This window comes from Arachis hypogaea, chromosome 3 (genome assembly GCF_003086295.3).
Source record: "Arachis hypogaea cultivar Tifrunner chromosome 3, arahy.Tifrunner.gnm2.J5K5, whole genome shotgun sequence".
Classification (NCBI taxonomy): Eukaryota; Viridiplantae; Streptophyta; class Magnoliopsida; order Fabales; family Fabaceae; genus Arachis; species Arachis hypogaea.
Genome location: NC_092038.1, coordinates 135,858,721 through 135,919,668, shown reverse-complemented (window position 1 = coordinate 135,919,668; position 60,948 = coordinate 135,858,721). Strand labels below are relative to the sequence as shown.

The 60,948-nt window shown below is 33.9% G+C and overlaps 6 protein-coding genes across 8 annotated transcripts; 2 read left to right on the top strand and 4 right to left on the bottom strand.

The window, feature by feature from the left end:
- The first annotated feature begins 9,158 nt into the window (after positions 1 to 9,158).
- LOC112734153 (nuclear transport factor 2) lies at positions 9,159 to 12,958 on the top strand. Its single transcript, XM_025783372.3, has 9 exons — positions 9,159 to 9,289; positions 9,911 to 10,086; positions 10,674 to 10,977; positions 11,099 to 11,334; positions 11,424 to 11,580; positions 11,692 to 11,813; positions 11,917 to 11,982; positions 12,254 to 12,308; positions 12,408 to 12,958. The coding sequence occupies exons 2-9, from the start codon at positions 9,913 to 9,915 to the stop codon at positions 12,671 to 12,673; spliced, it is 1,380 nt and encodes a 459-aa protein (XP_025639157.1). The 5' UTR covers positions 9,159 to 9,289; positions 9,911 to 9,912; the 3' UTR covers positions 12,674 to 12,958.
- Positions 12,959 to 13,704: 746 nt separating this feature from the next.
- LOC112734152 (uncharacterized) lies at positions 13,705 to 16,760 on the bottom strand. The gene is made up of 9 exons (XM_025783371.2): positions 16,526 to 16,760; positions 15,726 to 15,849; positions 15,555 to 15,622; positions 15,414 to 15,473; positions 15,153 to 15,311; positions 14,671 to 14,817; positions 14,372 to 14,586; positions 14,147 to 14,255; positions 13,705 to 14,063 (listed from the first exon to the last, which is right to left on the bottom strand). Exons 1-9 carry the CDS (start codon positions 16,643 to 16,645, stop codon positions 13,971 to 13,973), a joined length of 1,095 nt encoding a protein of 364 aa, XP_025639156.1. The 5' UTR covers positions 16,646 to 16,760; the 3' UTR covers positions 13,705 to 13,970.
- A 281-nt stretch (positions 16,761 to 17,041) lies between these two features.
- On the top strand, positions 17,042 to 21,137 carry LOC112734151 (alpha/beta hydrolase domain-containing protein VTE7). 3 transcript variants are annotated; one of them, XM_025783368.3, is made up of 11 exons: positions 17,042 to 17,196; positions 17,335 to 17,522; positions 18,018 to 18,115; positions 18,206 to 18,303; positions 18,397 to 18,449; positions 18,634 to 18,729; positions 18,867 to 18,956; positions 19,286 to 19,378; positions 19,673 to 19,768; positions 20,423 to 20,488; positions 20,649 to 21,137. In XM_025783368.3, the coding sequence occupies exons 2-11, from the start codon at positions 17,346 to 17,348 to the stop codon at positions 20,802 to 20,804; spliced, it is 1,023 nt and encodes a 340-aa protein (XP_025639153.1). In that variant the 5' UTR covers positions 17,042 to 17,196; positions 17,335 to 17,345; the 3' UTR covers positions 20,805 to 21,137. The 3 variants fall into 3 exon arrangements, with proteins under 3 accessions (XP_025639153.1, XP_025639154.1, XP_072089706.1); XM_025783369.3 differs by having other exon boundaries at positions 17,085 to 17,196; positions 18,400 to 18,449; XM_072233605.1 differs by lacking the exon at positions 17,042 to 17,196 and having other exon boundaries at positions 17,283 to 17,522.
- A 793-nt stretch (positions 21,138 to 21,930) lies between these two features.
- Positions 21,931 to 24,282, bottom strand: LOC112734150 (PLASMODESMATA CALLOSE-BINDING PROTEIN 2). The gene is made up of 4 exons (XM_025783367.3): positions 24,021 to 24,282; positions 23,477 to 23,716; positions 23,356 to 23,392; positions 21,931 to 22,483 (listed from the first exon to the last, which is right to left on the bottom strand). Exons 1-4 carry the CDS (start codon positions 24,070 to 24,072, stop codon positions 22,213 to 22,215), a joined length of 600 nt encoding a protein of 199 aa, XP_025639152.1. The 5' UTR covers positions 24,073 to 24,282; the 3' UTR covers positions 21,931 to 22,212.
- A 9,521-nt stretch (positions 24,283 to 33,803) lies between these two features.
- LOC112734149 (14-3-3-like protein GF14 iota) lies at positions 33,804 to 36,557 on the bottom strand. The gene is made up of 7 exons (XM_025783366.3): positions 36,357 to 36,557; positions 35,394 to 35,700; positions 35,208 to 35,295; positions 35,020 to 35,129; positions 34,780 to 34,928; positions 34,615 to 34,671; positions 33,804 to 34,158 (listed from the first exon to the last, which is right to left on the bottom strand). The coding sequence occupies exons 1-6, from the start codon at positions 36,427 to 36,429 to the stop codon at positions 34,616 to 34,618; spliced, it is 783 nt and encodes a 260-aa protein (XP_025639151.1). The 5' UTR covers positions 36,430 to 36,557; the 3' UTR covers positions 33,804 to 34,158; position 34,615.
- Positions 36,558 to 43,656: 7,099 nt separating this feature from the next.
- Positions 43,657 to 49,218, bottom strand: LOC112734148 (probable methyltransferase PMT5). Its single transcript, XM_072233604.1, has 9 exons — positions 48,128 to 49,218; positions 47,832 to 47,967; positions 47,370 to 47,610; positions 46,079 to 46,304; positions 45,733 to 45,889; positions 45,310 to 45,614; positions 44,950 to 45,082; positions 44,479 to 44,684; positions 43,657 to 44,147 (listed from the first exon to the last, which is right to left on the bottom strand). The coding sequence occupies exons 1-8, from the start codon at positions 48,646 to 48,648 to the stop codon at positions 44,535 to 44,537; spliced, it is 1,869 nt and encodes a 622-aa protein (XP_072089705.1). The 5' UTR covers positions 48,649 to 49,218; the 3' UTR covers positions 43,657 to 44,147; positions 44,479 to 44,534.
- Between the last annotated feature and the right edge of the window lie 11,730 nt (positions 49,219 to 60,948).

Below are 60,948 nucleotides of genomic sequence, written 5' to 3'. Positions count from 1 at the left end.
CACCAAAGGGGGTCATAAACTGCATATTCGGAGGATTCGAGGGGGAAGGTGAGACAAATACGGCACAAAAATGAAGTTACCGAGCAATGCTGGCAATCGAAGGAACAGTACCCCAAAGAAACAAGGATACAACAGATCTCAACATAACCTTCAGCCAGGCCGACCTATCTTCACCTGGCCCAAACCTGGATGACCCAGTGGTGATTTCTATCCAAACAGGTGAATTATTGGTAAGAAAAGTCCTCCTGGACCCAGATAGTAGCGCAGATGTCCTCTTTTACTCTACCTTCCAAAAAATGAAATTATCTGAAAAAGCCATGCAACCTTCATCCGGAGAATTGGTAGGGTTCTCGGAGAGAGGGTCCTAATAAAAGGCTACATACACGGACCATTGATGTCCAGTACCTTATAGTCGACTGCCCCAGTCTTTACAATATTATTCTTAGAAGACCTGCTCTGAACACATTCAGAGCAGTGGTATCTATCTTACATTTTTGTGTTAAGTTTCAAGTACAGGACGACAAGATAGCAACAGTCCACTCAGATCGCCAACAAGCTCGGCAATGTTACAATGCAAGCCTAAAAGGGGCCAACACAAGAGGAAAACTTCAACAAGAAGTCAAGGCTATCTACAGCACAGACGAAGTACTGCCCCTAGCAGAACTCGATCCTCGGGAGGATTCCCAGGAAAGACCTCAGCTAGCAGACGAACTCCAAAAGGCCCCCTGACCTCAAAACCAAAACAATTTACTTACATCGGCCGAGCTCTTGAAGGATAGGAGCAACTAAAACTAATAAAGGTACTACAAGACAACGCCGATTTGTTCGCTTGGACCCCAGCAGACATGCTAGGGATAGACCCGAACATCATTTGCCACAAACTCGCCATTAATAGAACGATCTGACCTGTGGCTTAGAAGAAAAGGCACCTTGGGGCGGAAAAATCAAAGGCAGCCCTAGAAGAGACTAAGAAGCTCCTCAGTGCCGACTTCATCAAAGAAATCCGCTTCACCACGTGGCTCTCGAATGTGGTAATGGTAAGAAAAAACTCAGGTAAATGGCGCATGTGCGTCGACTTTATAAATCTTAACAGGGAATGTCCGAAAGATGCTTATCCATTGCCTTTGTATTGACAAACTGGTAGATAATGCTTCATGATTCAAAAGCTTAAGCTTCATGGACGCATACTTCGGTTACAACCAGATCCTTATGCATCCAGAAGACCAAAGCAAAACAACTTTCACAACTGAACATGGGAATTTTTGTTATAGAGTAATGCCATTCGGCCTAAAGAATGCAGGTGCAACATATCAACGACTAATGGACAAGGTATTCTATCAACAAATAGGTCAGAATATAGAGATCTACGTAGATGACATGGTGGCCAAGACTCCATCAGAAAGATCGCACTGCGACGACCTCGGAGAAATATTCAACCAGATTAGAGCATATAGTATGAGACTCAATCTAGAGAAATGTGCTTTTGGGGTACAAGGAGGAAAGTTCCTCAGTTTCATGCTGACTTCACGAGGAATCAAAGCGAACCCCGAAAAATGTGAGGCAATACTCAACATGGCAAACCCGAAAACAATAAAAGAAGTACAACAAATAGCAGGGAGAGTAGCCACTCTGTCACGATTTCTGCCCGTAGTATCAAACCGATCATATCATTTTTTCTAGACAACTTCCAAAAACAAAAATTTGGAATGGACAAAAGAATGTGAGGCAGCATTTGTCGAACTCAAAGCCATCCTATCCTCACCACCAGTACTGCAAAGTCCAGAAATCGGTACTTCCTTGTATTTATACTTATCTGTTCCAAGTATTCTCTAAGTTCGGTCCTTGTTACTAAGGCAGGAAAAGCACAAAACCCAGTATACTTTGTTAGTAAAGTCATGCAACTAACAGAAAGAAGATATCCCAGAATAGAACAACTGGCCTTGGCATTGGTGACAACAGCAAGGAGACTAAGACACTATTTCCAGAGACACACAATAGTCGTAAGGACGAACCAACCACTAAGGCAAATACTGATGAAACCAAAATTGGTAAGACGACTGACCAAGTGGTCCATCGAACTTTCTGAGTTTGATATTCAGTTTCAATCAAGACCGGCTCTGAAATCATAGATCCTGGCAAACTTCGTTTCCGAACTTACATCCGACGAGCACCACCACGAACAGGCTTGGGAGTTGCATGTATATGGAGCATCAAACCGAGAAGGGAGCGGAGCTGGGATAGTACTAAAGGAAGAAGAAACAGTAATGGCCGAACAATCCCTTCAATTCCACTTCTCAGCAAGCAATAACCAAGCCGAGTATGAGGCGCTCATAGAAGGTCTCAAGCTCGCCTTCAGCTTCCAAGTAGAACGCCTGATAGTATACTGTGATTCATTCTTGGTGGTCCAACAAATCAAAGGAGATTTCTAGGTAAAGGATCCTCTGTTAGAGCAGTATTGGCTCATAGCAAAGGATCTTATTTCAAAGTTTGATAAATTTATTATATCACATGTGCATAGAGAGAACACTAGAGCTGATATATTATATAAACTCGCCACTACTAGAGCAAATACACACACGTCAGCACTATCACAACTTACACTAGAAAATCCTAGCATCGAATCATTGTGCATAATGAACATCACCCATACAAACGACTGGAGAATACCTTTTCTTGAGTATATTGATACAGGGACCATCCTCAGAAACGAGACTAATCCTCAAAGCTTTAGGCGAAAAGCAAGTTCTTTTACAACTGTGGCAGGAGAACTATACAGACGAGGTTTCTCACACCCACTACTAAAATGCCTCGGCAAGAACGAAGCCAATGAAGCCATGAACGAGGTCCACGAAGGCGTGTGCGGCAACCACATAGGAGGACGAGCACTGGCGACCAAGATTATCCGAACAGGATATTATTGGCCGACAATGAAAAGGGATTGCATAGCAAAGGTAAAAGCATGTGACAACTGTCAAAAGCATGCCGCCATCTCAGTGAATCCCGCCGAAGTATTACATAGCATGGAGGTAAGCTGGCCTTTCCATAGTTGGGGGCTTGACATTCTCGGCCCATTCCCAATAGAACCAGGACAGGTAAAATTTCTTTTAGTATCAATAGATTATTTCTCAAAATGGATAGAAGCACAACCACTAGCAAGAATAACAACCGAAAAGGTACGATCTTTCATATGGAAAAATATCATATGCCGATTTAGAATACCTAAGGAGATAATATCGGATAACGGTAGGCAATTTACAGATAACAAACTTGCATCATTCTTGAAAAACTTTAACATACAACATCATTTTAGCTCGGTCGAGCACCCACAGACAAATGGGCAGGCCGAAGTTGCTAACCGAGTAATCTTGCAGGCAATGAGAAAAAAGCTCAATGATGCGAAAGGTGAATGGGCAAACCTGATCTCAGAAATACTGTGGAGCTATAACACAACAATACAAATCACTACAGGCGAAACCCCATTCAAATTAGTATACGGAGCAAAAGCAATGATATCGATCGAGGTCGGTATCCCCACCTTAAGGGCCAAGATATACAGTCAAAACCACAATGTTGACGCAAGGAAAGCTGAAACTAGACCTCATGGAGGAAGACAGAGAAATTGCTGTTATCAAACAAATGGCAATGAAGCAACTTATCGAAAGAAAACACAACAAGAAGGTAGTACCCAGAACATTCAACGAGGGAGACCTCGTCCTCAGAAGAACAGAGGAAGCGAGACGACCTCCATCACATGGCAAACTCGTAGCAAACTGGGAAGGACCATTTCGGATCGCAAAAGTACTTGGAATGGGGGCTTATCAATTACAGATGCTGAAAGGCGACTCACTATTAGGTAACTGGAATATCTCTTCCCTAAAGTTGTATAGATCATAAATTATTGTATCTGCAGATGAAGGTACTCTTTTTCTCCCCTTAGAGGTTTTTTCCCAAATACGGGTTTTACCTAAGGAGGGTTTTAACGAGGTCGGACGCCCAATATGTCAAATCATAAATAGAGATTGTACTGACATATGAATAAACGATCTTGTGTCTTTAGTCTACTTTCAATACACAAATGCAAAAGAAGTCAAAACATACATATTTCTAAATCATCAAAATACCAAATTGTCAATCTGACTCAAACACAGTCAGAACAAAGTCAGTCTAATCCAAACTCAAACAGACGAAGTTTTCAAAACCGAAAAAAGGAACAAATAAACCAAACATATACATATCAATAGGGAGGAACATTCTCATCATGATCCTCCACAGTCCCATCTACAACAAGCTTCCCGCTGATAACAATATTGGTCACATCAAGCTGACCACAATCAAACTCGGGGGCCAATACAGCAATCTGACTAACAGCTCGGTCGAATATAGAGGAAAACATCTCCATTCCCTCCTCTTCCAACTCATGGACTCTGGAGGTCAGCTGCCCTTTAGTCTTATCACTTTCTTTTATCTCTGCCTGCAAAGGCCGAATCTGATCCCGAAGACGAATAACCTCCTCTTCAGACTCCTTCATTTTTGCTGTAACATCCACAATGACGTCATCCTTCTCTTTCGACGATCTCTCTAGCTCGACAACCCTCTCCACGGCCACCTGCTGCTCAGCTCCGAGCAGTTTAGTCGTGCGGCCAACACACATCAAACGTGAAGCAACGATCTATGACAAAAGACATACAACATGTAAACATAAAGCAACAAACAGACCAAACAAAGACAAAACAAAAAACATACATACATATATACAGACCGACCCGAATAAACTTTCCCATCCCTTCGATACCAATTCGGTGGGTCATAAGCATATCACCAGGATATTGGGAGACCCTATCAGAAAGCTCAGCAAAAGGAAATTGATCGCTCCACAGTGAGTGAGGACTCGTAGCAGGAATGAAACGATGAAGTCTTTTTTGCCTATCAAAGGCGGACTTACTACTGCCAATAGCTTCCTTGTCACCCTCAAATATAACCTTCAGGGACTTATCGGTGTCATCTCTTTTTCTCTTAAAAGAAGATGCCGGCTGGGCGGTAGACTGAGCAGCATCCCCACCGCCCTCCTCCAGAGTCCTGGAACCAACCACATCTCTCTCCCTTTTCTTTTTAAGAAAAGATTGAAACCGAGAAGGATCAAGATGAGAAACTCCTCCACCTGGAGGCACAAAGCAAAAAGTCAGAAAAATGTAAAACTGGCAAGAAAAATAACAACAAGTATTACCTATGTAAGTTTTCAAACCCTCACTATCACCAGAATCATGCAAACGTAGAAGTTCAGAAATGGACAAACATTCCCCAGCAGCAAGGCTTTCTATCAGAAATTCTAAAAAACAGTCTTCTTTCTTGCTCTGCTCAGTAGCCTTAAGGATTTGAATCGGTTTGGAGCACCAATAAAGGAGAAATTTTTCTATAAGCTCGTCGTCCAGATAAAAGGGGTAATTGGTCTCTACCGACCGCACTTTAACAAACAAAGACTTAAAGTTTTTAAAAGAAGATTTGTATAACAAGAAAAGAGAGTGCCCAAAAAAGCTACTCAGAAAAACCCATAACCCTTTCCGAACCCCTTTGGACTGAAACAATGAGAAAAATATAGACAGAGAACATGGAAAAGAAAGAAAATCCATCAGACATTGAAAAGCACGAAGAAATGCCCAAGAGTTAGGATGCAACTGCGAGGGTGCGCAGTTGAGTTGAGTAAGAACATCATACTCAAAATCAGAAAAGGGAAATCTCACACGCAGTTCAGTGAGAAAAGGGGTGTACATGTAAAAATATTGCCAATCCCCTCCTCTCACAAACCCTATCCTCACTAGAACAGTGGAGAAGCTCAACAGCCACACTAGAGCCATCTTTCACAAGTTTCAAACCCTTGAGTTCACACAACGACTCGGCGTCCACATACGACGAGGAACGAGTCCTCATGTCATCATGTACCTAATGATACAGGTTATCTTTTTTTACTTCAACCACGTTCTATTTTTCTTTCTCTTTCTCTTTCGCCATTGCAAAAACAGAAACAAAGAATCTTTAGGAAAATACACTAACCTTTGGAAGTCATATTGGAGTCAAACTGGGGAGAGGAATTTGAAAGATCAGAATGTCAATTTCAAAACAGCAACAACTATTATTACAAGCCCACTAACTTAGTGGGTAACACAAGCAATAACCGCTCAAGCATAAAAAACCCAAACGGTGAGGAAATGCGTTAATTATAATACATTTCACGAGGTAAAAAAGTCCCCTAACTTTCTTTCGGTCTCTCCCATATTTCTTTTTATTTTTTCATCTTCACCACTTAAAATGCGACCCATGGAAGGCCCAAGATTGCGAGAGGCTCGACACATCACTAAAACTTGGATCATACACTAACATAAGGAGTAAAACATCTTAACCTTCACCTCAAAGAGATTAGGAGCGCACCAAAATGCGTGCCACACCTAAAAACTAATCAAACCCATACGCGCGGGACAATACACACACAAAACACGAACATATGAAAAGCTTGCCTGTTGCTTTTTTCATAAAGCCAAACAAGCTTGGGGGCTATGACGTGTACCCTATGGATACGGAAACGAGATCAAAATAAAAACCGACCACACAATCCGGAGATAATAATGCGGGAGAACTCAAATCACAACTTGGTTACAGTTTCAAATGAGTCAAACATCATCCACAGTCCGTTACCAATAACAACGACACTCACAATACAACTGAAAGATCGGAACAAACAAAGGAAAGCCAACACTTCAGTCATCTATATAAACAAATCAAATAGCCCGGAGGAAGGCAGGTCACACACCATGCTTTGTTTCTTCTTTAAATTATCTCCTTAATATATTCTCCTAATTTGAGCGTCGGAGTGCTTTTTGCAGGTGCTCCCGTCGTTGTGTTGCGTACTGCCGAGGTGTATCACCCCTTTCCCTGCACAACGCATAACTCTCGGTCAAAACCGAACAGTCGCTGGAAGGAGTTCTCATACCTCGGTTATACACGAACGGAACAAGTAGTATTTTTAGAAATTTTTAATTTTAATCAAATCTGATTTTATCTAATAAGATAAATCTGATTTAAATTAATTATCATATCTTTAAGATATTAAATTTAAATCAAATATAATCTAATCAAATAATGTCAAATCTAATTTAAATTATTTATCTTATCTTTAGTAGATTTTAATTAAGTTATCTTATCTTATCTTTTAGCTAGTTTGTTATGGGTCTATTTAAACACTTGTTGTGAGACAATTTACACAACTTTTGATGAATAAAATTTTCATTGCTTTATACACGTTTTTTATTGTGTGATTAAGTGAGGTGAGTGATTTGCTTCAATTTTTGAATAAAAAAGATTGAAAGATTCAACTTAAAGTGATTCTTCAACTTTAGCCTTCTGATTTAGGTTATCAATCACAAGTTCTTTGAAGGTCTAGTAGAAAATTATTTCTAGAGACCTAAAATGCTAAGAATAGGTATCTTAAAAAAACACTTTTTAATTTAGATGTGGTTGGGAGAATGGTGTAGGACGTAGTTATGAAGTGTATAAGTGCTTTATGCAACTGTGGTGTCAGAAACAAAAATCGGACCGTTCGATTTTTGGGAACACAAATAGGACCCCCAAATTTTTTTAATGTTTTAAACACAAATCGGAGGGTCCGATTACCTTTGCCAAAATTTAAATTTTCTCTTCCACACTAATCGGACTGTCCGATTAGTAAGCTTAATTTTTTTTACGAAAAAATCGGATGGTCCAATTTCTTCATCCATTGTTTCAGAAAAAGCGGTCACACATCCATATCTAACACCCATATTCTCCACGATAACGCATAACACACTTATGCTTCTCATATCCAAAAAAATGAGCCTTAAATTTTTTTTTTTATCTATCATTCGTATATTTTTACTGTATCTCTTTCTTTATTTGTTTGTGTCTTTTTATGTCCTTCTTTTGGTATCTCTTTATTCTTTGTTCTAATTTTTTTTATCAAAAATTCTAAAATTGAAAGAGACTATAACACTAGGGAAAAAACCTTGAAAAGAAACCTGAAACTTAACAAAGAAGTAAGTCGAAAGGAGAATTTGAACTTGAATATACTACTAGTTGTGGAAATTTAATCCAAAATCTAATTAACTCTAAGTCGTTAATGAATTTAATTATTTGATTTCCTAATTTATTTGTGGGCAATGCATATATTAATTATAATCACAAATTATGCTATTTCAAATTAAATGACTTATATAATGATGATCTCATTTATTGTTTTAAATGCTAATTGAATAACTCATTATTACTTTTAATTTAGAATTAAATGAGAATAAAATCAGATATTATCTTTTGTTCCTTGAATAATTATCTTTTTGGATTTTAGATATATTATCTTTTGGGCTTTAGATACTATTTTATTTGGGCTTAAGGGTTTAATGGGTGCCATGCTCAAATATAAATAGACCTACAGGATTTCGATCCCCAATATGCCAAAGCCGCCTTTGTTGCTCTTTCTCCGTCGAAAGAGTTACAGTTTAGCCACCTAAGAATACAGAAGGCTTTGATTGAGGAAGATCGAAATAACCACAAGATCCAAACTCTTCTGATTGTAGAATTCATGTTTATGAATTTAGGTACGTTTCCGCATTATGATATGATATATTTTTGATGATTTGATATAGATGATCTGAGTTAATGAAATCAATTTATTCCTAACATATACTACTATTTGTGGAAATTTAATCCAAAATCTAATTAACTCTAAGTCGTTAATGAATTTAATTGAATAAAAGATTAAAAAGTTCAAAAACCAAAAGGTAAAGAAAAAACTTCTCAAGAATCAAATTTACAAAATCAAATAAATTTAGTAGCTTAGCTGACTTGATGTTGATGATGATGTTCCACTGATATACTAATATATCAGGGAATTCATTCAGGTCAAAATCACCTCCATGAATATGCATAAATACATGTGTGTTTTTGAAATTCAAAACTCGTAGGTACACATTGACACCGAATTCTTCGCCATGGCCCCACATCCTCCTCTTAAAACCAAAATCAGAAACAACATTATAAATAAATAAACCCGGTTCATGCAAAGAAAACTAAACAAACCGGGTTGGGCCAAATCGAGCCGAAACCAGAAAAACCGGCTATAAATATATTCGGTAAATTTGGCACTTGTTGGAGCTGTAGAGATCTCACTCTACTCAACCGCCTCCTCTCGCATCACCTCTTCTTCCCTCTCTTTCTCTCTCTGTCTCTCTCCTTCTCTCGCTCCTAGGTTTTCATTCCCCCCTCGGAGGTACCTCTTCGTTCTGTTCTTCACCCTTTTTTTAAAGCATAATAAATTTCACTTCTTACTACCCCGCTCGAAACTGACGAATTTTAATTTTTGTTTCTCTTATAAATGTTTTGAGCGAAGACAGTTGAATGCTACGGTTGTAGTTTTGTGCTCTTTTTGACGATCGATTTGGTTTCGTTTGTTAGACTGGTGTGTTGGGATTTATTAGGGCTTTGATTTTTTCCTATTCAAAAATAGCTTGAAACGGATCATGGCTTAGGGTTTATATTTATTGTTATTTAAATCAATTAACTATAGCTGCTGGATTTTTTGTTTTTACCTAAAAAGGCTGGATTTGAATGCTTTTGTGACGCATGGTCATGTCGTATTCATCTGTAGCTGATGACAGTAATTATTCTGCCTGCATTAAATATATACAGCTAATTAATTGAGGTTAAGGAGGGTAATTGCATTCTTGTAGTATTCTCTTTGAACAGTCTCTTCTTTATTCCTCTATTTGTTATAAAGGGTTTTGGAAATAATTTATTAGTTGTGGTTGCTGTAATGTTTGAGTGACTGATTGTCTTGTGTCATTAGCCTAACCCATGAGTCTCTCTGTGGTTGATGTATTGTTTGCTGCAGAGATGGCAGTGTCTGATGGATCCCCGACCCCGCAGATGGTTGGCAATGCTTTTGTGGAGCAGTATTACTCTATCCTGCATCAAGATCCAGGCCAAGTTCATAGATTTTACCATGATACCAGTGTCCTAAGTCGGCCTGAAGATGACGGTACCATGACAACGGTGACCACTATAGAAGTAAGTAGTATCAACTGACTTTGCATCTCTTAAGCAACATGAATCCAAATTGACCCGTATAATTTCCCCAGCTGTTAATATCACACAAGCTTTTGGAATTGCATGGTTCTAAATTAGTGTGTGTCACGATTGTCGTTGCAATCCAGGTGATCTTGATTGTTTGTCACAATTACTATAGTTAAAGAAAATGGCATGGAATAACAGTTAGCCATATGGATGACTGAGATGAACCTCATTAGCACGGCATTATTGATAGTAGTATTATATATTATATTTTTCTATTGGGTTTTCATATTTTAGATTAATTTGTTTGTCTTGCTATTCAGTCCTATACACTCTTCCATGGTATATCCAAATCGTTGTTTATTCGAAACTTATCCTGAATGAATTCACTTCTGGTAGCCGATTGAGCTGTTTCTGGTCTATGAGAAATAAAAATGAGTATTAAAAAAATCAGCAGTGAATTGTCCATGCTAGTTTTTCACTGGGATTTTATGTGTTCCAATTAATTTATTTTTCTGTGGTGAATTGCAAATATAATTAAGTATCTGCTTTTTTTTTAATTATTTTACTTTATTATGCAACAGGACATCAATAAAAAGATACTATCACTGGACTACACAAGCTTTAGGGTAGAGATTTTGAGTGCTGATGCTCAGCCGTCTTATAAAGAAGGGGTGATGGTTGTCGTGACTGGCTGCTTAACTGGAAGTGACAATTTGAAGAGGAAGTTTACTCAGTCATTTTTCCTAGCTCCACAGGACAAAGGATACTATGTTTTGAATGATGTATTTAGATATGTTGATGAATACAACTCAATTGAGATTGAGTCTGTGCCAGTGAATGATGTTGCTGAAAGTGCCCAAGCTGATACTTTTACCCCTGAACCAGGTAATTCTTCTGTTTACATATTATGATTGTAAAAGATGATTCCATTCCTGTTGCTTGTCACTGTGTGCTGTCTAATATTCTAATTCTTGTTCTAAAATTTTGCTTTTGACTGTGAATATAGAGCCAATCCCTGTTCCTGAAAGCATTCCACCTAGTCAAGCAGCTACTGTGGATGCTGAAACTAGCATCAGCAAAGAAGCAAGTCAACCACTGGAGAATGGAAAATTGTCTGCTGCTGATTCTGTTGTTCCAGTTAATCATGTGAAAGAACCAAACCATCAGGAACATCAACCAAGCATTGAGAAAGTTGCTTCTAATATGCAGGATGATGCTCCAAAGAAGTCTTTTGCATCCATTGTATGTTAATTCCCCCAACTTTATTCTGTTCTTATTTTATTGTTGTGTAGCATTTGACTTATGCCACTCTTCTAAATTATTTACTTTAGGTGAATGCATTGAAAGAAAATGCTGCTCCCTTCCATGTGAGGACATCCCCTGTGAAACCTGTTGAACAACCACGTGTATCTAATGTGCCTGCATTAGAACCTCAAGCACCTGCACCTGTCCCTGACAGTCCGTTGGAAAAGAACACTGAGAATACAGGTAATTTGCTCCTTTTATGGTTAATTATATTTCATATATGTAGTTTATATTTTGAATTTGTTGTCAATTTATTGGGGAATTCTTTCCTTACTTGTCCATTTCTTCCAACAGGGAAGGCTTATGCAATATTTGTTGCAAACTTGCCATTGAATGCAACAGTAGAACAACTAGAACGGGTCTTCAAGAAATTTGGGCCCATTAAACGTGATGGTATTCAAGTGAGAAGTAACAAGGTCAGTATATTTAAAGCCCTTTTTTCTAAAATAATGTTAATCTGTTCTTTTGAATGCACATCAGCAACACAAATGCTGATAAATATTTTGTTACCCTTCGCAGCAACAAGGATCGTGCTTTGGTTTTGTGGAATTTGAATCTGCTACTTCAATGCAAGGAGCCCTTGAGGTATTGACTTGCCTAATATCAAATGCCTTAAATGCCTTTCATTTCTTATTAGGCTTTATGTCCTTTTTGAACTTTCTAGGTTTGGGTTTGTTGTTACTAATGGTTTGTGTTTCTTATCATGGCAAGCATGTGATTCATGGCATTTGTAGCTTAGTTATTGTGTTTTTCAGTTGATGTGTTTCCATATTTTATTATATTTTAATGCACGAGTAGTGTAGATGTCTTTTGCAAGGTATGTCTGTCATCTAATCTAACGTGGATGTATTTTCAGGCCTCTCCTCCGGTTATGTTGGACAACCGTAAACTTTCAATTGAAGAAAGGCGAGGTATGTGACCAACATTTCTCTTGTTAAATTGACAATATTGTTGAAACCAACATGTCACCTCATATCCTCTGTTACTAACATGCATTCTTGTTATTTCAGCCAATAATGATAGGGTGAGATATCCATCAGGACGGGGTGGATACCGAAATGATAGAAATGAAAACTTCAGGGGCCGTGGCAACTTTGGAGGTAGTCGTGGCGGAGGTGGCGGCAGCTATATGAACAGGAATGATTTTGAGAAGCGGAATGAGTTCTCTGGTCGACCTCGTGGAGGCAATGCTAATGGTCGGAGCAATGGAGAAGCTGTTCCAAGGAGTTATGCAAATGGAGGGAAGGTTGCCCGTCAACCAGTGAAGGTTCAGTAAAGTTCTTCATTTTATTGGCAATTGAGTGAACATTGGCATTCTCCGATAGATAGCGGCTTTAGGGATTTTGGTGTGCAATTGGATTAGAGTTTTCTTCGTTGTAGCTGTTGTGATCCTTCTACTTATGAGTTCGTTGGCTAAACCAAGTTATTACTCATACCTTCGTCTCCCTTGCTTTTTTGATCTCTTCCAATTTTGTTACGTTTTGTATCTAATTTTCTTGAATAATTGTTTGGAATTGGTTACGGTTACACTCCATTTTTTAATACAATTTTTTTGGTCGCATATTCACTAGTAGTCTATTCATACAATTGATTAACTGAATGATGCATTAGTCTTTCCTTAGACATTAAAAAAAAAACATTTCTCTCTTGTGTAGAGGTTACTTCGAACGTCATTCTTAATTTCTTACAAATTCCTCATGATTACTGAACATCCTTGCAAAGGGTGACAAATTAACACCAAGGTGGATCATTTTGAGTAAAAAAGTTGTTTAGACCTGCTCTTTTGCCGCTATGTGACTATTTTGGTTGTTTTTGTAAAATTGATTTTAGGTTGCTCGATTTTGATGGAAGTTGAATTATTTCTTATCATGAGATAAAAAAATTCACATCTAAAATAAAAATGAAAGAAATTACTAGTGTATTTAAGTTTCCAATATCAAGTGTATCAAGAAGGGCTCGATGGATTTAAATTATATATTATATATAAACTTTTAGGTTTAACTGAGTGCTTATTTGGGTATTATTAAATTAATAGTAAAAATTCTTTAATAAAAGAAATTTTAATTTTTTGCAAACAAATTTTTAATAGTAAAAATAAAAATATTAAAAAAATTAAAATATTTTTTTTAAAAAGTTATAATTTACATTTAAAAAAATAAAAAAAGATATTTTACATAATAAATAAATAAAAAATAATTTTATATTATTATATCTAAATATAATTAATAAAAAAATTATTAAAAATATTCAAATAAAAAATTACTTTTGTTTTTTTAAAAAATTTTAAAAAAATAATAATTAAAAAAATTATTAAAAACTCATCCCAACACGTCCTAAATTTCATTGTCGCAATAGCAATTAGTCTGTAATTCTGTATATTGATAGGGACAAACCTCTTATCTACATTACACACCCCTCTCCCACTTGAAAAGAAAACGATAAACTTCGTCAAACTCTCTTCTCTTTTCTTTCTTCCCGTTCTGTAAAAGATAACTCTGCGTTTGAATCTTCTACAAAATCCTGGCAATGCTTAGCTGAGACTTCCGATTTCTGAGCATCTAACTTCTAACAATTTACGCATCGACCTTGACCATCTTAGCTGCCCCTCTAGAAACTTCTTGAAGGTAGTTTCCAAATACCCTCTGATCCAAAATCATGTTTGGAACCTGGAGAGAAAATTCAAATGTCAAGAACCTTAAAACAAGGACAGACAAACTAAAACAACCGAGGTCCGAGGAGAGGAGAATACCTTGTCTCCAAAGAAAATCTTCGTATTATTAGCAATGGACTCGATAAACTTAAGCTCAAGAAATTCAGGGGTAAGCTTCAACTTGTTTGCTTCAGCTTCCTTTGTTACACTAAAATCTCAAAGGCAACAGAATTAATAATTTCTTTTTTCTAAGACCATGGATTACAAAATGAAATATGAAATTCATAAACTTGCATCAAAGAAATTAGGAATATAAAATCTCACCGGTAGAAATCTGCATCTGCAAGACTCTTTTCACGTGCCAGGTACATTGCATTCTCGATTTCTTCTTGTCTTCTAGCACTATCCTTTTCCAACAACTTTTGCTCCATAAGGATCCTGCTAACATTAGCATTCTTCTCAGCCTCACTAATAGCCATCTTCTTCATTGTCTCTGCCTCCTTCTCAGCTACTTTCTGCTTCTCAATAGCAATTAAGACCTATCCGATAATATGCAAAGCACATTGCTGGTTAGCCTCATTCAAAACAGAGAAAAGGACATACTGTTACGGTAAAAAATAAACCTTAGTACGCTCCTCTTCCATTTGTTCGAAGTTTCGTCTTATGCTATCCGGAATTGTGGGTTTTGTTACACGGACACTGATGATCTCAATACCCGGAGCATAGCGGGTGCAGTCAACTTGAAGAGCATCTTTCATCTTTTCATCAATCTGAAAGGGCTCCAATGCTTGCTTTGTTATGATTTTATTAAGAACAAAGAAATGGAAGGACATAATGATTTAATCCATCTATTACAGAGGAGAAAAAGCCAGAGAGTCCAGAATGATAAAATCTTTAAGACTTGCATAAAATCCTTTCTTGTGGTCTGTGGATGACAATAGGAGCCACAATTTGCTAAGCACAATTACATCGTTCAACTATGAACCCTAGACAATTACATTGGCTTAAATCGAAGTCCCAGTAATTTTTGCCCCATTAAAAATCTGTATTAAATTTAAATTAAACTGTTGGTTTTAAATTATACTTGTAAAAATTCAGACCTAACCTGATCAAACACATCTATATAGACTTGTTGAAGACTGTGAGAGCTGCAGAACTGATTAATCTCATGATGAATTTTATCATATATCCATGTCTTATCATACTCCACACCATAATTGAGCAATGTCTCATAGACAAATTCTTTGCTGAGTCGGTTAACAACCTACAAAAGAATACACATCATCGCATATATAATTAAGGATGTAAAGGGTACACCACTGGTTAATCAGAAACATTGCAGAAGAAAAGATGCACTCGTTAGTACCTCGATCTTCCCAAAATTAATCATGACACCACCTTTAGTACCACATGGTATATCTGTCACCTGCGACGGTAGGCGTAATCCCAAAATTGAACTTATAGAGCGAAAATAAATGACAATTCAAAGTTGTTCTAATAAATTTACCATATCTGTCTGAAGTGTCACTTGTACAGGTTCATACTGAGTTATGAAAGGCATTTTTAGATGGAAACCTGGAACAATATTGACCGAGATCAGAAGCAAAAACTTGTTTGCAAGCACATATTGAAGAAAAAAGGAAAACATTGAAGAAATAGAGCAAAGAGTGGTTGGTACCTGGATCCGAAATGGTTTTCAAAAGGGCACCTCCCCTCCAATATACTCCCACATGCCCTTCCGGAACTTGGTGCAGAATGGATAATGAATTTTTGAAGGATGGTGATCCCGAAGGAACCAGAACCTGTAGATAATATCTCGTATTTGAAGAGATGTTTTCCAAAGTAGTAAACAGTACAAAGAAAACGATAACCAACCCTTATTATACTAGTCAATTTTGGTGAGAAACCCTATCCAATTCACTAAAACTTCCAACCTAGATAATGTTTACAGCGCAAACCACAAACGAAAATAGTAAAGCACCAATAATGCACTATTGCATTCTTTGAACTGATTTCCTTCCCGAAAACATAGTAATAAAGAACTAATGACATAAAGAACAATGCATTACCACAATAGGCCATTCATGATCATTTTGAGTTAGGTTAGAGTACCTAAGGGTTTCTCAACCTAGAAAAGCAAAGCTGCGACTAAGAGCAAACATGTCCATTGACGAGAAATCTTCCAATAGTAAAAGGAATTTAACTTGTGAGATATCCAGAAAATCGATGAATGAAAGGGAAAGAAACGGCACTATGCAGGAACGCAACGCGAGGCATAAATCAAAACTAATTGGTACTCTACTTGTTACAGTTATAGCAAATCAGAAAACCGAATTGGTAAAGTATCCATTGGACGAATGAGATTTGTAGCTAGGAGTACAAGATCAAGAGCAACAAAAGCGTGAGTTTCCAGATGCAACATTACATACTGATGGAATGCTGCAATAGTGCAAATGTGAAGTGGAGAGATATACATACCATGGCGACAATGGCGAGGAAGATGAGGAAGGGGACGAGAATCGAGGAGGTGGAATCAGGTTGGCGCGGCATCGGAGGAGTGAAAGGTGTTTGTGGTCGTTGCGACGGCGGGCGATCCATGGCGGTGGAACAACGCAAACAAGCACGCTAGTGACTTGCCCTTAAACTTAACGTCACTCCCTTTGATTATCCGAGTTGTGTTATGTATACTCTTCTCTGCGTAAGTGGGTATCTATTTGCAATATTTATATAAACGGTTCAGCCAACTCCAAGTTTATTATCTAATTTTTTAAATTTTAAAATAAAAAATAAAAAAAATGACTTAATTGACTTGTTATATAATTAGTTTTTTAGATTTTTTATTTAAATAAATAATTATATCTGTATATTTTAAATTATAAATATTATTACTGTACTAAAATAGGAATTTTGTATAAGTAATTTCATATAAGATGGCAATGAAATTTCACTCTCTCTTGCTTCTTTTCTCCCATCATAAGATGGCAAAGTGTTAGAAAGTAGCGAGTATTTTAATATAAAAATTTTGTAAACTCATTTCGAAGATAATTGCTTGTAGTTTGTTGAGAAACTTCAGGTGCTTGGCCACATGGAAGAATGAAAACACTGACATTCAACCCCTTTGACTCTTTGACATAGCATCCACTATCCAGGTAAAATTTTTTCTGAAAATAGTCTACTTGTTAATTATTATTATTATTATTATTATTATTATTATTATTATTATGTGTGTGTGTGTGTGAGGCGCATTTTATTGGCACCTGAGTCAGTTAGCGGTTAAAAATTCGTAGGCTTGAGAAAAATGATGGGTGCTTTATCATTGGCATATCCATTCAGCAGAGTCACAGCCACCAAAGTAAGTGAAGCTCAAGCTAAACCTAACAATGGCTTCCCTTCGTTTCTTCCGAAGCAAGTTCACACAATCAAAGACCCCTTTGCTCGAAACCTCGCCATGCGTATTCACCGGCTACCCGTTTCTGTAACAACTAAACTACTTACTCATTACTTTGCTCTCTCTGCGTTTCACTTTTTGTGATTCAACTCTTTTGCTCTGCAGACTCACATGTACATTTTATATATGTTTTAAAGTTGCTATTAACTGTGGTTATTGGAAATGACTAGCTGCTGTTGTTTGTAATTTGTGATTATGATTAATATTTTCTGACAAGGCATAATTCTCTAAAGTCTAAACCCATGGATATACAAGAATTAACACTTCAATTTGTTCCATAAAAAACAGAATTTATCTTTCAATTGGCTAGAGTAGCTGAAATTTCAGAAAGTAATCCAATCTTGTCAACTTCAGAAAATTGTTCAATGTTTGATAATGAATTGTTGTGCCTGCAGGCGGCTAATATGGCCACCTCATGAATATATTTGAATTCCACTCCATAATCATCATCGTCATCATCATTATTATTCATAAATCTAATTAGTATATGGATCATTCTCTATTTCAATATGACACAATCAGGTTAAGTTCTCAGAGAATCCTATCATGAGTAGTTGTGTGAAGCCATTAATGATACAGAACAAGGCAAATCCAGTTGTCCTTCTTCATGGTTTCGACAGGTACTCCAAATGTGCAAGAGACATAATTAGATTCTACATTTTTGTGCTAAGACTAGCCCTGGATTTCACTCTCTTTCTTATTATTTTCAGCTCATGTTTAGAATGGAGATATACATTTCCATTGCTTGAGGAGGCTGGTTTTGAGACATGGGCCTTTGACATTCTCGGTTGGGGATTCTCCGATCTAGGTTTGTTTTTGTTACTTACTCTTCCTATTTTATGTTTGTTCCTCTCCCTGATTTTTCATTTTAATGATGTTCAGTTTGTCGTCTTTTCTTCAGCAGAAAAACTTACTTCATGTGATGTGGTATCAAAGCGCGAACACTTCTATGAGGTGCTTAATAAACTATGTGAATTTGAGTAAGACAGTTATTCTATAGGGTCTGACTTGTTCCTCAGCCTATATTCTGAAGGAATGTTTGTATTGCCAATTTTCAAGTTTCATTCAATGTGTATATTGTTGTTTTCCTTGCAATTGTTCCGGATTGTATTGAGGATGGATTTGATTTACCTACCAGTTTTGGAAGTCTTACATCAAAAGGCCAATGATATTGGTTGGACCAAGCCTTGGCTCAGCTGTCGCCATTGATTTTGCAGTCAATTATCCGGAAGCTGTATGTGCTATCTAATAATTTAAATTCAGACTATCCACAACAAGCCAGTTTCTGAGTAATTTATTTTACATTAAGCAAAATTTTCATTTAGTGACTCTGGTGTGAACTTATCATTCATTTGCAGTTCATCTTTTCAGGTGGAAAAGCTTGTTTTGATTGATGCTAGTGTATATACAGAGGGAACAGGAAACCTAGCAACCTTACCTAGACTTATAGCCTATGCCGGGGTGAGTGTTTTTCCAAGTTACTAAGCGTAAACATGTTACCCATAATTATCATGAAAAGTCTATCATATCTAAGCATCATGACTGCCATTGCTTTGTATTGGAAAATATTATCAGTCTAATAATTTTCACTCCTTTTTCTGCTTAAACCTTATAATGGCAGTAATTTGTTTTCCGTAATGCTTATTCATTGGTAGATTCTATGGAAAGACAAGTTCAATCTCTTAACCAGAGTTTTACTTTTGTGGGGAAAGATACGTATGGGAGTGGTGAGGATGTAATCACCCTTATATGATGCAACTTACATTCACCTCTGCTCTCTCTTCATTCAGGCATATGTATTGAAGAGTGTTCCATTACGGTTGTATGCAAACTATTTGACGTTCAATGACATTTCTTTCAGTACCAGCCTTGATTGGACTAATGTAAGTTCCCAGGTCCTAAAGCTATCATGTTCTTTGATCACATTGTGTATATACACCAGATAATCTATATATGTTTTCTAGTTAAAAAATTTGCCATTTGGCACATGCAATCCTCGACCCTTATACTTGCCTAGCCATATAGGAATGTGTCCTGCCTGGAACTTATTGTGTATGTTCAAGCATCCACCAAAGTGCCCTCATCGTACTAAATGGCACTTATACTTGCACGTATTTAAATTGCAAAATAAGGTTGATTAACATGGTCTTTATATATAATATTATAATTCTTATCAGATCGGCCGCTTGCATTGTTTGTTTCCATGGTGGGAGGATGCTACAGTGGATTTTATGATTAGTGGTGGTTATAATGTTGTTTCCCAGATAAGAAAGGTATTTTCATTGCAGTATTACAAGTTTGTAAATGTATGTTGTAGTGGTGACATTATGTTGTTACGGCATTGGAATATGAAGGTTTCATCATTCTTTTGATGAATATATATCAAAATTTGATAATTCCATTAAGTTATGTGACGTTTTCAATAATATACCCTATCCCCATCACCAAAACAAAACAGTCTACCATCAGTATGACTATAAGTTCATATTTTGGCCTACATTTCTCTGTGTGCTTGGGAATATACTTACCAAAAAATTTTAATTGTATGAGTCATACTTTGTTAAAATGTTATTATATCAAGACACATTCAGGTAAGGCAATATAGTATTGTATTTGAGACTGTTTTTGCACTGAAGTGCTGTATACATTACATCCTCAGAAGGCTGCTATCATTTATTAGTCTGTTGTTCACTGATAATGGTGAGAATTGAAACCCTGCAAGGTGACTAGTGTTCCCCTTTATTATACTTTTCAAATTAAAACAGTTACGGTTCAAGTTTATCCTCACATGACTAGAAGCATAACTTTGTTAATAACAGAAACATGCTTGACTACTTTTGAATGTAGTAGTTTTCTTCCATAATTGTATGTCCAGAACTTAACATCTTCCTGAATAAGATGTTTTATATTTTGTATATGTTTCTCAGGTAAAGCAGAAAACACTTATCATTTGGGGAGAGAATGACCGGATCATCAGCAATAAGCTTGCTGTGGTTAGTTAGTTCATCTTTCTATATTATTATAAGCAAGAAACACATAACATGCCACAAAAATGTCTGATTTTGAAACATAACCCTCGGTTATTTTTGTTTCAGGTTTATTTGACTTAATTTTGTTCCTTGATAAAGTTTACTGACTATATCATCTTTTCAGCAACTGCACTGTGAGTTATCTGATGCAATTATACGCCAAATACCAGATTGCGGCCACCTTCCACATGTCGAAAGACCGGCTTCTGTCGTCAAATTCATTATTGAGTTTGTTCAGAGAGAAACCAAGTTAGTAAATCAATGTGTTTCAGCAGAATGATCACCTTTTTCCACTCTCCAACAGAGAAAACTACTGAACAGGTAACATTTTGCAAAAGGAGCAAGCTGGTGATCAATAGAGCTAAATATGTTCAAAACAACATTGTTATGCTCGAAACTAACAGGAGACAATCTTGATTCTTGATTCTTGTTGGAATTCCATATCCCTAACATTATGTATTAGAGAATGTGCAGACTGTTGTTCTTCATTCAGTCATAATTTTTCTTAGCTTAACCATGATTTTGTTTTGTGACATTGGCACACTACTTGTAAATGTTTATTAGGGTGTTACTATGATTGTTTAATTTGTTCGTAAGATTTCAAATATCCAAATTCCTATCTTTTATACTAAACAGAAGGTTGGAAAATGTTAGGAATCATGCTAAGCATAGGTTAACGACTTAACTCTGCCATAATACTACAAAGATTCGATCAAGTTTCTTTGTAAACTAGATAACTGTCAATCTTTTGACGGCCTAACTTAGGTCAACTATGCAAAACTTTGCAATAGTTTAAATATACACAGGATTCTACTTTTATATTAGAAGTTTAAAACCAAATTAGGTAGATCAAATCTGTCTAATTATATTATTTTTTCCTAGTTTGATTCTGTTCAAAATTACTAAGATGTCGTCTAAAGCATGCACCTTTATATATTTTTTATTTTCTCATTTGTCAGCTACGCATGTTGTTACATCAAACTAAAGTTATTCTAAGTTGGTGTATTGAGTATTGACTTGGAACATCCATAAGAGAAAACGTTCCCACGGAATGAATGATCAGCAGCCACACCCCCACACGAGAAAGGAAAATCACAAATGAAATCGTGTTCCTCATTAGTCATTGAAAAGACCTTTGAACTAACTAAACTTTTTCATTAGGAATATGAATGTTGCAAACTGTTTTTCAGGTTTTTTTTTAACCACTTGCAAAAAAAAAAAATATGTATATGCGGTACCATGCCAGGTAACAAACAATCAGGGTATATATCATACTAATAAAAAACTTGTGCAGCTGAAAATGAAAGAAAGTGAATATATGAATAACATGTAAAGTGTTGTGCTAATCATGCAGGATAATTATTTAAGAAATGGGAGAAGAAAAATGGCAAAGTGGCATGGAATCATAGATTAAAAAAATAATTTATATATGGGCTAGGAGGTTCCATTAAATTAAGAAATAGTGCCTCTCATAGTCATAGATATACAAATGGAACAAAGCTAAGAAAACTGACTAGGTTTGTTTCTACACTAATATGTAGTCAAAATCAATCAAATATAAAGTGATGATAATGAAGCCAAATTCCCCTACCCCTTTTTTATTCCAAAAAAGAAAAAAATTGGGTTTTGCTTGAATTGATGACTATGGTTGCAAAATCTGGTCCATACATATGCAAAACAAGTTTAATTTAGACCCTCAAGACTAACAATAAGGTAAGAAAAAGGGACATTAGAAACATGGTTTTGGTGCCTTGTAAAGGACTCAAAGCAGCTCCACTCCCATCATTGACACCAGTTGAAGATGATGGACTTATTCCAAACACACCAGTAGGACTCCCTGTGCCAAAACCGGTGCCGGTGCTGGTGCCGTTGCCGGTGCCGGTGCCTGTTGATGGTGTAGTGGAAGGTGATGTTCCTGGTGTACCGGTTGAGGGTGTTGTAGAGCCTGATCCAGCATTGCTGCAACAGAACCATAGAATAAAAATATCAGCAAATAAAGACTTTAGGGATTAATATAATACAAGAAGTATCAATCAATAACAATAACTCTTATGTAACTCAGAAAATGTTTGTTGTACTCATTTTTTAGAGGGCGCCATTGATTTATTAGTATTTTCTATCTGATAAAAATTCAGCGAGATTCACATTTTATCTAATGGTAAATGATAAATGAGTTGGCATAATATTTGATATAAAAAAATAAAATAAATATGCTATCTAAGAATATTATATATGAGAGCACAGATGTAAAGATCAAAGTGGTTGAAGTTGACAAGAATAATTGTGGAACATCCTAATCATGACAGCTAATATTTCAATTTCAATAGAACAAGCATATGACACGGCTTAGCTCAACTGGTGGAAATCTAGAAGTCTTGAAAAACAAAAATTTTTAGCTAAAACTGTCAAATAACGCAAGTTTAGACTGTTTAGACTAATTTTTTTCAGGGTACATAAACCAAAGAAAAAAAAAAGGCTTCTTTTACTATAACCCAACAATAATAATAATAATAATAATAATAATAATAATAATAATAATAATAATAATAATAACGGTTTTGACTAATGTTGTAAAATGCAACGTTTTTTGAATGCTGAATAAAAGCACTCAGTTTTTGAAATGCTTTTGTATATTGCTGAAACCCACCAAAGATTCTAATAAGCTTAGCCACCCACCCCAAATGGAAAAGTGGAATAATCCTAAAAAAAGGAATCATGCTAAATCACCTTTACATCTAAATGAAAGAGATTCGAGAGTAGGAACAGAAAACACTCCCAAAACAAACTAGTTTCATAGGATCATAAGACATAATCAGTCAAGATATACATACCTAGGACTTGAGGGGTAAACACAACCAGAAGATGTAGCTGCAGATTAAAAATTAAGCAAATAAATTAGTAAAGAAAAATAAGGAAGAGAAGAATAAAAATTAAAATTGGAGTTGTACTTACAAGGTGGATTTTGACTAGTGGAAGCAGCACCAGAAAAATCACAGCTGTCTTGAGCATTACCCTTCCTTTGGTAATAGCTATTAACAGCATAGTTACAGTGATCTTTCACAGTGTTTGGTTGGTAACAAGCTCCATTTTGGAGAATAGCACTACAATCAGCTCCATTCCCACAAGCATAATCTATTGCTTTCTGAAGTGCTTGATCACCTACACCATCTTTGCATAAACAGTACAGAGCATCTATTGCACAAAATAAACAAGAACAGTCAGCTCATACAGCAATCAAAACATGCAATTCAGAAATAGCAAAATCAACAAGGAACAAAAAACATGTTTAGAAATTTCCTTAACTAGCAACTAAAATTCACTCTCTCAACTAGAATTACATAGTATGTCTTTGATCATCATAGTAGAAATCCACCTCACAAGAACTTAAAGCAAGAAAAAGCAATAATCAATTATAGGAACTCATGATGTCAGAGAAAACATACATGGATCAGCAGCTATCTATAAATTTTGAAACTTCAAAAATAGAAAGACTTACTTGAATGGCCAGTGAGGGCCAAGAGAAGCAGGAAATAGAGGAAAAGGGCCATGAAAAGATAGAGTAAGAAAGGGAGAAGAAAAGAGAGATAAAAGCGTTTGGAGAATGAATGAAGAATCTGTGAGGGACAAGAGAGAAGTGTTGTGGTTTAGGTGTCTCTATCAAACTATATATCACTATGGCTTGTGTTTTACATCATTTAAGTGAATGATAAAGGCATTATTATACAATATAAAGGCATAAACTGGGAGGGTACTGTTCTGGGGAATTGTGTACAGGATTTCCTTAGTTTTATAATTCACTCATTACTTTCTCATGTTTTCAAACGGCCAATTTTACTGTAAAAATGTTTTTTTTTAGAGTAAGGTGACATAGAAATTCTTGCAAATTTACATTTTGGATAGATTAATTTGTAAAAAAAAATTAATAAAATTTTTTAAGATAACAAACGTAAAGAAATTAATTTAAATTAAAACATTCTATCGTAATCATAGAACTAATTTAAAGATAGTGTGATTACATTTACTATTCGAAAGATTTTATTAGTACTTTTTTTTAGAGATTAGTTTGTCTGAAATGTAAATTTTTAGAGATTTATTTATTATTTTATTTTTTTTTAAATTGTTTATTAGTATTGATTTTGATTCCATGTGTTAAAGGGAAGAAAGAATCAAAGAAGTGAACTTCATACAAAAATATATAAAACACACATATTTTTTAATTAGTTCTATCTAAAATTATTGAACAATAATTTTGAGTCGTTGAAAATGGTTTCTTTTCCGTTATTATAAGGATTTTTTTTATTGTACTCGCTGGTAGTAAATAAGATTAATAATTAAAGAAAAGGTTAAGGAGAAGATAGGACCACTTTTATATAAACAAACAATTACAAACAGCATTTTTCTTCATCAGTACTCTATCATCAACTTGTGTGATCAAATTAAAAGTTTAATCCATGTTATAATGAAATTAAATCCACATTAAAATATTATATAAGAGATAAGGTTGATATTCCATAAAAAGAGGCCTAGCTAGACATGTATGAGATGTTAAAGTAATATTGTGAGTTCAACCACCATGTTAAATATATTTCTTTTATTAGAAAAGTATAAAAATAAGTTTGATATTGATTAGTTTACTTCAGGATTTAAATTTAGTATATCAAAATTAGAGCATATTTTTAGTTTCAAAAAGTGTTACCAAGAAACTAATAAATTACAGGATATATATATATATACACACACACAAAGATCTAAGCCATTAAACTTGTGTTTACTTAAAAATTTCCTTAATGCTTTTCATGAGTAGATTTGCACTTTAATTTAGAGGGGTAAAGAAGGTTATGTTCCGCGGCAACGACTTGTCAATTGGCATGGAATTCCAAATATGGGAAATTTTGTTTGAATTAGCGTTTATATGTATATGAAATGTATAGGAATATTTGGCACAATTACAAAGATAGACCCATATGTGAAAAGCTTCTTTTCAAGAATTCTCATTCCATATATTGCGTGGTCCTTTCTTCTACTACATGTGCGTCGGCTTCGAGTTGGAGCAGCACTTCACCTTAAGTAGTTGCGGGAAAAATTATAAAAAATATCCATGAAGTTTATGAACGTTAACAAAAATACCTATAAATTAAAAAAATTAATGATGCATTTATAAAAGATAGGTTTTATATGATAAAAGTATCCAAATTTTATTTTTTTTGTTGATTTTTTAATAAAATTCTCAAACTACTATACCCTCAACCTCAATTCACTTTTTCAACCTTCCATAACCTAATCTGACCTTTAAAACCCTTGTCATTGAGTCCAAAACTACTCCTATAACAGATCAGGCCGAAATCAATGGTAATAGTATGGTGGTGGTGGTGGTGGAGGATCAGACCTCAACCGGTTTAGTTATAAGTTTACCGAATCCTCTTTCTGCATGCAGCAGCACCACGACCCCTCTTTCTTCTCAGGTGCGCGACGACGGTATTCTCCTCGGCTGGGACAGGAGCGCCACGGCAATGTTCTCCTTAGGTTGGGTCACAGACGTGCGACGAAAATGTTGTAGTCACCTTAAGAGTGAGAGGGGAGGAGATTGGCGGTGACGGGGTAGATGGGTGGCGGACGGCAGTGAGAAAGTAGAAGGAGAGTTATGTGACTCTGTGAGGATTTTTGAGAGAAGAAGAAGTGAGGAAAGAAGAAGAAGTGAGAAGAGAGGGAGTGACGGTAGAATGGGATTAGGGTGGGGTAGTTTGGAAATTTTATTAAAAAATTAACAAAAAATTAGGGATTTTTTACTTAAATAAATGAAACAAAAACCAATTTTACTGGATTCCCCTAAAACAAATTTGAAAACGTGTTTTTCCTCTTCCTAATATTATGTAAACAAATTTCAAAACGTGTTTTTCCTCTTCCTAATATTATGTAAATCGTCCTAGGATGATAAGGGTTATGTAATATGTTAAACATGGCACCCTAAAATGATTTATGCATGCATGGCCTAGGGGATTCACGTGTAAATCGTCACAGGGCTGGCAGGGTTACATTTACACATAAATCGTCTCACCCTGATAGGAGTCACGTGAATTTGGGCTAAAGCACAAATGCATGCCACGATTCACATGCAATAGCATAACCTGGGTAGCCTGGCGCGATTTATGGTCTTTTTGGAGACCCTCAAAGCCTAGGGACGATTAATGCTTGAAGAGTTACCCTAAGGTGGTTGCAACGAGTTGTTGCTTGAGTCTTCCCTCAACACACAGCGGCGACTTACGTTGGTGTGGAAGGAGCCACCATAATCGGCTAGCTTTGGGAGAGAAGGGTTGGGAGGAAGACAGCCCACAGCGGTGGAGGAGGTGGCAATAAGCAGAGGCGTGGGGCGTTCACCGGCGACGGCGCGGCAGCGGCTGGGCCAGAGGAACCATTGGCCGACATAGTGAGGCACAAAGTGATGGGTTGCGTGGCGGAGTGGGAGGAATCTGTCTTGCGAGAAGGATGGCGACCAACCACGGAGATATGTACTGCCTTAATGGTATTGTGCATGTTGTCAGATTTATCGACGACGAGGTTAGTCATCGAAATGTAAATTTAGTTGAGTTGGTTGATGTCATGGCTCTGGTGATTACACTAATATGTTGATGAATATTAGTTTGAATATGCATGTTAGAACATTTTTTAATAAGGATTTTGTGGGTTTGGCTGTTTAATGATTTCGTAGGTTTTTGGTTGGGTTAAACGATGTTAGAGTTTGAATTTTTTAAAGAGGTGTGGATAAAGTAGTCGATAATTTTATGCTTGAGACTGGTGATAAATTTTTTCTTGTGCTGCTAGAAGTGTGATACTTTGATGAATACATATAACCTGGCCTTTTTAATTTTAGTAGCTTATTGGATAAACCTTTTATATTGAGTAATTTTTTTTTTGTATAATGACCGGTTAAATTGTTTCACTAATATTTATGTTTTATCAGTTAACTCGATGCGTTAGGAGCGTTCGTAAACAACAGAAGATGATAATGCACGATTGTATACTGCCGTACTTAGATCGTGCCAATTTACTGTATGTTGTAAGGTTGAATGATTATTGGTTCAAGCTTGATGAGCCGCTGATCAGTGCATTCGTGGAGCGATGGCGTCCTGAAACCCATACGTTCCATATGTCGTTCGGAACGTGCACGATAACACTACAAAATGTTAAATGTGGCATACCAGTTTGGCCTCCCTATTGACATACATGCAGTGAGCGGGTGTCTCAGTGACTTCGAGCGGTTGATAGAGGGAGGGAAGCCTGTCTAAGTGTGGTTTGGAGATCTATTCGACGAACTTCCACCGGATGATTGTATCGATGACTTCACAGTTTCTTTTTCATGGTTCCAAAACAAGTTTAGAGTCTTGCCCGCCAATGAATCAGAGGCAACGGTACAGATCTATACACGGGATTACAGATGTATGACCTGGGGTCCTACACATTCCGCATCTCTTTAGTCGATCCAGCTCAGTCTCATCCATACTATTCCTTATCCTGGTACTCTGAGGTCTTCCAATAGCAGCTCGCATCATGCTGAGATCGGGGATCACATGAGGTCCCTCATATACGGTCAATAGCTCTTCCTGAATAGGCGGAGAAAATGCCGGTCAGAGATCACTAAAATGCCATGCTGGGGAGTCACATGCTGACAAAGGTGGCCAAGAAAAAACTTCCACAAATATGTGTTTTCGCCTTCGACTAACCCGAATGCTACTGGGAGAATGTTCGAGTTTTCATCTTGGGCAATAGCCATTAGCAAAGTATCTCCATACTTTCCATATAAATGAGTACCATCAATGGATATCAGTGGCTTGCAATACTTGAATGCCTCAATTCACGAAGGAAACGTCCAAAATAATCGATGAAAGAAAACCCTCGTTCCATCCACCATATTACCTGCCCTCACTGGTGAAGTATGCAACACCGCTATAGTGTCCGGCATATACAACTGAACCCCGGTGATCCACTTTGGTACGTGGTTGTAAGACTCCTCCCAATCTCCATATATCTAAGCAATGGCCTTCTGCTTGGCCATCCAAACCTTCTTGTAGATGGGGTTGAAACCAAACTTTGACGACACCGCATTTTGGAATACCTTAATGGAGACTGATGCATCCGCCATGATCAAGGATAGAATTGAAGCACAGATGACATGATAATCGAGCTGCCTGTGATCCGTTGATATCTCAGTTGCTAGACATGTGTGTAGTCTGTTGTACTTTCTAACTTTCCAGTAGCCTTTCCTCTGCTACATAGTCACACGTATCAGCCAGTTACATCCATTCCTGAACTGCACACACTTCCCATGATACTTCAATCGGTCGGACTCAATCACTTTATATTTTACACACGACGAATATTATAACTCTTGATTGTCAGTATAGCTTCGTCTTTGGTTTCAAACGATTGCCCGATTTCAAATTCGTCCGTGCCAATTATAATAGGCCTATCTCCGTCAATAGTAGGGTGTTGTTGATCTAAAAATGCAGGCTGGTTCATTGCATCAAGGTCCAAAGTGAAAAAGTGTCGAGGGTACTACTGCGTCTGACTGCTTGCATGGGTTTGTGCTCCCCTAGCACGTGTGGTGTCTTCCTCGCCATCGCTTTCATCACCAATAATTGGTGGCTCCGAATCCGATCCATCATCGCCTATAGCCTCCGCAAATGGATCTCTCTCTCTTATCTCCATGAATGCCGGTGCACCATCTACTATAGATGCTGCTCCCATTGCAACTGCGAGCTGCCCAAACGTACGCCCATCACCCAAGTCATCTGCCGGAACGGAAAAATCAGTAGCAAATGATGGGGATGAAACTAAAGGAGTCACCGGTTGTCCAGCTGGAATGGCGCTGGAATTCCCTTCTATGATGCCAGTTGGCGAATTCGGAGCGAATCCACCAGAGCTATCCTCTACATCAACTATTATGGCAAACAACTCTATAGCGCCTAAGTCGGAAAATCTTCCTTGGCTGTGGAATATAGCTCGTACGTCGTCATCGCCAAGCATCTCGTACTTTCCAAACTTAACATAACCTTGCCTCAGTGATATAGGAATACGAAAAAATAATTGTTTCACACATTTTTTGCCACACTTTTCTGCCTCATGTAATATCCTACTATGTAATTCCATCAAAGTCTTTTGACGGATTTACAAATACACCTATCTGTTTTTTACTAGAGAACACAACACCTTCACTTGTGTTTTCATCAATCTTTCCTCGATGATGAATTAATAAAAATATACTCTCAGCCATCTCTCGCTAAACTCACAAAACTTCAAGTGTGATTTGTTTACGCCACACTCGTTTATTTATAAAATTTTTATCATCATAAATTGTTCTAGGCTCCTCAGGGTTACTACGTTGCGTGTAAATCGTGGTAGGCCTATTAGGTTTAGCAAAGAGAACGTAAATCGCATCAGGATTGTTAGGGTTAGAAAAGGATATTAATCGTGGCGGGTCTTTGTGCTTTAACCTAAAATCACGTGAATCCTAGTAGGGTGGGATGATTTATATTCAAGTTGTAACCATGAGTACCTGGCACAATTTATGGCTATTTCGAACTAGGCCATGCATGCATAAATCGTTCTACGGTGCCATGTTTAATGAATTACATAACCCTTATCACCCTAAGACAATTTACATAATATTAGGAAGAGGGAAACACGTTTGGAAATTTGTTTTAGGGAAATCCAGTAAAATTGATTTTTGTTTCATTTATTTAAGTAAAATACCCAAAAATTAGCATTTGAATATTTTTGTCGTACAAAACCCATCTTTCATAAGTACATCATTAATTTCTTTAATTTATGGATACTTTTATCAACATTTATAAATTTCATTGATATTTTTGATAATTTTTTCAGCAGTTGTACATACATATTTTCTTAATTATTTATTAAAAATTATTTGCTCAATAATTTCATATTAAAAGAAGTGATGGTAATTATTGTTATATAAATTTAATTTTAATCTACTACCAAAATATATATATATATATAATATTATATCACAACAAATAATTATTTTTTATATTAATTACGTGAATAATTATAAAAAAAAATATTATTAGAGGACTAAAATATTTTAAAACTCTTATTATATATTGTAAACTTTTAAGTTTTAACCTCAACAATTTAGTGTTGAATAAACTAGCAAAAAATAAAAGCAAATGGCCAAAACGCCGTACATCTGTTTATAGTAATACTTTAGAGTTTAATGGTTTTCTCTCAGAGATACTTAAATAACATTCTTTTTTTCTATTTATAAAATCTATATTTTTCTCTATTTTTATAACTTGAATAAACAATATATATATATATATATATAAAATATTATTACATAGTAGTTTGGTCTAATACATTAAAGAGTAGTTATTTTAAGGGGTAAGTACGATTTTGGTCCCTTAAGTATGGGGCCAGAATCGAATTCGTCCCTCTTCTTATTTTGCCATTAAAATCGTCCTTAATGTTTTTTTTCGTATTAAAATCGTCCTTTTTATTTTTTTGGACAAAAATGCCCCTCCCCGTCTTCCCTTCCCAGCACCCCTACGTCCCCACCCCCACCACCACCACCACCCCACCCCCACCCCCACACCCCCACCACCACCCCGCGCCCCCTTTCCCCCCACCACCACCACCACACCGCGTCGTCCTCCCCTTCCCCCCAACTCCACCCCTCCCCGCCTCCCCTTCCCCCCACCTCCACCCCCACCCCCTCCTCGCCTCCCCTCCCCCTTCCCCTCCCCCTCTTCCCTTTCCCCACTCCCACCCCGCGTCACCCCCCTCCCCTTCTTCCCTTCCCAGCACCCCTACTCCCACCCCGCGTCACCCCCTCCCTGTCTTCCCTTCCCAGCACCCCCACCCCACCCCACGTCACCTCCCTCCCCGCTCTTCCCTTCCCCTCCACCCCCACCACCACCACCACCACAGCAAACAACAAACAGAGATAAATCAACAAATCAAAGATTCAACAAATCAAGAAGCAGAAGACGAAGCAGAAAGAAATCGAAGCAAGAAGCAGAGGCGGCGAGCAGCAGTGGCGAGGCGGCGACCAGCAGCGGAGCGCAAGCGACGACGACGAGGAGGTCACGGCGGCGACCTCCCTGTTCCCCCCTTCTTTCCACCTCCACCCCCCGGTAGCGTGGTGAGGACGACGGCGGCAGCGCGGCGAGGACGCGGTGGTGATGAACGCGCGGCGGCTCCAAGCCCGTGACCCCTCTCAATGGGTCTGACGGCGGCTCCAAACGGTGCGATGGTGGCGGCGACTGAAGCACGAACGGCGGCGACAGGGTCTGACGGCAGCAACGCGAGCAGCAGCGAGCTGCTCCCTCCCCGGCGCCAGCCCCCTCCCCCCTTCCCTCCCCCCCTTCCCTTCCCCTCCCCTCCCCTCCCCACCCACGCGTTTTCTTCCCCCCTTCCCCAAACACCCGTTTTGTTTTTTTTTTTTTATTTTATAATTTTTATTATTAAAATAGGAATAGGGGTAGTTTAGGAATAAAACAAAATTTTTTATTAAAAATGACGATTTTAATACGAAAAAAAACATTAAGGACGATTTTAATGGCAAAATAAGAAGAGGGACGAATTCGATTCTGGCCCCATACTTAAGGGACCAAAATCGTACTTACCCCTTATTTTAATCTTATACAAAAAAATAAAATATATTTTTTAAATAAAAAGAAGAAAAATATTATTTAACTATCTCTTAAAAAAATAAAACATCATATATAAAACTTGAAACACACTATACAAAACTCATTTATTTATTGCACAAGATTACTATTTGTTAGGGGTGTACATAATCTGGTCCGACCTGGTTCCGAATATTTTAGGGGCTAATTTAGTGTGATTTCACTGGATTTAGGGTTGGGTAAGGATCTTAGAATTAGACCCGGTCATTATTTTGAGTCGAGTCCAAGTCATAGCTCGGATCACTCGAACTCGGCCCGCCGGTGACTCGGTCATTATACACAATTAATATTTTGTGTTATTAGTGATAGATAATGATTATTCTTATATGGAATTTAAGTATTATAAATCTTAATATTTTGTGTTATTAGTCATTATAAAACTATATATAAGTTAATGTTTTATGTTTAAAATGCATAAGACTAACTAGACTAATGTATAATATTGTGTTATTCACTTATTTGTATTAATTTAAATATTTGGTATTATTAGACAATATTAATATTGACTGTGGTTATGTTTTAATTTTAGAAAAGAGTTAGTTCTTGTTATATTTTTCTAAGTGAATTTTATCATGTCAAATAATAGTTGAAGTTTTGAAAATTTAGATATTTTTATATGCTAACTTATAAGAAAGTAATGTTAACAGCTCAGTTTTTATCCGGTATAATTTTGGCCAAAAAATGTGTAAGTTTCATCGGATCTAAAATCAAATTCGAATCTAATAAATAACAAATAGATTCGATATATATTTTGGACTGAATCTAAATCACATTAAATCCGATGCCACCAACCCGCTTGCAATTCCAACATTGCTTTTAGATTACTTTGTATATATATTCCTAAAAAGTGCTTAATTGGGGTTTTGACCATTAGAGATACAGAAAGTTACTGGACCCATGGACAGCACTTCAGAAAGGAGTGAAGGATAAAGGTTTGATTAGTTCATGGGGATATTTGATTATTTTCGTTATAAAATTAATAATGTCACTCTCAATTTAATAAGTTTATTTTTTCTGGTAGAGTTGTATATTTATTAAAAATAATATATCTCAGATTAAAATGACATCATCAATAATTTAAGAATAGTAATTTTACTCCCTAATTAATTACTTAATCAATATCCAATTGAGCCTTATTTAATTTGGTGGCTGGGTAGGGTTCGCCAGGGTGAATATTGAGATGGTAAATGTATAAATACTACTACTAACATGTTTTAAGGGAATTCAATTATAATATCTAAATGAAATATGACAATAATGTGTTATTTTTTTATGCTTCATGAACACTGTAAATTTGAAATATTTGGCATTCTTGTTATTTAGATTTAGATAGACACATAAATTCCTAAATATTCAGTTTTTATAGATTACAACATATACATTTGGTGAAAAAAAGTTTTATTTTTTTAGATTAATAGACATAAACTCTCGAATATTTGTTTGTCAGTAACTACTAACTAATTGATAATCTCTAAGTTAGATTTTATCATTCCATTCAATACTTCGATTGTAACTTAGAATTCATTAAAAAAAAAAAACAAAAAATAAAAAATCATCAAACCAAGACAATAGAATTTCTCCAATAACAACAAAATCTATTTAATAGAGGGAAGACAAACATTTTGGAGTGAATCAATTAAAAAGTAATCATCGAAAAATAATAGATGCTTTTAGTAGGTGAACGTAAATATGACTCATCATTATATTGTTTCAATTTACTACTTAATTAATTAAAAAAATTATAAAGCAGTAATAATAAAAGCTTTGGTTGTTGGATTGTAAGGGAAAGCGCAAGAATTAGGAAGTGGCTGTGGTTTGCAACTCTGCATTATATTGTCCGGTCCAGATCCATTGCAACAAAAATGCTGAAAAGTTGGCCTTTCTTGCATATATCTAGGATTATTCTTATCCCTATCATTGCTGCAATATCTAAATTAAACAGACAAAAAAAAAGTCAAAATTGTTTAAAAACACTATGATTGGTTGACTAAAATAATATATTTTTTTTATTAAATTGAGCTTTTTTTTTAACTTATTTTTAGATCTATTGAAAAATTAATATATTTGAACAATTTACTTAAAAAAAAACTGGTATTTCAACAAAAAGGAAGTGTAGTCATTAAAAAAATTGTTAAAGGAATATCAGAATTTATTATTTTTAGTTATCACTTAGTCATTAATTTAATTTTTTAGTTTAAATTTTTTGTTTAGTAATCCAACAACATACTTTATTTTATACATTTAAATATTAGTGATTAATTGACGACTTAAACCAATAAATTCTGATAGTTATCTAATATTCCTCTAATTATTATACTATCTTATATTTCTATTTAGATTTTAAGTCAAACAAAATTAAGAATAAAAAATATTCCAAATACATACCTTAGGACTCAGGTTCGGCAGGTTTTGATGCTTCTTCTACTGGTTTGAATTCTTCACCTGCATTTAATGAGAGCATTTACTTTTTGAATGCAGTATATATATTATCAGATATTATAAATAACTAAAACATAAAAGCTTGATATTGGCATGAATATAAAGAAATACCTCCATCCTCAGGCAAATCGGAGGTCCAGAGAGTGAGATTGTCTCTCAACAATTGCATGATCAAAGTGCTGTCTTTGTATGACTCTTCACTCAATGTGTCTAACTCCGCAATTGCCTCATCAAATGCTTGTTTTGCCAAATGGCAAGCCCTTTAATTCAATTTATTTCAGTAATAATCCCAATACATAGCTAATAGCATGCATATATAACCAAATCACTCAAGTAACTAATTAATAATACCTTTCAGGAGAGTTCATGATCTCATAATAAAACACTGAGAAGTTGAGTGCAAGTCCAAGACGGATTGGATGTGTTGATGGAAGATCTGAGTTTGCAGTTGCTGAAGCAGCCTATTCATACAATGCAAACAAACATACATAAGCATCCACCAATTATTACATAAAAAATCAATTACTCCTATAAAATACCTCGTATGCCTTGAGTGACTGTTCAGCTATCTCTTTCCTTTCTTGCTCAGTCTTGAACTCAGCAAGGTAACGATAGTAGTCACCTTTCCTGGATTACGAAAACAAGACAAGACTTTAGAATGAAACCACTCGTTTCAAAAGCTTAAGCCGATAGAAAAAAATAACATGAATAGTTATATTTCTTACATCTTGTAGTAGAAAACAGTGGCTTCTCCAGAGTGGGAAGAAGGAATGAGATGGTGGTCAATGATGTCGAGAATATCACTGCAGATCTTGGAAAGCTCCTCCTCCACCTTTTGGCGGTAACCCTTGATGATTTTGACGTTGGCCTCATTCCCCTTTGACTCTTCCTTCTGTTCGATTGAAGACATGATGCGCCATGAAGCTCTTCTTGCACCAATCACGTTCTTGTATCCCACTGACAGCAGGTTCCTCTCTTCCACTGTCAGTTCCAGATCCAGCTTTGCCACTGTCTTCATGCATTCTACCATCTCTGCATCACATTTCTCCAATTCTTTAATAATTAATAATATTCACTAGTCATATAACACTAATATTATTTTAAATTGATTATATATTATTAGAGATTAATTTTTATGGACTAATAATATAAAATATAGATATAAAATATACGTTAAAATACAAAATAAATATTAAAAATAAATTAAATAATATATATATTTATACATAAATATATAATAACTGATTTGGTAGTTGATTTTTAATATATACATAATATTTTTATATTTTTATAAAGTATTTTAGATCAATTTTTCTTATAATAATACTTAATAACACATTTTGTATCTATAAAAATGGATCTCACCACCATTTCTTATTAGGCAACAACTCTCGTTAATTTGAAAATAAAAAACTAGTTATATTCTTTTCTAATCATATCATCCCTCCTAATTTTTGTCCTTTTCTTAATTAGATTTATGAAAGCTAATGGGTTTGTTATTCGGATTTGCATTTGCATTTGCATTTCTTTTTTGAACAAATCCAACAATTCCGAAGGTGAGTAATATAATACATTCAGCATAAGCATGATGTACATGTGATTAATCATTAAAATGAAATGAAGTTATGTTAATTAAGATTAAAAAAAAAAACAAATCATAACAAGGAATGGTAAAAACTAAAAAGGACCTTCATATCTTTCAGCCTGCTCAGAAAGCTTGGCTAGGTAAACCTGAGTCTCTCTCTCCTTCTCGGTAGACATTGTTTGTATCAGAGAGAGATCAAAACAACAATAGCTTTGTAATAATGTGCAATAACAACAACAACAATAATAATGTGTTTGGTGATTGTGAAGAAAAAGAAGAAGAAAAAGAATAAGAATGCGTGAAAGAAGGGAAGGTGGGGTGGAGTTGTTATAAAGGAAGGAGCAAGTTGTGGAGGAGAATGTAAGACCGAATCTGTGCCGTTAGATTATTTTGGAACCGACCAAAACGGAAATCAACCTCTTCACTGCTATGCTGTAATTCCATCTACTTTAATTGTATTCTTTCTTAAAAATAATCATACGATGATTTGGATTTATGTGCACCATACAATAATGCATACATACGTGTATATACCGGTAATATATATTCAGTATTGTTGCTGGACATGTCTTCTTTATAGGGTGTACAACTTCTGTCTCCTTTGACTTTGACATGGGGCATGTTAAAAATAAAAATAATCAAGTTTAATTGGAATAATTTGATTTAGTTTCCAATTCAAATAAGAAAAAAAAAGTTATAGACTGTCTTTATATAGGATGGAAAGAGTGGAAATGGCCGAACTTTTGTTTGATTTGTCAATTAACTTTTGTAGGAATCGATCTAATCGAAAGGTTGAGGAGAATGAGATAGTTTTATAGGAAATTTGTGTGTTCTTTTATAGAAAACTTTTATGTGCATCAACATTATTTTCTAAAAATTATAAGAGAATAAAAGCAGTGTAACTAAAGCTACGTTTGTTTTTTAAAGACAAGATAGTGAGAACAAGATATAAAGGATAAAGACACAAAATTTTGTATTTTTGTATCCTATTTGGTAATAAATTAGAACAAATTATGAAAATTTAATTTATTCTTATTTTTTTCATTCAAAAAATTTGAGACGAAAAATATAATAATAAAAAATTAACAAAAATACACTAATTCAGTGTTCCTGGACACATTGTCTCTATCCATGTCTTCTCTGTCAAATACGATTTTGTGTTTCCGTGTCCTGTCTATGTAAACAAACGGAGCCTTAATATATTATGTGAACTAGGTTCACCAAAAAAGAAAACAAAGTTGGCTAACCTAGAGATGAGTTTTTCAACGTAACATAGAGCATGATCTTACGTGTTAATATTTTCATCTCTTGATAGAGTGAGATTCTTTGTTCGATTCATAGAATTCGAATATGGACAACAAAAGTATTCCATCACTAAGAATATAAAGATATGCCGATGCAAAGCTTTTAAATTAGAATATGATATCGAAGTTGTTTTAGTTGCGAGAACAGAACAAAGTTAGATTGGCTTATTTTTTGCTTACATCTATGAGTATGTAATAGTGATAGGCCCTCGATCTACCAACTCAAAGTTATGGCGTGTTTGATTTTGGTGAATAATAGTTATTAAACTTACAATGGTGAGAGTTGATATAATATTTGGGAGGACAAAATTAAGATAAAGTCTAGCTTATTTTTGTATAATGTCATTCTTTTGACCAATACCCAGTAGTAGCCGGCCATAATGGTGATGTGATATGAAGTATGAACACAAACCGCAATTACCAGTTTGCTAAACAAGCATGATCCTTCAAAAGTCAAAACCTACATCAGCTGGATTGGGATGCATGGACAGAGTAATAGAAAATAAATATAGCTTTAGAATTAATTAACATGTGTAAAGTAAATAAGCTACCCCTCAACTTTAAAAGTGGAAATTGTTGTGATAAGAATGAACTTCAAAAGTGGAAATTGTTGTGATAAGAATGAAATGGATGATGGCTCATTTTTTTCATATTGAAATGCTATGTTACCAAGGTCCTTATATTTAATGAAAGTGGAAAAAAAAACCTTTATACATGTATAAATAGAGACACGTATCTAAAATAATACACATGTAATAAAATAAATATTTTTTTCTCTCTTTACATTATAATATGAATTCTTTCTCTTTATGTGGTTTTAACTTAGAATAATTATAATTTTTTATAAAAAATGACCTCTGTTATAGTGAGATAAGAGTATTGGTAAACGATAATACTAGAGTCTTATATTTATATTTCTCTATTTTATATTTATTACTTCTTCCTCATTTATTTATTTCACAACACGTTATCAGCACGAGACTCTGATAAAAATTTAGGAAGACTCAGGTAACAAATTTTTATTATGTCAAAACTCTCTCATCTTGAATTTAATACTCTTGATATATCTAGAAACAACTATTTAATATGGATACTAGATGCTGAAATCCATCTTGATTCAATGGATCTTGGAGATACTATTAAGGCTGAAAATAATACATCCCAGAAGGATAAAGCCAAAGCCATGATTTTCCTTCGTCATCATCTTGACGAAGAATTGAAAAATGAATATCTCACATTAAAAGATCTTGCAGATCTGTGGAAAGATCTTGAATAAAGGTATAATCATCAAAAGACAGTGATACTTCCTCAAGCACGATATGAATGGATGCACTTGCGTTTACAGGATTTTAAATCCATAAATGAATATAATTCTGCAATATTTCGAATCACCTCACGAATGAAATCATGTGGAAAAAAGATAATTGATAATGATATGTTAGAGAAAACTTTCTTAACCTTCTATGCTTCGAATGTGCTCCTACAGCAGTAGTATCGAGAAAAAAGATTTAAAAATATTCTGAGTTAATTTTTTGCCTTCTTGTTGCTGAATGCAACAATGAGTTGTTTTTAAAAAATTATGAAGCACGACCAGCTGGTACCGTTCCATTTCCTGAAGCAAATGCGGCAAATCATTACCCCAGAAGAGGTAAATGGCAAGGTTTTAGTAGCAAGAAAAATTATGGAAGGAAAAAGAATTATGTTCACAATAAAGGATCTCACTAGAAGTAGGATAAAGAAAGAAAAAATAGGCAAAATAAATCAACTGAGGATAAATGTTTCTGTTGTGGTGGAAAGGGTCATTGGTCACGTACCTGCCGTATCCCAAGGCACCTAGTTGATCTTTATCAAGCATCTCTGAAAAAGGATGACAAAGAAAAGGAAACAAATTTTGTTTCAAATGATGCCGAAAATTCCACCACTCATTATGATGTATCTGATTTCTTTGAGGATCTTGAAGGAAATATTGATCATTTGATCAATGATGACATAGTTTAATATGTGAGATTATTAAATATTCATGTAAATAAATAATGTAAGAAATTTATTGTTAAGTTTTACTTTCTATGTATTTAAGTTTTAAATATAATGTATATAAATAATAAAATATTAATGTTTATGTTTAAAAATTTTTGAAATCATTAAATGTGTCAACTTTTAAAAATAATAATAATAATAATAATAATAGTGATAATAATAAAATTTTAGTATATGACATTATGTACAGTATTTCTTAGAAAAATAATTACAATCAAGAATTCAATTTGACTGTGCATGTATTACTACTCATTTTTATTATTATTTATCTTTGAAAAAAATGACAAGGATATATAATGAAGATGTAATGATGTATGCCTTGCGGATAGTGCAAGTTTGCACACCATTCTCAAAAGTGATATATATTTTACCCATCTTGTGCCAAAAGAAGAATATGTTAATACTATTATTGACTCAAGAAATGTGATAGAAAGTTCCGGAAGAGCTATAATTTTGTTTTCTGGAGGAACAAAATTCATAATAAATAATGCACTATTGTCTACTAAGTCTCTAAGGAACTTATTGAGTTTCAAAGATATTCGCCGAATGGATATCATATTGAGACTATGAATGAGGGAAGTCATGAGTACTTATGTATCACAACTTATCATTCAAATGAAAAAGTTATATTAGAAAAGTTGCCCTCAATTTCATCTGGGTTATATTATACCAAGATTAGTGCAATTGAATCGCATGCCATTGTAAACCAGAAATTTACTAGCCCAAATGAATTCATAACTTGGCACGACCGATTGGGTCATCTGGGAACAACCATGATGTGGAGAATTATTGAAAACTCCCGTGAACATTCACTAAAGAACCAGAAAATTCTTAAATCTAGTGAATTTCGTTGTGCTGCATGTTTTCAAGAGAAGTTAATTTTAAGGTCATCACTAGTAAAGATTGGATTTGATGCCTCTGAATTCCTAGAAAGGATTCAAGGCGATATATGTGGACCTATTCATCCGCCCTGTGGATCTTTTAGATATTTTATAGTCCTAATAGACGCATCTTCAAGATGGCCACTTGTGTGCTTATTGTCTTCTCGGAACCTAGTATTTGCGAGATTACTGGCTCAAATTATTCGATTAAAAGCACAATTTTCAGAAAATCCAATCAAAGCAATTCGTCTTGATAATGCTGGTGAATTTACTTCCTAAGCTTTTGATGCTTATTGTATTGCTAATGGAATAAGTGTTGAACATCCAGTAGCTCATGTTCACATACAAAATGGGCTAGCAGAATCACTTATTAAATACCTCAAATTAATTGCTAGACCCTTACTTACGAGAACAAACTATTTTACATGCCGCAGCACTTATTCGTTTGAGGCCAACAAGTTACTATCAGTTCTCTCCTATGTAATTAGCTTTTGGCCAGCAACCAAATCTTTCTCATTTAAAAATATTCGGGTGTGCAATATATGTTCCCATTGCACCACCTTCTCACACCAAAATGGGACCCCAAAGAAAATTGGGGATATATGTTGAATATGATTCTCCCTCTATAATAAGGTATCTTGAGATACAAACTGGAGATGTATTTAAATGCCGATATGCAGATTGTCATTTTGATGAATCAAAATTTTCAATATTAGGGGTAGAGAATAAGCTTCATAAAAAGGAACTTAATTGGAATGCATCATCCTTGATGCATTTAGATCCTCGATCCGGACAATGTGAATTAGAAGTTCAAAAGATTATACATTTGCAAAGAATAGCAAATGAATTGCCTGATGCATTTTCCGATACAAAGAGAATAACCAAATATTATATACCAGCGAAAAATACCCCAATTCGAATTGATGTCCCAGTCAGACAAATTGCCACTGAAACAAATTCACGCCAGAAGCGTGACAGGCTTGTCGGTTCTAAAGACAAAAATTCTCAAAAAAGAAAAGAAGAAAATAATATTCCTGTTAAAAAAGACATAGTAAAGACACTTGCAGTTGTCCAAAATTCTGATATAATTTTAACGCCAGAAAACGTTCAGGTACCTGAAAATTGTGAAAATGACAAGATCTCGATAAATTATGTCTTTACAGGAGAGAAATGGGACCGAAATAACACAATTGTCAATGAAATATTTGCATATAATGTGGCATTAAATATCATGCATGAAAGTAAGGATCTTGAGTCAAGATCTGTCGAAGAATGTCAACAAAGAAATGATTGGCCAAAATGGGAAGAAGCCATGAAGGCCCACTTGCAAAACGTAAAGTCTTTGGACCTATAGTCCGTACACCAGAAGATGTAAAACCTGTTGGATACCGATGGGTATTTGTGAGAAAACGAAATGAGAAAAATGAAGTTGTACGTTACAAAGCTCGACTTGTAGCACAAGGTTTTTCACAAAGAACCGGTATAGATTATAAAGAAACGTATTCCCCTGTAGTGGATGCAATAACATTGCGTTATTTGGTCAGTTTATCTGCATATTATAAACTACATATGCATTTAATGGATGTGGTAACAACCTACTTATACGGCTCATTAGATCGCGATATCTATATGAAAGTCCTTGAAGGATTAAAGATATCTAAACCATCCAATGAATATTCACAAGGATTATACTCAGTTAAATTGCAAAAATCTTTATATGGTTTGAAGCAATCTGGATGAATGTGATATAATCGTCTTACTGAGTATTTGGCCAAAAATAGATTCAAGAATGATGATATCTGCCCATGTTTTCATAAAGAAATCTGCATCTGGATTCATTATAATTGTTGTGTACGTTGATGATTTAAATATCATTGGAACTCTTGAAAAGATTCGAACAATTATAAAAACTCTAAAAAAAGAATTTGAGATGAAAGATCTTGGAAAGACTAAATTTTGTCTCGGCCTGCAAATCAAGCATACAAAAAATGGGATCTTTATTCATCAAACAACATACATAGAAAAGATCTTGAAGAGATTTTATATGGATAAATCACATTCATTAAGTACCCCAATGATCGTAAGATCTTTGGATGTAGAAAATGATCAATTCCGTCCTAAGAAAGAAAATGAAAATATCCTTGGTCCTGAAGTACATATCTTAGTGCCATTAGAGCGCTAATGTATCTTGCTAATAATACAAGACTCGATATATCATTTGCAGTGAATTTACTAGCAAGATATAATTCCTCTCCAACCAGAAGACATTGGAATGGAATCAAACAAATATTTTGAAATCTTCATGGAACGGTTGATATGGGATTGTTTTATCCCTATGGATCCAAGTCACAATTAGTTGGCTATGTAGATACAGGATACTTGTCTGAACCACACAAAGTGAGATCTCAAACAGGATACCTATTCACATATGGTGGTACAGCTATATCATGGAGGTCCACAAAACAAACGATTGCGGCAACATCCTGTAATTATGCTGAAATACTAGCGATACATGAAGCTAGTCGCGAGTGTTTTTGGCTCAGGAGTTTGATCCAATATGTTCTGTCATCATGTGGACTGATTGATCAAAAGATAGCTCCAACTGTTCTATTTAAAAATAATACAGTATACATTGCTCAATTTAAGCATATTTCCTTTACTAAAGGTTTTTTCCGATTGAGTTTTTTTTAAGTAAAGTTTTAACTAGACATAATCCTAAATGATCATTTAAGGGGAGTGTTGTGATAAGAATGAAATGGATAACCATGGACGGCTCATCTTTTCCATACTGAAATACTATGTTACCAAGGTCCTTACATTCAGTGAAAGTGGAAAAAAAACCTCTATGCATGTATAAATAGAAGCATATATCTGAAACAATACACATGCAATAAAACAAATATTTTTCTCTCTTTACATTATACTATGAACTCTTTCTCTTTCTATGGCTTTAACTTAAAATAATTATAATTTTTATAAAAATTACCTCTATTATAGTGAGATAAGAATATTGGTGAATAATAATACTAGAGTCTTATATTTATATTTCTCTATTTTATATTTATTACCTCTTCCTCGTTTATTTATTTCGGAACAGGAATGACCATCAAACTCAATTATTTATTTATCTGATGGGTCCAACTCAATTTTCACCTGTAAAACATTACATAAAAAAAGGATCTGCAAGAGCATGATCATTCCAAGTACATTTTATTTTGAAAGTCTTAATTTAACAAGTGTCTCTTAAAAGACATTAGATGGAATCAATGGAATTACAGCAAGACAGTGTATTTAATGGAATTACAGCAAGACAGAGAGTTTAAGATCATCACCGGCCGACCGAAGTTAGACCAGATGAACCCAAGTAGATGGAGTTGCAATATCAATTTCATTCTTGGATTTCGAGGCCATTCACAATTTTTTTCTCAAAAACTAGTAAATCAATGATTCAATAAAGAAATCATGAAGGGAAAAAAATGCTAAAAGATATTAGATGAATGAATTACTACAATCAACATTAACAAAAAAAAATTAAGGTGGAACTGAATTCAACATGAACCTTCACAATCTACAGCTTCCTCAATTCCCTGACGCAGTTGTGGAAAACATGGGGAACGTCAAGGCTTTGAGCACTCTATATACAAGACGTGCCAACTAAAATATATCCATTTTCTGTAATGTTACAAACAGGGCAATTATCAATTCGTAGCAGGCACTCAACATAAACATTAAGATGCAAAATTTCTGACGCCGTTTTTTTTGGGGGGGTTGGTTATGATATCATAGACTCTTTACAACATGCAACATGGTACATGGATCAATATCCAAGTGTGTCACCATCAAGACCAATGCAAATGTATTTCTGCCTAAACAAACACGGAGTTTTGTTTGTTTTAGTGCAGCCATAATTTTCAATTTTTAAGTCTCATAAAAGATCTCTACCCCGTTTAACTGAAAAAAGGGAAAATGCTATACAGATTAGAAAGTGATTGTGAGTAATTACCAGAGCAAAAGAATCGTGATCATATGCAATGGTGAGAAATACTAGTCTTCAACCAATTATTTTTTCACAAATTGTTTCTGGCATACAAGAAGCCGTTGGTCACTGCCATTCTGAAGATCAATTAACCTGGCCTCCCAACGTAGCTGTGTTGCAAGCTTCCGAGCCAACTCTATAGCCCACATAGTATCAGAAAGAATTATCCATCCCTAGAAAATGATGGCATGTAATAGACAATTAGGATTTTATGGACCATTCCAATATTCTAATACTTAAACTATACGTAATAAACCAACAAACTATGTTATGTGCGCATCACAACAATAAAATGAATACGCATCATTAGAGTCACATGGCAAAAACTGAATACGTTCTCTGCTCTCTTTTTCGTCAGTAGTTAGTACAGTGTACAAAATCAATGATGAACTTTCTTCCATAGTAACCATGAAACTGTAAGTAACAGGGATGTTGTACCTCTGGACGTAATATTCTATCCATCTCCAAGAATAATTCTAGCATGTTGCAACTCTCTGATGCGAGATGTGAGATGAGACCATTCGCATGAAGCATATCATATGTCCGCGGGTAGGTGGGGAAAGGTTCACACCTTGAGATCAATAGCCAGATTAAACAATGAACTACTCAAGCCAGAAGAAGCATCAACTTTATTTTACAATGAGTTTTGTTGATGAACTCAAACAAAAAGATGGTATAGAGGAGGAAATTTTGAGGTTTGAACAGTTGGATGTTCTTCAGAAATGGATTTTGCTATATAACATATATAAAGCAGTTTGAAACCCAACATGCATACACAAATAACAAATAGCAACTTACCAGTCATGCATAACACCAACAAAACCTCTATCTAGTATAAGAGGAAGTGCATTAGTAGCCCTGGCGGGAACAACATTCATAACCCACACCGATTTTTTCTCCTCTAGAAGAGCAGCATTTAAACCTCCATAATTAGCGTTCATATCCATAACATTTCGTATCATGTTATATGGAGGCATTGGGTCTTCATCTCCAGGTCTCTTTGGATGGTCAGAGAAAATTAGTGGTGTAAGCAATGACCAATAATTATTGACTGCTGATCTCCAGAATTGCATGTCTTCATAAAATTCTTCAGGCTGAACTCCTGCAATGATAGAGGGAATTTTGAAAAGGCAAAGCATTTTAAAACAGGAATGAAATTACGGAAGAAAAGCAGGTAGAAATATGCAGATTGCAAAAAGCTGATAAGTCACAATACTTTCCATGAATTTCAAGTTCAGCTGGGCTCAGCTCAGATCCAATGGATCTGTTCTGTATTGCAATCCAGCGCCTGCTAGAGGTCCCACTGATACATGGTACAATAGGATGATAATATAAATGGGCATCATCTCCTTTGCATAGCTGTATACCACGCTGCTTCCTACAATATAAGAAATAAACTTCAACAAAAAAAAACTATAGTTGGACGAGTAAGTGTTTCAGAATATTAGCAATTGAGTTTTTAAAAAGGATTGGAGGACTAAGTGTTAATATTAGCATTATCAAAGAAACAGCTATTGACTAATATTACTAGTCATTTATGTTGTTCACATTATACCACTATCCCTACCGAGATGAATAACAATCAACATCAGCAGTCTTTTGCCAGATAAAAGTCTCATCTTGCTGAGCTAGAAGAGTCCAACAGAGTTGCTGGGTCAGCTCTTCCATTGGGTTCAACATGATTCTATTTTTCTCCCGTGATGAACTGCCCTGTGGCCTGATTGTGGGCGATGTTAGAACAAAATATCCTCCAGGTTTAAGAACACGGTCAACCTCTATAAGGAACATTCCATCTGTGGGATGAAGTCAATGTTAGTGAGCAAAAGAAAGAGAGAAGTTCATGCAGAAGCTATACTATATTCACGATGTTATAAAAGTCATTGCAAGATGGAAAAGTAAAGAGAAATGGAAATGATAGAGAAATTACAGAGAATGGAAGTGAAAGAAAAAGAAAAAAATACATATGATTCTCATATGACCATTCTTACATCATTTCAAGTATCAACTTGATTGAGACAAACAAATTACTTGCAAATGAAACCAACATTATATTATTTAATAAACCCAAAAAAATTTAAATGCCAAAAAACTAAGGTATAATCCAGCCATGGAACAATAGATCACAGACTACTGGCCATAAAGGCATAAACTATCTAATACAAGTGAATTAGGCCTTGACTATAATGATATCCATTCCCTGATACGTCATATAGAAGATACATAAATATGAAACACATAAAGGCTACGGAAATTGCTATCCAAAACCTGCACAAAAAACTTATTACTGTCCATCATCAAGGATCAACAATCCCAAAGTTATGGCTATTAGTTAAAAACCCCTTCATGCACGAGCCCTAAAAGCTTAAAGAATGGATAATGTATAGGGCTGTAGGCCCACTTTATCTCGTAAAGAAAACGATAGTCATAAAGAGTGGGGAGACAAGTATCATGACATATGGTTAACGATGCTCTAATTACCTGTCAAGAATCAACTAACCCAAAACCGTCAACTGTTAGGTAGTGGCTAAGAATAAATTTGTAAACAAGGTTCAACAGATTGTGTTATATTAAGGATCAGTGTTAACTCAATCAACTATTTGGCATTTGACAGACATTCTTATTATACTTATACAGCCATGCAGGCTTCAACCGCATATGTGATACAGCTTAATCATCTCCTCTCATTTGTTATTTAACAAAACTTTTGACAAAAAACTATACCAATTGTCAAAACATATGACACCATATATCAACGTGAAAAGAAATAATACTAACAAGAGGAATTGAACATTATATATGTGACTAAAAGGAAATCTACAATGCAAAAAATGAGAGTAATGCTCATAAACCATAATTACTTTTTTCATCCCAAATGATGCCACATTTAGCACAGTGAACCATGCCATATGATAATGACGGATATGGAAGCTGTCTTGCAATAAAGTTGCCAATCATAGCAGGGATGCCTCTCTCAAGTGCCAATTGGACTTGGCTTCCAGTTGCCTCATATGCCGCAATACAGACTGCCATTATTTTCAGTGACAACAAATGAGCTCCAAAACTACCAAATCCACAATTAATATCTAGTACAGTTTGAACCTGTTACAATGAGATCAATCTAGATCAGTCACATATATTATTCAGCCAAACAACATGATCCTTGATTAGAATCAGAAGACAGAACAGAGACAGCTGCATATCAGAACCATTTCTTAACTTCCTATACATGGAAATGTCATACCCAACCCCTTTCCCTCTAAAACATTATATCCTTCCCCAAAGAACACCAATTTTCGGATTATGATATGTATAAGACTTACACCAGCTTGGAGAAAATCAGCATCACTTCCTAAACCTATCATCTCTGCAAGCTGGCGAGAGTAATCTTTCACACCATCGAAGATCAAGCCATCCTCTGAGTGAAAAGCAATTTGGTTCTCTTCTAGTAGCATCAACCTATGGAAGTTGACCCAAGAAAAAAAAGTAAGTGCAAACAACAAAAGTATGAATCACAACAGAGAAAACCTAACAAAAACTGAAATGCAGGAACAGTATTTTAATTGTTAACCCAAACAAGGTCATCCTTCGCACTCTATCCTACAAATAAATGAAGTACCTTTTGGTCATACTTCCAGAGGAAAGAAACTGATCTTTGCTTAACTTCACATTCCCACTCCAGATAACATCCCGGCCAATCGGCCATTGCAGGGGAATCTTGTAATCCTTGGGAGGGCGAACCAAACACCTCTCCAGTCCCCTCGACGCTTCGCAATGCCGATCAAACTCCTCCCCTCCTTTAAACCCAGACAACAAATTGGCAGAGACATTGTGGCAGGGCACAAAGTTCTCCCTCTCCTTTCCACAAATTCCCAGTTCCCTCGGCTTAGCGCCACCAGCGGACGACACAGACGTCAGCTCCAAATAATCAGCGGCTGTTTGCTCTTTTATCCTTCTGTAGTTAGAGTAGACGATTGATGCCGGATTACGAGTTGCTGAATCAATGGCACTGGAAGAAGACGGAGAAGAACTTAACAATGCAATTAGAGCTAGCACGCTGATCAGACACACGACTAACCAGCTCAGTGGCGGTTTTGGACCAATAATTATGAACAATTTATTGAACCAGGAGCTTCTCATGTCCAAAGAAAATTCTCGAGAACTTCACTTCAGCCACTTTTCACACGCTCAAAACAATATATTTAAAAACCGCACTAAATTTTGAATTCCGTGAACCCTAATTTTCGAATCAGAACATAGCTTTAAAGCGTGAATCCTCCTTACTCTCCTTGGAAGCATTGAAACAAGGAGCTCGGCGCAATTACAAGAATAAAACAAAGTTCGAATTTTCACCCGCCGAAACAAACGATTCTGAATCTGAGGAGATTATCAAGCAATGCTGATCGCGCAAACTCACCGATCAAAAGTTCGGATCGCCTCTACAGAATTTGGACAAGTCACTACTGAATCCGAAGTTTTTATTATTGTCTTTATTTCAGAAACGCAACGCCAAGTAAATCGAATCAAAATCAAAGAGCGTAGAATTGTCAGTGAATGGAAATGGAGAATTTAGGGTTTTTGGTTGAAGAAAAAAAATGTGAAGAGAAGAGAGTGCGATTTGATTGAGCAAGCAAATTCCTCAACGGTGGAAGAAGAGCGCTATTTCCGGTTGTGTCAAAAGTCTTTAGATTGCTCCTTTTCCTCTTTTCCTTTTTCTCTTTTTTTTTTTTTTTTCCTTTATATATTGATAATAAAATAGCTCATAGTCCACACCAATCATTTATTAATCAGATCCAAATGTTTTCATTAAAAGAAGTAAAATTAATTAATCGAAATTAAATGCGCTACCTATGGCTAGATGAACAAGATAAAATACTAAAAATAAAGATATAAAAAATAAAAATATAAAATTAATATTTTATATTTTATTTAATATAAATTAAAATAAATTATAAAAATTTAATTTATTTTTATTTTTTATTTAAAAATTTAAAAAAATATAATTATAAAAAATTAATTAAAAAATTAAAAATCAATAAAAATTTATTTTTTATTAATATTTTTATATTTTTTATTATGATAAACATAAAATATATTAATTTAATATTTTTATTCTTTAAATATAATATTTTTATTTATACTTTATTTATTAAATATAATTTTATATTTGTATATCCTTGTCTCGTATCTAGGGGTGCACATGGGTCGGGTGAAGCCAGGTTTGATGTGACCCAAACTCGATCCGAAATATACACCAGGTCTATTTATTAGACCCGAACTCGATCCTAGACCCGATGAAATTAATACACTTTCAGGCCACAATTATACCGGGCGAAAACCGGGCCGTTAACATTACATTACGTTGATACCTTCTTGTAAGCTAACATGTAAAAATATCCAAATTTCCAAGACTCCAACCATTATTTAACATGGTAAATTTCACTTAGAAAAGTATAACAAAAACCAACCCTTCTTTAAAATTAAAGTATAATCACAATCAATACTATAAAAAAAACCACAATCAATACTAATATTATCTAATAATACCAAATATTTAAATCAATACAAATAACACAATATTATGCATTAGTCTAAAGTCTTATGCATTCTAAACATAAAACATTCACTTATAGTTTTATAATGACTAATAACACAAAATATTAAGGTTTATAATACTTAAATTCCACATAAGAATAGTCATGATCCATCACTAATACAAAATATTAATTGTGTATGATGACCGGGCCACCGGGCCGACTTCGGGTGACCCGAGCTATGACCCGGACCCGACCCGAAATAATGACCGAGTCTATTTTTGAGACCCTTACCCGACCCTAAACCCAATGAAATAACACCAAATTAGCCCCTAAAGTGTTCGGGACCAGACCGAGCCTTCGGACCCGGCCGGGTCTGTACACCCCTACTCGTATCTATAATAAAAAAAACAAAACCTAACTTCTATTGGTTTTGGGTATTGGTGTAGAAGGAATGACAATTGTCTAACAAGTATATCAATGTTAATAATTTGTCATAATATATATATATTTTTAAGAGAATTGTTATTTGTACACTAAAATCAGCTACTAAAATCAGTTACTAATGTATTTGTATATAAATATATGTGTGGTTTAATTCATTTTCAATGTGTATTTTATACTGGTAACTGACTTTGGTAACTGATTTTAGTATACACGTAGCATAACCCTATGTTTAATATTAAATATTTTCTTCCTACAATAATCGATTTTGTTTACGATGAATAATTAAAATTTTATTAGCAGACTAATCAACCATCCTTTTTTTTATAGAAGAGTCCATTTAGTAATTAATTGTTATTACTTATTAGACAGAAGAAAAAAAAAACCAGTTATTTTCATCTTCTATTTCTTTCCTAGTAAAAAATATGACAAAAGAATATAATTAAATATGATCTAGAGTTTATTAATGATACATTTATATGTAACTGAAAATAACGTTAAATAGTCTGTAAATATTACATAAATTTGACAACACATAATATTCATCATAAGTAGAACCTTTGAATTAAGAGAACCAAGTTAATAACGTTAAATAGTGTTTATGAAATTTCAGTATTTCACGCTTAAATTAAGTTAATTTTTTATTAAAAAATTGAATTGAGGTAGTATTTACCGATATTTTTATATATGTGAATCACGTTGCAAAGACAAATAAGTGCCAAAAAGCACTTAACAAAAACAATATCCTTTTGTTCTTGTTAGTAAATAACTCCAAAATGTTGTCGTATTTCCTTTAGGTAGCGTTTGGTGGAGAGACAGAGACCGAAAGACTAAGACTGAGAGACAGAGACTAAGAGACAGGGATTGAAATAAATCTCAATATTCTGTTTGGTGCAAAATGGGAGACAGGAATTGAAACAAGAATGAAACTCTAATTTAATTTGCACAAAGGGTAAAATTAGAATTAATTAATTGAAATGAAAATATTTTAGGTATAAAATGTTATTAAAGTTTCAGTCTCCATCTCTAAAAATTTTAGTCCCCTGTGTCCCTACTTTTTAGAGGTACTGAAATACTGAAATTTTAGAGACAGAGACAGAAATTTTAGTACCAGTCTCTGAACTAACAAACACGATACTGAGTCTCAGTCTCTCAGTCTCTGTCTCAGTACCTCAAAACAAACGCTACCTTAGTACTTACCATTTTTTAAAATATTTTAAATATTTGTGATATAAAAAATTTAAATATTTTTAAATTTTTATTTTACTTTGACTTAATAAAAATTATAAATATCTCATAAACTATTATAATTATTATAGAGTAATTAACAGAATTTCAAAACACTTTTTAATTTTTTAATAAAATTAGTGTGAATAAGTGAAGTTAACTGAATCTCTTTTATTATATCAAAAGATTTGGTAAAAGATTTGATTGATTCTATTCTATTCAATTTTCACATTATAGTATAGACAATTTAAATTGAATGAGTCTTTTTTTATTTATATCAAAAAATAAAATAAAAAATAGAATATTTTTTATATTTAATTTTTATCGTTTTTATTTTCTATTTTAGTTTTAATTTATCTTTTCATTCAATTTCAATTTTTATTTTTTTTGTTTATCCTTTATTTCGTACTATTCCAAAAAAAAAAAACAATTATTTCTTTTTCTAACACTTTTTTCCCTTCTTTCAACTCATAATATAGTATGATTGGAGTAATGGAATTGAAATTTTGATTTGATTTGTAGATTCATGGAATTTACTTTACATTATAACTAAGATCAAGTCTTTTTTATTGTTAAGAGAATTTGATTGGAGATAAAATGGTTTGGTAGCTAATAATAAAAAAATAATAATTTTAAACATTTAGATATTAATATAAAAAAAATTAAATATTATGTAATCCTTCTTAAATTAAAGGATAAGTTATCTCTTATGACATATCTTCTTATTATTAACCGAAATAAAATAATTAATTTATCATGATTAACTTTATATTTAATATAACCTAAATTTTGTTAATTTAATTAATTAATCATGATGTATTTTTTTTTTTCAAATTATAAAAATTATCAAAAAAATTAATTTTATTATTTTTTATTTTTCTCAAATTATAAATTTATTAATCAATTTCAATCGCAAAATAAAAAATCTCAAAAGACAAAGAACAAATAAAAAAATTTTCAAGAGGCACAAAAAATTTAAAATTTTCAAAATTTTTTCTCTTTTGTTTTCTTAAATTTTTTGGAAAAACTAATAAAATATAAAATAGAACTTCTCTAATCGTTTTTATAATTTGTAAAAAAAAATATACCATAGTTAATTCATTAGGTTAAAAAAATTTAGGTTAGATTAAAAAAAAATATACTATAGTTAAAAATTATTAAAGAATTTTATTTTATATTTTATTATTTTTTTCAAAAAATTTAAGAAAGCAAAAGAGAGAAAATTTTAAAAATTTTAAATTTTGTGTGCTTCTTGAATATTTTTTATTTATTCTTTGTCTTTTGAGATTTTTTATATTTTGTGATTGCAAATTTGAAATTGATTAATAAATATATAATTTGAGAAAAATAAAAAATTATAAATTTAAACTATTTTTTAATAAATTTTATAATTTATAAACAAAAATACATCATAATAAATTAATTAAATTAACAAAATTTAGGTTTAATTAAAAGTTAAAATTAATTATGATAAGTTAATTTATTTCGTTTAATAATAAGAAAACATGTCATATTATTCTCTAATTTTTTTTTGTGACTATATTATTCTCTAATTTAAAAGGAATTGGATAGAATTCAACAATTGCATGTGATATTGCCTGGCAATAGTCTAAAAAAAAAAAAAAAATTAGCAGTGATGGTCTAGTGATAGGCGCTGATTGTTTAACAAAAAATTATGTCATAAATAAAGGATTAAAAGTAAAATTATCGATTTAAATTATACATTACAAAAACAAATATTTATTTCTAAACCAATTAAATTCCTATTTTACATGATTGATTCTAATCACAGTAATAAATTCTTAATTCAAATTATTTCAATTTAAATATGATCTGACCGCTTTAATTCGCCTATTATTTATTTATAAGTCGAATATTAATATATTTTATTACTTTATACATTTTTTTTGTGACTGAACATAATACAAAGAAAAAAGACCTAAAAAAAAGAGTAGTACTCCTCTCTAATAATAATGTCTAAATTATTAGGAGGCAGTAACCACTCTAAATACACCTGCTTGTTTAAAACAGCAGTCTTAGCCATTAAATCAGCCGCTCTATTTGCTGTTCGCTGGATGAACACTGTACTAAAGTAGCTGTCCAATTGCGCTGGAGCATCTCTTTGATTTTGTCAAGCAGATCAGAGTCATTCATAATCATGCTGGTTGTGCCTCGCGAAACAAGAAGAAACGCATCAAGATTATCAGTTTCACATATGACCTCTTTGCACTCGCAATCCCAAGCCATAACAAATCCTCTCCAAATAGCATGAAGCTCACAACAGAAAACACTAGAAATAGGTATACTGACAGAACAACATTTTATCCAAATTCCCATGCTGTCTCTAATAATACATCCAAAACCAGCTAATTGCTCATTTTCAAAAACGCTTGCATCGCAGTTCACTTTACAGACATTCATTGGAGGTGGTTCCCAGTTATATTTCAAAGAAGAAGGAATAATATGTTTTTGGTTGATAACAACATTAGAGAAATCTCGAGCAACATGTTTAACTAAGTGAACAATTTTCTCCTTACTCCATGGATCATCTTGGTGGAAGATGTCATTGTTCCTATCCCTCCAAATCCACCAAAAGGCCGCTGCAAAGAGAAACTCATTTTTGTTGAGGTTAGAACGAATCCAAGACACAAAATCCAATCTAGAGTCCTCAGCGGTCATTCCCAAATTTAAGCTAATCCAAATCTGACGAGCTTTTTGGCAAATCCTAAAGCAGTGGTTAATATCCTCTAGAGCAAGATAACATCTCTGACAAAAATCAGAAGTAGAAATACCTCTTTGAAACCGGTAACTAGCTGTGGAAACTCCGTTGTTGAGGCAAAGTCAGAGCAGACACTTTATCTTCTCCGGTATTCTCAAGCGCCAAAGCCAAAGCCAATTTTCATTATCATTCCAGCCAAATTTCTTCTTCAATAGCCATTCATACCCGCTTTTAGTCGAGTATGTGAGAATATTTGAGTTTGTCCAAAACCAACCTGTTTTATCTCCTGCCTGCTTGATAGGATCAAAGAGCATCAAATCAAGTTTAACTTCTTCCGGAATCATTGTGCAAAGAATATCCCACCGCCAATGCCCAAGGTGCCAGACATCTTCTAACTTCAAGTGAGAATCAGAAATGTGCACAAAAGGAACCAAAGGAGCTAGCGTTCCACATGGTCGCCAAGCATGATACCAAAAGGATTGAGACATCCTGCCTGTACACCAATCAAAACCATCACGAAGCTTTTCTATTGTCTTATAAATCGCTCACCAAGTGCTTGAAACATTATTAGAAAATTTGGGTGAAAAGCAAGAACTCTCATATAAATATTTTGCCAACATAATTCTTACCCAAAACTTATCTTTATTATGCAATAATTGCCAAACAAGCTTTTCGAGTAAAGCAAAATTTACGCATTGAGTATCTCTAATTCCCAAGCCTCTATATTTTCTTGGAATGACAACTTTGCTCCACTTGACCAAATTTAAACAACGCTCCCCCACCTTTCCCTTCCACAAGAATTGTCTAAGCACAGAATCAATCTTTTGACAAACCGAAGTAGGAAAAAGAGTCACTTGCATCTGATAAATAGGAAGAGAAGAAGCAACAGATTTAATTAAGCAAAGCCTGCCTGCTCTGTTAAGGAGCCGACCTTTCCAACTAGCCAGCCTATTTTTGATCTTCTCTAAAGAGTCCGAAAAAATAGATCTAGCAACTCGAGGATGATTAAGGTTCACCCCCAAGTATTTGCCCAGGCCACTAGTAAAAGGAATATGAGAAACACCAGACAACATTTCTTTCCTTCTATTAGAGATATTTTTAGAACAAATAGCTTTAGATTTTTCAATGTTAACCTTCATACCTGGAGCTTTACAGAACAACTCCAAGGTGTGCACAACATTCTAAACTTGACTTTTCTTCGCTTTACAAAAAAGGAGGAGGTCATCTGCAAACATCAAGTGAGAAACTCTAAGTCCCTCTCTAGAAACAGCCACACCATCCCAAATACTCTCGTCAACTTGTTTAAAAATGAAGCATGCCAATCTCTCCATGCATAAAACATTGGTTATATAAGAGTTATTTCTGATGAATAATTATTTGATTGATAAAATAATTAGTAACTGAATCAACGATTATACAGATATCAATATCATACTATTTATAAAAGAACAACTCAAACAAAAGAAAAAATATGTAAAAGACTCGTTTAGATATTAAAAACTCGAAAAAATATTAAAAACTAAATCGAGTGTCGAAATGTCTTTTATACACTTTGTATTCTTAACCCACCAAAGTATATCTCACTCACCTGAGAAAAATTGATTATACCATACAAAAGTCAACCAAGTAAGAACAAAATAAAATCAATTTAAAAAATATTCAGTTTGAAAAACATTATTAATCCTATCTCCCAAACCTTGTTATGTCTTTGTAGCCAACAACTGAGGTGGTGGTTACTAATGGGACAACTTTGTGCTTATGAAATCCTCAATCACAAATGATGTCACCATCCTAAGGCGACTTTCATTTTCGTAGCCCCAACCAAAAATTTATATTTATGTGCAATAAAGTTAAACTTCATTTAATTAAGTTAGATTGATTTAGTAGTTAATTTATTCATTCATTTAATAAGTATTGAGAATTCAGTACCACGATAAATTAGTCTTTGACCTACTAAATTATAGAAACCAAAAAAAAAAAAAAAGTTGAACTTCGTTTTAATTATGGTTTTATGATGATGGTCATCATATGATGACTTGTCACCAAGTCTTGGAGATTTTTTATTAGTCATCATTATCTGAAATTGATTGAGTAATTCAATATAATCTACTTGCAACCTAAAGAGAACGAGAAGAGAAAAAATTATCAAAGATGGGATACATTTAGAGAGTTGGAATTATATTTCATGAATTAAATTGAAGACTAATTTAAGTAAAAAATTCGTTTGATGTTATTCATTACGTTAACTGATAATTGAAGTGTCATTTTATCATATAGTTTCTATCAATTAAATGCAAAAATAAAAAAATAAAAAAAATCGAAAAGCAAGTTGTTCAAGCACTAGTTTAAATGAGTAAGCTATACTCAATATATTATATATAGTGTCTTAAAAAAAAAAAAAAAAAAACAGCAGCAACAGTTATACGAGTACTCAATAAATCTAAATTAACATTATCTTGAGTGTGTCACACTCGGACATGATTGGGAGGAACACTTTCCGTCACTCCCTGCGTTCTTTTTATCCCATAATTGATAGGGTGTTCAAATCTAAATCGATCTAAATTAAACCGTTCATTCAATCCAATTTAAATTAAAAATCGATTAAAATCATACTGATTTAGATTTGATTGGATCTTATTTTTTACAAACTGCTGGATAGGATCGGATTTTGGATCTACTTTTCATATCCGATCCGATCCAATCCAAACCGCACAATGTGTTATAATATTATTATTTTATTATTATGTTTACAATTATACTTATAACATATTCAATTTGTTATACATTTTTATATTTTTCATGTATTATTATTATTTAATAGATATTTTATGTTCAAAATATGATTTATTTATTTATTTTAACTAACCTATAATTTTATTTCTATTGTTATATTATCGTTGGTTTTTTAAAATATTGTTAAGACTTGCTATGTCATTGTTGATTATTTGAAATTTGATGTTGAGACATGTTATATATATTAATTTTTTTTTTAATTTACAAAACCGCAAATCCAATCTAATCCAAACCGCTCGAAATTAGATCGAATCGGATCAGATTTTTTAAAAAATCATCCAATCCAAACCGCACCACAAATAAAAATAGTGTTCGGATCGAATGAGTTTTTGACTCAAAACTGATCCAAACGCACCGCAAACACCCCTAATCACCGAATCAAAGACTGCTAGTTTAGTCTTAGTTTAGTAAAATTTTTGGAAAATATATTTATACTTTTTGAACGTACATATTCTTGATTTTATGTTGGATAAATTAAAAAAATGATGTATTTATGTTTAAAAAATGATGTGCTTTCGAAAATATTTAAGATGAAATTTTTAAATTTAATTTATATTTAATTTATTAAATTTAAAAAGTCTAATATAATTATATATATTAATTAATTTTAAATTTAACTTTTATATTTATATTTATTATAATATTTTTAAATTTTTAAATTTATTTTATAAAATATAATTATTGTTATTTGTATTTATTAAAAATTATTTTTAATTTAATTTACTAAATATATATACTATAATTTTTAAAAAGTTATCTTTTAAAAATTAATTATAAAAACTAATTTTTAAAAATAAATTTGTTACTTTTCTTTTGTTTTCTTAGGCAGGACTTTAATTTTTTGTGTGATTCAAGCCAGCGGAAGGGAACTCGAGATGAGGACGGAAGCTACGAAATATATTCTAATCATGTACATTTCCCTTGCATATAATAATGTAATAATAGTTATTATTATTATTATTATTATTTAAAATTTTGCTAAGTAGATAATGATTTTTATGAACAATATAAATAATAAGTTTTAAAATTAGTCCAATAAAATAAAAATACACTACACTTCGAATTACTCACCTAAATTTTAATATTAAGATAATCATTTGCACATGAATTGAACATCTGATATCTCTATTATTCATATTATTTAGTATTATCTACCTATATTTTTTTATATTATTTATGCTAGGGTAAGGTAAAACTTAAAAAGTGAATCAAAATAAAAGGAGAAACATATGTTTTGTTGAAGCAAGTTGGAGGCAGGAGTTGTTGGACACAGCTCATAACCGTAACATATGCTGCGTGTCCAGCTACGTACCACACACACTACATTATCATATCATACATTTTTTATGTTTTAACTTTCAAATTAAAGTAGTCTTCTTATCCTACCCCACAATAACGTAACGATTCAGGTAATCAAGTACCTAACTATTTCTTCCATCTATATATCAATTTGATTTTACTGACAAGGGAAATATATTCCAACGTTAAATAACTGAATTCCTATAATTTATAAGGATGCTGATACTGGTATTGCTGCGTGGCCATGTGCTAAGTCATCAATTTCTTACAAGTAGTCATTCATGTTTTCAATCCTATTTTTGTAACCTCTTAAATATTCCTTATTCGGCAAAGTTATAGGAGGTAGGATAAATAAAATTTTGCAATGACTAAATGATAAATCTTCTCAAAACAAATTTAAAATGTGATAAAATAGTTAAAAATATTTTTTAATAAAAAAAAATTACAATTTTTATATTTGACAAATGCCAATGTGTATAAATATTTAGATAATTATTTAAAAAATATATAAAAATAAAAATTTGATTTTTATTTTATTTTTTTCCATTTTTTAATTTCTTTCATTAACAAAAAAACACAATAGGCACAAAATTATTAAATTTAAATATATTTTTTATTTTTATAACTGTATATTCTTACAGTAAATTGTATTAAAATGTAATTTTAGAAGAGAGACATATATAATAATATCATATTATTAGTCATATTTTTCAATCTTTAAAAATTTATTTATCGTTTATATTTTTTTAGCTATTCTTTGTCAAAATTATCATTTTAATAGTAAACTAAAAACTTATATTAATTATATTTTCAAATTTTAATTTTAGTTTCAATTTCTGTTTGAGTGGACAAGAAATTATTATTTCTGATATTTAGAACGTGGTTGACAGACGATATTATCAAGTGTTTCGTCCTTCTATTCTTACTAACCACCATTTATAGAAATTTCATGTCATTTTAAACTTTTGCAAGTATGGACTTGCATCATTTTATTTTGTCGTTTTCACCATGTTATTATATAATTTCAAAAAACTATTCATACATAAAATATTTTTAATTTTTAAATAAAAACACAAAAAAAAAATTAACTTACGTAAATCTTAAACTCCCAGACTCTAATTCTAGACTTTTAGACTATAACGTCAAAGAATATAGGGGTGTTCAAATTTAAACCGATCTAAATTAAACTGTTTATCCAATTTAATTTAAATCGAAAATCGATTAAAACCGTACTCATTTAGATTTGATTAGATTAGATTTTATTTTTTACAAACTGCTGGATCGGATTGGATTTCAGATCTATTTTTCATAACTGATTTAATCCAATCCAAATCGCATAATGTGCTCTAATATTATTATTTTATTATTTATTTATTTATTTTAACTAACTTATAATTTAATTTCTATTGTTATCTTATCGTTAGTATTTTAAGATATTGTTGAGACTTGTTATGTAATTGTTGATTATTTAAGGGTTAAGTACTTTTTTCGTCCTTAAGATTTGGGGTGAAAATCAAATTCGTCCCCGACATTTTTTTGTTATTAAAATCATCATTAACGTTACAAAACGTTATAAAATCGTCATTTTCACAAAAAATTAATAATTTTTAGACAATTTTACCCCTTATAAAAATAACTACCTTAACCCTTTCCTACCCACTCTCACCACTAACACACTTCCAGACTTCCTTCTTCTCCTTCCTTTCTTTATCACCATCACACCTTCTTACCTCTTTATTACCAGTTCATCAACCTTAACCACTACCACCCCACCTACTATCTCCAACCCTTTCCTTCCCATCTCAGATTTCATAATCATTATCAATATATATTTTTCAATTCAACTAAGGGTGTGCATGGCCTGACCCGACCCGAAGACCCGACTCGACCCCGAACACTTTAAGAGCTATTTTGGTATGATTTCACTGTGTCTAGGATCGGGTAAGGGTCTCAAAAATAGACCCAGTCATTATTTCGGGTTGGGTCCAAGCCATGGTTCGGGTCACCCGAAGTCGGCCCAGTGGCCCGATCATCATACACAATTAATATTTTGTGTTATTAGTGATGGATGATGGCTATTCTTATGTGGAATTTAAGTATTGTAAACCTTAATATTTTGTGTTATTAGTTATTATAAGACTATAAGTTAATATTTTATGTTTAAAATGCATAAGATTTTAGACTAATGCATAATATTGTGTTATTTATATTGATTTAAATATTTGGTGTTATTAGATAATATTAGTATTGATTATGGTTATGCTTTCTAAGTGAATTTTACCATGTCAAATAATGGTTGGAGTCATGAAAATTCGGATATTTTCACATGCTAGCTTATAAGAAGGTATCAAGGTAATGTAGTGTTAACGACCCGGTTTTCACCCGGTTTTTACCCGGTATAATCGTGGCCTGAAAGTGTATAGG

Coding starts and splice junctions, on each gene's coding strand:
- LOC112734153 (XM_025783372.3), top strand. CDS start 9,913: ATGGCAGTGTCTGATGGATCCCCGACCCCGCAGATGGTTGGCAATGCT. Junction 11,814..11,916: donor TTCAAGTGAGAAGTAACAAG/GTCAGTATATTT, acceptor TACCCTTCGCAG/CAACAAGGATCGTGCTTTGG. Junction 12,309..12,407: donor TTCAATTGAAGAAAGGCGAG/GTATGTGACCAA, acceptor TTGTTATTTCAG/CCAATAATGATAGGGTGAGA.
- LOC112734152 (XM_025783371.2), bottom strand. CDS start 16,645: ATGGATCGCCCGCCGTCGCAACGACCACAAACACCTTTCACTCCTCCG. Junction 15,850..16,525: donor TCCTCGCCATTGTCGCCATG/GTATGTATATCT, acceptor TATTATCTACAG/GTTCTGGTTCCTTCGGGATC. Junction 15,312..15,413: donor TTAATTTTGGGAAGATCGAG/GTACTAACGAGT, acceptor ATTCTTTTGTAG/GTTGTTAACCGACTCAGCAA.
- LOC112734151 (XM_025783368.3), top strand. CDS start 17,346: ATGATGGGTGCTTTATCATTGGCATATCCATTCAGCAGAGTCACAGCC. Junction 18,116..18,205: donor CTTCTTCATGGTTTCGACAG/GTACTCCAAATG, acceptor TATTATTTTCAG/CTCATGTTTAGAATGGAGAT. Junction 19,769..20,422: donor TTGTTTCCCAGATAAGAAAG/GTATTTTCATTG, acceptor TATGTTTCTCAG/GTAAAGCAGAAAACACTTAT.
- LOC112734150 (XM_025783367.3), bottom strand. CDS start 24,072: ATGGCCCTTTTCCTCTATTTCCTGCTTCTCTTGGCCCTCACTGGCCAT. Junction 23,717..24,020: donor GGCCCTCACTGGCCATTCAA/GTAAGTCTTTCT, acceptor TTTGTGCAATAG/ATGCTCTGTACTGTTTATGC. Junction 23,393..23,476: donor CACTAGTCAAAATCCACCTT/GTAAGTACAACT, acceptor TTTAATCTGCAG/CTACATCTTCTGGTTGTGTT.
- LOC112734149 (XM_025783366.3), bottom strand. CDS start 36,429: ATGTCTACCGAGAAGGAGAGAGAGACTCAGGTTTACCTAGCCAAGCTT. Junction 35,701..36,356: donor GCAGGCTGAAAGATATGAAG/GTCCTTTTTAGT, acceptor AATGTGATGCAG/AGATGGTAGAATGCATGAAG. Junction 35,296..35,393: donor ACTGTTTTCTACTACAAGAT/GTAAGAAATATA, acceptor TTCGTAATCCAG/GAAAGGTGACTACTATCGTT.
- LOC112734148 (XM_072233604.1), bottom strand. CDS start 48,648: ATGAGAAGCTCCTGGTTCAATAAATTGTTCATAATTATTGGTCCAAAA. Junction 47,968..48,127: donor TCTGGAAGTATGACCAAAAG/GTACTTCATTTA, acceptor CAACTTCCATAG/GTTGATGCTACTAGAAGAGA. Junction 46,305..47,369: donor CATCATTTGGGATGAAAAAA/GTAATTATGGTT, acceptor TTCATCCCACAG/ATGGAATGTTCCTTATAGAG.